This window comes from Sipha flava, unplaced genomic scaffold (assembly GCF_003268045.1).
Source record: "Sipha flava isolate LNK unplaced genomic scaffold, YSA_version1 130_pilon_pilon, whole genome shotgun sequence".
NCBI classification, from domain to species: domain Eukaryota; kingdom Metazoa; phylum Arthropoda; class Insecta; order Hemiptera; family Aphididae; genus Sipha; species Sipha flava.
The window spans coordinates 634,331-706,419 of record NW_020271756.1 but is presented as its reverse complement, the minus strand read 5'-3'; the positions used below and the strand labels follow the sequence as shown (position 1 = coordinate 706,419).

Below are 72,089 nucleotides of genomic sequence, written 5' to 3'. Positions count from 1 at the left end.
TGAAAATGCCAAACGCAAGTGCTCGTTTAATGATAAATTACAAACCAAGAATCCGTTTGTGAAAAAATAAGTGGTCCCTCCGACGTCACGTGTGAAAAATGTCGTACAGATTTTAGTGTTGCACATAGTGGTGGTGCTGGTGATATTGAGAAACATTTACGGTAAAAAAAACACAAACTATCCGATTATGCTTCCGCTTCAAGTTCATCAATGCTCAATTTTCTCAAGAAAACGGATTTACCTTCTAATGATTTTGAAGTTGCTGCTGCAGAAGCCACTTGGGCTTATCACACTGTTCAGGAAAATCATAGCTTTCGCTTGAATGATTGTGCGTCAAGTTTAATACAGACGTGTTTCGACCAAAAATTTAGATGTGCTCGCACAAAGTCCGAGGCTATTGTTGTAAATGTTTTGGCACCTATGGTAATAAACGAGTTAAATGACCACCTTCGTAAAGCGAATTGCATTACTTTACTAACGGACGCTTCAAACCATGGTTCTACAAAATTATTCCCTGTATTAGTATGCTACTCTTTACCGTATGAAGGAGTGTAAGTAAAGATTTTAAAATTTCAAGAGCAATCGGGTGAAACATCGAATATAATTGTGGATTATTTAAAATAAGTAGTATTGACTAAAAATGTACTGACGTCTAAAATTGTGGCGTTTTGTGGAGACAATACTAACTGTAATTTTGGAGGAAAAAATGAAAAGGAGTTAATAACGTTTATGCAAAATTAAACACGTCTCTTGGAAGGACTCTCATAGGAATTGGATGCGGAGCTCACATAATCCATAATGCGATCAAAAGTGCTGCAGATTGTTTACCTGTTGATTTTGAATGCATAATTGTAAAAATATACTCATTTTTTTACATTTATAGCGTTCGTGTTGAAGCTCTTAAAGAATTTTGTAATGCAGCTAACACAGAATATAAATAACTTCTGGGCTATAGTAAAACTAGATGGCTTGCGTTGATGCCTGAAAGAGTTTTGAAAATGTTTCTGCCGTTAAAAAAATATTTTCTGAGCATTGATAAATGCCCGAATATATTGAAAGAATTTTTTGAAAATCCCAGCTCTAAATTATGGTTGTATTTTATGCACGCACAATCAGCTACTTTTCGTCAAGCAGTGTTAAAGATCGAAGGCCAAAACGTGTCTGCAATAAATGCTGCAAATAAAATCAATCAACTCCTAAATAATTTAAATCTATAACAAAATGCATGCTATCTTCCCCACGCCACCCGTAATATAATGGTAAAATTACTAAAAACTGGTGCTATCAATGAAGAAAACGTAAAAGCTACAGCGGCTGTTTTTTACAAAACAAGCAAAGAATATTTGGAGCAGTGGTGTCAGTTCAACGAGGAAGTAAAAATATTTGAATGGGCAAATTTGAGGGAGGTTCCCTCGTGGGAGGAAGTGCAAAAAGTGATGGACTTACTTATTAAACAGAAATTTATTAGTAGCAGTCAAGACACAGGAGTTTTTGACGAGTTTTTACTAATTTCTAAGTATATAACAGCTCAAAAGTATGTGACTGAAACACCGGTAATATAGTTACTGAAAATCGTTAGGTGGAAGTATTTACGTACTTCAATGCAAATGATCTCGCACACGTGAATTTTTCTATAATTGTAGAATACATTTTGTGTCTGCCAGGCAGTAACGCTCCAGTTGAAAGAGTGTTTTCTCATATGAATAAAATATGGAGCAGTGAAAAAACTCAATTGGGAGTCTCTGTATTGAAAGCCATATTTATAACAAAGGGTAACATTATTAAAATTATGTCAAGAGTTCCATTCATACATAAAAACCAAACCGGCTACTTTAAAGAAGATATCTGGATCCGATAAATATAGAAAACCAGCCGAATAATGTACTCTATTATTATATTATTATTATTTATTATTTATTATTGTTATTATTAGGATTAATATTATATTAGCTGCGTTTTTCTGTTGGAATTTTTTTATAAATAATTAATGTTTTTTTTTTCCAATAAAAAAATTGTTATTTTACGCAAAATGTTATGGTTTTCTTATTAAAATGTACCGGTATCCCGCTTTGAAGAAAAAAAATATGGTCACGTTAAGTATAGGTACCAAAAAAGTTTATAAGGTTCGCGTAATAACAATTATTGTAAACTGGGGAGGAACCAGTTTCCCAACTTTTAATAAACCGTGAACGTGTATTTAAAAGAGAATATTATCTGATTTCTGAATACAAAATAGTAAATAAAAATTTACTATTTACCGATTTTAGCATTTGATCATCGAACAAAGAATTGCCGACATTTTAAAATTTCTTAGAGTGGGGCATTTGCCATAGTCTGCCTCCCCAAATAACGACCCTGCCTACATACCGGGTTCAACCCCCCCCCCAAGGGCCAAAAAAAAAAATTGTTTTATTATTGATGACGTGTAATATATTTGTAGTTTCATTATTACGCTTTGAACTTAAAATATACAACTATACAAATATTATGAAAATTAAATAATTGATAGGTTTTTGAAAAGTTTTGTTAACTATGCTGTTTTTACATTCCAATATATATTAATTTACTGTAATGTAAAAGAAAACTATAAATTGGTAAAAAAGTTGTATAAAATAACATCTATTTATAGCAGTTATTTATCATATTTATCTGTGCAACGAAAAAAAAAAAAGATAACGATTATTTTTGTTAACCCCTCCCCTCAGAAAAAGATTGAATGTACGCCACTGCATAACATCCACATTCTAAATTAATTATAGATTTAATTCATAAGGTAATTTTGTTCATTGATTTTAAAAGAAACAATTATTGAATATTAGAATATAAATAAAATCAAAGCATTCAATAATAAATATTATCATATTATTTGCATAGAAAATAAACTTATCATCTTAATCACTACCTATTATAAAATATCAAAATATAAATATTATTAATAATTACTTTTATTAATTAAATGTGTAATAACTAATAGGTAAGTAATAATTATCATTTATAAAGGAAGTTTATAAAAATTAATGTTCTGAACAATTTATAATATTTTACATACATAATACATTGTTAAAGTAAAATATTGTTAATTATAATTCTTTAATTTTTTTAGCTTTTTCGGATGCAAAATTATTTATTATGTCTTCATAATTTAATTGTTCTGAAAGTTATTTATCTATACAAATTGTAGCAAGTTCAGTAAGTCTTTGTTGTGACATGATACTTCGTAAATATGTTTTAATACATTTTCATTCTGAGAATGTTCTCTCTACTCTAGATGACGTTAGCAGAATTGTTAACATAATTCGTAAAGCATTAATCAAGTTGGGAAATTCGTTCGTTTTTTTGATTCAGATAGTACTTGAAGTATACTGATGAAGTAGTATTTTAATCAATTAAATGATGAAAAATTAATATTTCTTCATATAAATCATAACCATTTAAATCTTTTTTGTAATTTTCTGACAAACGTATTTCCAAATCTTGGCAGCAATTTAAAATTTCTAAATCAAGGACACAATAAAGTTTTCTAACATCATACAAAAATCCAAAAACTTCATTAAATGTATTTATTTGATTAAATCGCTTTTCTATTACACTTATTGCACCATCTAGGTACTATAACCAAAAATTAAATGCAATTTTCAAGAATATTCTTTACTCTATGAATTTTGAGTAATATGTTGTTAGTGTGCGTTATGTAATACTTATAAGTCTATAGACTCACGATAAATAATGAACTTTTTTTTTTTTATTATTATTATTGTAATTATTTTATATATATTATAATAATTATTATATTTTTTATTTTTATTTAGGTAGGACCAATGCTTGAATTGGGAAAAATTAAGTAGAGGAGCTCAGTTCAACGATTTGAAAACTGCGTTCCACGTGCGCAATTATTTAACACAGACCCGTGGGAGGCTTCGCCCCTTCCCCCCTCCACCAACCTTATATATATTTTAAATACCACTTTTTAGCTAAACAAATATTAAATTCCAAATATAATATATTTTGATAGCAATACCAACATCTTATATGTTACAATAGAAAATAATAATTAACATAGGTAATTGTAGGCGATCAGGTAGTCTCATGAATCGAATGAATCATTCGAAATGATATAATCATATATTTGGTTTTTATCTATTTTTCCTCTTTAGTGCGGGCCACGGCCATAGAAGATTAGTCTAAGGTCGTGGCGAAGGCATTTATTTTTTCCGAAATGATGATATCGTCGATCGCCAATATTAATAACAAACCGTACAATGTATAAAGTATAATACACCAAATTCACAGACATTACTATTTATATTTTTCCAGAAATGACGACGTTGTCCCTTATCATAACCACCATATAATCTTTAATAATAAAAATAGTTTTGATATTATAAATCGTAAAATTCATTTTCCAATTGGCGTAAATTAAAATTCACATAAAAATTATTTAGGACATCAATTAGAATGAACGAGGTGTCCCCCCGTTTCAGTTAAAAAATATAGTTGGGGTACGCAAAAAAAAAAAAAATAGTAGAGGAGCTCCGTCCCCCTGCGCATCCCCCCCCAATTCGAGCACTGGGTAGGACCACTATTAATAATGGGGCAATAGGCACATACCACGCTTACCCTGACACTTGTTACGGCACTGATTAATATGTTACATGTATCCGTACCTATAAAATAATATTATGTTTACCTATTTACATGGGTAAATACAAATTACAAATTACAAATTTTTTGTGTACCACCTTATGTGAACCTCACGACCCGCTACTGAATAGTACTATTTATGACTAACGAAACTGTAAAATAAATAGGTTATAGTGTATTTGATTCGTGTTTTCATCCATTTTTAGTGAAATTTTGATATTTTCCCTTTTAAATTAATTTTGTAGATATCATCGATTGTTGATTATGGTAATAATAAGAAAATTATAATACAACGTCTCGTTTATCATAAAATTATTATTATTAGTATTGTGTACAGATGAGTCACAGTGTATATTAATCGATTAAATGTGACTAACTCAATGTGTTAAAGTTTTTCTTTCATTTATGTATTATTTTATTTATTTGAAGAAGTTGATTAAAATAAGTGATGACAGAAAATGTTTAACATTTTCGCAATTACCTTTTAAGTAAACAACAACTTCCACGTACAGTATTCGAAATCAGTGTATTGTTAAAGGAAAAAAAAATATGATCTATTTTCTTTTATAGATATAATCTCAAAAATGTTTTTATGTCTTTCAGCTTCGAACTGTTCAGCTGAGAAGTAATTTTCAACATTAAAAAGGATTAAAAATTATTTGCGATTGCAGTTCACTAAAGATCACTTGAAGTTTGGCTATTCTCAACATTGAGAACGAAATTTGTAGAGATATTAATCGAGGATATTATTAATTCACTCATAAAAAATCCAGTTATAAATATTTTTAAGTTCTTGACTTTATTGTTCCATATCTATTTTTAAATTTTGTCATGAATATATTTATGTAAATGGTTATCTAAATTTATTTTAATTTTTCGAAAAAAATAGATTGGTTACTATTAATATTATTTACTTTACTAATTAACGTCGGTGAACCAAAAAAAAATCATAGTCAAATTATTTAGTTATCTAAGTCTAGAAAAATATTCATCAATCGGTAATAATTAGGAAATTTTTTTAAAAAAAGCCTGTACGAGTTGTAATAACCAATAGGGTCATACTACTATTTAAATTTATATTTTTATTTGCTTGTATTTTTCTTGAAGTTGAGATAAAATACACCTGCCATCTGAATTTCAGGTCATGATATCTATGAAATTTTATAGTATTATAATGGTCCATGATATACAACCTTTATTAGCAAAAATCTATTATTTCAAAAATATTGACTCTTAATATTGCCCATGAGTTTCTTACTAATTTTTCTCTTATTTCACACAAATAAAAGTCATTTTTATATGCCATAGTGAAATATTAAGACATTCATTTATTTAATCATTTTAATAATGAGATAATTATTATTAATATAAAAAAAATATTTATATATAAAAATAGTAAATAATTCATTTAAAGTAGAAACTAAAAATATTTAGAAATATAGATTCCACTGACAAGCCCCCATTAAATATCTTAAAAAATATTTTTCTCATATTGATTTCTATGCAATATTAATTGAAAGCAATTTGCATACATTGTTTTAGTTTCACTATAAAATTTAATTAATTTTATAATAATTAATATAAAATAAATTACTATAAATAAATCATCTATATGTAAATAATTTTAAGTTATCTACAACTTACATTTTTTCTTTGGCCATTGCAAATGAGATAGTAAGTGCAACATAAAATGATTGCTATAATTCAAATAGGAATCAGTAAATTTAATTTTTAAAACAGTCTTTGAAATATTAAGAGTGTGATGTTATGGCATCATGAGGTTTTCCCATTTGTGTTAATACTTTATCAAGCCATTGAAGAGGTCCATGTAAATGTATTTCAATCCAACATGGTGTACTTGTGACATCTTGTCGGTGATAATCAGCCCCCCAGCCTTTAACAAAAGACATTCGTATGGTACACATTTTAGTTAATTCAAAAACAGCCTCGAATCCATGATTGACAGATTGTGATAAGAGACCAGCAAATTCTTGATTGTTAAATATACGTAATGAACAACCAGGCGGTATTTTACATACTGTAGATGGATGAAAACCATGGTGTTGGTTACAGTTTCGTGATTGAACAAATATAGCAGAATCAGACAGACATTCTGCAAAAACTTCTCCGCCCACATAATATAGTTGAACCCCTAAAGAAAATATACTGAAATAAACTGTATTTTACTTAAATTTAATACATACCTTTGCCAATATGTCGTCGGGTATTTTCAATTGTTGAATTACGGTTAACATTAGATAATTGACCAAGACAAAATCTATTCAAATCATTTCTAGGATTTGTAAAACCATCAACAATCACATGAGGAGAATGGCACTGATAAACTTCACCTACTCTAGAATTGAGTTCATAATATGCTATACTAGCCCAACAAGGTTGCTCCTGGAAAAGAAAAAGTATTATTACAATCTATTAAATGGTTGTTCATAATATATTTAATGTGTTTTATGTTTAACATATATCATAAAACAAATTTTCTTATAGTTAAAAACATTAATTTTGAATCAATTTAAACATATGACTAACAAAATATAGTATAAGAAAACCATCGATGCTCACTAAAATATTAATTTTTAAAATATTTAAACTATACAACTATTATTTTATTAAAACCAGTATATTTTGAAAAAAAATTGGATTTTCACAAAAGTATTTTACATAATACAACAAAGAATATAATATTATAATGTTATAATGCCTAACATTCTTTCAACATTCTTCAAATAAAATAAAATCTATATTAACATACATATTAGGTAAATTCAGTGGCACAATTAGGGGAGGATGATCCTACCTTCCAATGGAATATGTAGTTAATGTTACCCCATTTTCCTCATCAAACACCTACTAAAATTCAATTTTTTTTTTCAAATGTCTTCTTTTTCTCCTTTGCCTTTCTCCCAATTATTTGGAGTCGGCCATCCTTATCCTAAACCTCCACTAGTCTCAATTTTCTACATTTCCTAAAATACATAAAATACACCGCCTTTAAAACTGCCTAAGTTTTGTTTCTGATTCCTAATACTCTTTGACAACATTTTAACACCAGCTGTCAATCTGATGTAAACTCATTTAGTCGCCTTATACGACCAACTAAGGAATCATTCAAGTATTCAATTTGAATCCTTTCTACAGGAGGAAATTTTTTTTAAATTTACTATAAAAATGTATATAATAAAACTAAATTCTTGTTACACAACTGTGTACCTTAATAGAGTTCTTAATAACATATAGTTAAGAGCATGAGAGTTGGTATGGCAAGAGGGTGACATGTCTCCCTCTAGCTTTGTGTCTATTATACATTTATACATACAATATTATAATAATTCATTTATATTAAATATATAATACATTTATCTTATTAGCTATTCTTTTCTTTCATGGACAACATTTTACTACAGGAGAACTGTAACTCTCGATAGCAATCATCAAGGAGCACTTTACATGTGTCTCCTCTCTGGATTTTTGATGATGGATGTCCTTGGTTAAGAATATTTTCATTTTGCTTTTGATTAAAAATTCAGAAGATATCTTTAAATATGTTAAAATTAAACTTCAATCATGAAACTAATATGTTTTAAGGAAATAAATTTATGTTTTATCGACAAATAATGAAATGTAGATGCATATAATTTAATAAAATCATTATTTAAATAAACTTAAAGGACCCACAAACTGCATACTTAATATCTCTAACATTAAAGTGATTTATCAGCCACAATGGGTATTTTCGATATTATGGTGAAGAAAGTAAAACATTTTTTTTTTTCTATAAATAGCTGTAGAGTATCAGTAATTTAAAAAATGTATTATAAAGCTAATTAGAAATATAATTAAAGGTATACTGTTAAAAAATGTAAATTTAAAAATACCATTCTACTTAAAAACATGAAGTATATAAATCATAATTGCTCAATATTAAATAGAAACATTTTAAATTACATAATATTATACACCAAATAATTTTTTTTTAAAATATTAATTATTTAAAAAGCTATTTTTGATCAAATTCATAATAGAATATTACTATATATTAAATATTATATTATGAGTAATTTAAAAGGTAATTATCAATATTTTAATATATATTACCTGATACACTATTGGGATACCATCAAGATCTTCCAGGTTGGTATTTTTTTCAATATTACTAAGTTTGTTGGGATCATCTGGTGATGAAAATGAAGTATTTTCTGTAATATATTTATAAAACTATATGATTATTTGTAGAATAATAAATAGCACCGTTTATATTTATTTAGATTTTAATTTCTAAATTATTGCTATAAGACAAATATTATATAAGAAAATGATATACCTATTAGAGATGTATCCGGAAAATCATTAATATTATTTGTTGATGGAATTTGATTAGGAACATTAGATGTAGTTTGATTTGTTGATAATACAGTTTCAGGAAACCCATCAGTATTCATTGATACATTTATTGGCATGCCAACATCCACTGGTGGCTGATATTGCTGCAATGTCTGCTGAGGTGCATATTCACTTTGACGAGGAACTAATACTGGTGGTAAAACTGTAGAACAAATATATATATATATGTATTCAATATTTTTATAAAATTAACTGATATTTTACCTGGACTTTCAACTCTTTGGTAGTGATATGGGTTTATACAAACATCTTTCTGTTTAGCAGAAAATGGAAACTGACAGTGGTCAACTGCTTTGAGTTCATGATGCGACTGTAAATCTGGCCATCGCCATACTCGACAGTATATTACATGGGGAAGACCTTTTCTGTGGGACACCTAAGTTCAGTATTCACTTTATATTTTTTTAAAATATATTGTAGGTATTTAAATAAGACAATATTACTTGTAATCGACCATCAAGACTTCTGGGAATAGTAACACATTTACTTGGTTGACCTGGTGAACTTAAAGCTTTTTGTAAATCTTCAGTTGCACCTTTGGTTTTCTTTAGTTTTTTCATTAAGGCATCAACTGCTTTTTCAGCCCACTTTTCTTCTTCATCACCTTGTTTCCATCCTAATAGCTTTTTTACTGATGGACTTGTAAATGAAAACAAACTATTTAATGCACTACCCGTTGAGTCCATTTCTTCAACCATTATTGTCACCTATACTTAAAATAAAATATACGACATGATATTATAACATAAAAAAAATGTATAAATAATATAACCCAATTTATAAAACTTACTATTAATAATAACTAATATATAATTTATATTTTTAATATTTAAAATAATAATAATGGTTAGTTTAAAATTTTATACAATGCGACAACATAGAGATTTTTGTATAAATATGGATGGATTTTAAAATGAAATAAAATTAATTGCTGGATAATTTCATAACAACACAATTTAAGATTGAAACATTAATAAATGCCATCATTTCTGAATTCAACATATATTGCGCGTGCGCATTTTTTAAATATTATAAAATCGATATTATATTATGGTATAAAATCGATAATGTATTGATTTTTATGACGCGCATGCGCTGTCAAAAAAAAAGATAAGAACCAAAAATGTATAATTTTAAACATTAATTGAAATATATTTAAAGTGTGTTGGTTCAAATATTGGTTTCTGTAATTAAATAACTCATTTTAAATTATTCTATGCGTAATTCAAAATAGTTATATATTAAATATTGTCAGCTTTTATCTAATTTATCATTTTTTTTATATAATAATGTATTAAATTTTCTAACATGGAAATAATATATTATGTAAGATATATAAGAATAAACAAAGTATCAAACGTTTTGAATTACCTATGATTATATTTATGGTTTTATTTATGCCAGAATTCATAAATATGGATATTCAGTCAGTTGATTCTAGTCGTAATCGATCAACTAATCTGTCCGAAATTACATATCAACATTTTCTTGATATGGAAACTTTAAATAATCGATTAATACTGTTGGATTATGAAACTTATGTAGTGAAAACATTAAAAATGAGACCAATTAATCGGTAACTGATTGCACAATTTTCAATAAATCAATCACTAATAAAAAAAAATTATGTTTTAGACATTATTTTGCTTTGCAAACTAGTTCCGGAGAACAATTTTTTATGTTTGTATCTCTAGCCATATGGCTACTAAGTAAACTCGGTAAAAATTTAAAGCAACCACAAGAATATGATGATCCAAATTTAACTGTAAATAGTATACTAGAATCGTCTGCTCAACTAGTATGTTTGTCATAAATATTTTAACTAAAAAAATTAATTATTATTTGTATATTTTTTTATTTATAGGATTTATTTGTTGATTATCCAATTAACCAGTTAAAACAAGGGTTTGGAAAACATGTGATTGATATTTTAAATGGTCTTGCTGAATTATCTTTGAAAAAAATTAATTTTCCTTACAAAAAGTAAAATACTTAAAATAAAGTTTAATTTAAAATACAAATTTTTTTCAATATTTAATCTTAAATTTTAAAGGCCTTTTTTTCCTGTCGAAAAGGAAGAAGTAGAAGAATTACCTGAAAATAATGCAGAACTTTTGTTGGAACATGTTGAAGAGGAAATGGTTTGGACAGATTCTGATTCTGATGAAGAAAATATGCTTAATATTAATGATTTATCTGTTTTGAATAAGGTATTTAAGTATAATAAATATTTTACCGTAATATAAAAAGTGAATAAAAATTGATTTTAGGTTAAGAGACAAACATCTCATAAGACAAACAAAAACTTAATCCCTTCTACCAATAAAGAAGAATGGAATTTAGAGTTAGAACAAGTATTACCTTTACTACGGGTAACAATTAAACTAGGTAAATTATTTTGGTGTTAATTAATAATTAAAACTAATATTTAATAGCTTGTAGTTAAACAATTTTAAATGTTAAACATTAAAGTAATGTTAATTTTATTAAACATTTTTTGGATAAAAAATTATAATAAATAATTGTTCTTTTTAAATATGTTTTATTTTCAAGTAAATATATTCTGATTATTAACTGTTTAATGTAAAATATTTTTTTACTTATAAAATTACCATTGAAAGTTATTTTCAGCAGATTGTTATTACTTATACTTATGAAAGAAAAAAAAATTAAAAATGTATAATAATTGTAGTACTAATGAATTTTTTATTTTTTATTCATAATTTTGTATTCAGAACAATATATTAAAACTAAAAAAAATGTTTTTAAACCTTAATAATTTAACATTTTAAAACCTAAGTGAATGGATGAATTTTTTGATTTATATTTTTATAATAGCAATTTTTATTATTTTTATTATTGGATTAATTGTAAATCTATTATAAAAAAAACTCGGCATCATAGAGCAACAATTGTAAATTGATTAATGTTAATTGTTTATATTTAAGAAGAAACCATTATTTCACTTCATTAAATATATTATATACTTTTAATGATACAAAGGTTTTTAGATTTTTGTTTTTAGTTTAGCAGCATTGATACATTTAATGACATTGTTGGTGACTTGGGTTAACTATTTAGTATTGTTGCTATCGATTTTGAAAATGTAGCTTTTTATGGTATTGAGATATATTTGGCAATCCATAAATGTATATTTAATGATGACTTGAAGTCTGAAGTCAGTACAAATAGGAGGTTTCTACTTTATAATTTAGCTATGGCCGAAATTTAATAATATGCTCAATTTTAAATATTGTTAGTATTAAAGTTAACTACTATTTTTTTGATATTTATTATGATACTTTAAATAAGAACATAATGGTTTATTTTTATAATTATTAAAAATTATTTTTAGATTGATAATTTTTTCTTTTTAATCTCGTTATTATAACCTGTATTAATAAAATAATTACACTAATTTGTACCTAATTTTTTATTTTAAAAATTTAAATTCTAATGAACTAAAATATTATTAAAAAAGGATTAATATTTTATTTTAAAGTTTTAAAATTATTTTACTTGTTATGGTATAAGTATGTTACACTAATTATATAATGAGTTTTGTTTTGTTCATTTTTCTAACTAAAATTTAACAATTTAAATATATGATTTTAGATTATAAAGATTGGCGAACAAGTCTGCAACAAATGAAAGAACATAAACTTATGATGAATTTATCAATAGAAAAAGTTAAACCACTTTTGATTAATCTTAACAGTATATTAAGAGAAACTATGGAAAAAGTATATAGTAGAGAACAATACTTAAATAGTTCCTTAGATAATCTTTTAGTGGAATATCGTACTTTTCAGGTACATAAATATAAAGGTTATAAAAATATAAAACTCAAATCACTAATAGAAATTGATGTATTTTCTATTTAGGATGAATTAGCTAGAATTAATGATCATTACAAATCTCTTAGTAATGGTATTGTAGAAAGACAGAATATATTATTAAAAATCACTGAACAATTAGATATTATTAAACTAGAAATGGATGAAAGAGGGTCAAGTATGACTGATGGAAGTAAGTAATAGTATTGATTAAATATACTATAATTTATCATTGGTAATAGTTTGATAATTATGTTTAATATTTATTAACCTTTTAAATATTTAATTATAGCACCATTAATCAATATAAAAAAAGCAATAGGAACTATAAAAAGAGATATTATGGAAATGGATGTTCGCATTGGTGTATTACAACATGGATATTTCATATCTAAAGTACATGAAAAATCTATAATTCAAGATACAATAATGAGACCCTTGTTTCCTAGAACTGTTTTGTAATAATTTTTACTTAATTCCCTTTTAACTTAATTAGTAAAAAATGTATTTTTCTTACGTCTTAATACTTTTTTTAGTAATTTTATTAATACCTACATTAATAGCAATTAATGTATTGCTACATTTCAGTAAATGTATATAGATATTTATTATTAGACCAAAAACTTTTGTTACATATGTCAAAATGTATTTGTATTAATTTGAACTCAATGATCATTAATCAATATTATTGCACTTGATAAACAATTTTGATTGAAGTTTGGTGTAATATAAATTGCAATTAGAAAATATTGAATTCAAAATCTTATTTAATTATAACTCAAATATGTCACAAATATTTTGCTTGTATTAAAATCAAAAGTCTTACAGTATAAAATGCATATGAAAATTAAATAAAAATGTTTCCTGGCCAGAAAATGATGTATTTTCTAAATTTTTTTTTTTAAGTATTTTTACTTATGATATGACATCTAAATGTTAAACATTTTATATTTTATAAAATATGTAAGCTTATTAATTTTGATATTTTTAAATATATTGCAACAATCAACTTAATGAAACTATGTATTGAATAACCATTTCTTCTTTCTTTCTTGGGTTTATCGGCTAATATTCCGTTGAATAAATTATCCAACGACTGTTTTCGTAATTTTTTGAAAAAATATACAAGCAAGAGTATTCTCGTCGATTAGACATTAAGAAAACCGTATGTTGCCCAATGTTCTGAAGAAATAATAAACAACATAAAAAAGTATTGTGAAAATCAAAAACTGTGGATTTCTATCGAAGTAACCACAGATTTGGAAGGCCGGTACATCGCGAATGTAATAATCAGTACCTACGTTAGAAATTGAATGCCCAGGAAAAATATTTTTACTTCACACAGAAGCACAGGAAAAAGCTAATCATACCAGCTTTGCTAAATTATTGATAAAGCACTTCATCTTTTGTGGCTTCGAGGGATTAAATACGACAATATTTTGCTGTTTTTGAGCGATGCGATGCCATATATGGTGAAGGCTAGCAAAAGCATAGAAATAATGTACTCAAAAATGGAACATGTCACCTTTTTAGCTCACGGACTACACAGGGTTGCAGAAGAGGTTCGTAAATATTTTCCAAAAGTTGATCTAATAATATTTAACGTAAAAGATTTTTTTTTTTAAGTGTCTCGTATTCAATTTTTTTGAGAAAAGGCACCAAATATCTGTTTACCGCCACAGCCTGTATTAACTAGATTGGGACGTGGCTAAGTGCCACAAATTATTATTGTGAACACTTCGAAACTTTAAAAGAAATAATATTTGGTTTAAATAGAGAAAGAAGACGCTACATCGATTGAGAAAGCTCAAAATCTCATGGACGATTGCTATTAGAAAAGTGACATGAAATACATTTACTCTAATTTTGGAACTTTGAGTGATTCTATTCCTCAATTGGAAACATTTGGGTTTAGTCTTTACCCTTCGATAAAAATTGTACAAGATGTAGAAAATAAAATTCAACAAGCAGAAAATAGAGAAGGACAAGATATATATAAAAAAAAAAAAATTAAAATCCATTATGAATAATAATACGGACTTTAAAACAGTGTCAACAATTTCAAAAATGTTGAATGGTGAAAAAGTGTCGAACCAAAACTTTCCAGACGACCTCCGATTTTGCTCATTTTCAATTTGCACTAATTACATCAGTAGATGTAGAAAGAAGTTTCTCGAAGTACAAGAATTTACTTTCAGATAACCGCAGGTCATTTACTTTAGAAAATATCAAACATGCACTTATTATTGTTCAATGTAATGAATTTGATTAGGTTTAATTTTTATAATTTGTTTTAAATATTTTTTTAGGATATTTACGGTTTATATTTAGATAAAAATTTTTAATGAGATGTATCGAAAATATCGAACGTAATCTGTGCTCGACTTGTGGGAGAATGCAGGGATCCAGGGGACGCAGGGGGACGGAGTACCCCAACTAATTTTCAAAGATTTTAGCGTCCCCCTACTATTATTACGCTATAATCACAACGCTCTGCCAGTTTTGGGGACGTTCTTTTTTTTTATAGTAAAAAGAATCCCCCTTCTTTAATTTTGCCAAGTCGAGCACCGAAAGTAATATATAAAGTATCGAAGATCGATACATTCGTGTCGTATCCGATAACGTATTCTCATGGTAAGTACGTGCATAGGCGTTCTCACGGGGGTGGCCGGGTGGGCCGCGGCCCCTCTGCGGACTCTGGATTTTTTTTAATAAATGTATATCTATACTATACAAGATAGCAAACATTTTTACATTTTACATGAATAAAGTAAAGCCAGTTTTAATCTTATAGTATAGAATTGATATCTGTGAATAAATGTAATAAAGTTATTAGTTATTAATCAGACTAATCAGAACTTGTATATAATATAATAATTGAAGAAGTAATTGACACATTCAAAAACTTTACTCCCGTGGACAGAAAGATTGAGTTGTAAATAGTATAATAATATGTAAATAAGGATTTCTTAGATATAAATTGTGTAAGTTTAAATAGTATTTATTTTTATATTTACATATTGAATTAAATAAATATTTTATAAAATTTAAAATATTTAATTATACTAGTAGTTTTTAGTACAAGAATCTTTGGTTTACTTTTTTAAGGGGCACTCCCTGCGGAAAAAGTCTGCGCACGCCTATAGGTACGTGAGCATTATAACAATTTTTTTTTTTATATAATAATAAATATCTTTGACCTCTAGAAAATAAGAAGAATGTTTTTGTTTAGTATTTTTACTTGTATGAAATTGAATAAAAAAATATAATATAAAGTAGGTATATATTATATTGTGCACTGATATACAATATTATAAGGAAAAATCTTATATTGTGTTTGATACTATTTTTGATGACTTAATTATAAAAATCCCATTTTTAATTTATTTATTAACGTTAGATCACTATAACCTATAATACGAAAGGTATATTTGTTTTAAACAATTTTATGCGATTCATAAATAAATTACTAAACGATGAATTATATATTATTGTACGGAATGATTTTTATAATTAAAAGGGTGTGTAATGTAAATAAGTACCATCACTTAGTTTTTTTTTAAATAAATACGTGCAATATACCATATTACTGGTTTGCACATGTTTGACACAACTTGTCCATGCACGATTATCATTTATTCACATAAGTGTTAAAATTCAGGTAGGCTTAGGTAAAAAAGACGCTTTGACGAAGACATGAAATGATGGCGTGCTTATAAAATATTGATTTTGTTTAGTAAGTTCGTTTTAACTTGGTCTATTATGATAGCGTGACCTTGGACGGACGACGATTTCGATGTACAATAAGCGTAAAGCGACAACCTTAGCAATGTCAACAGCTGATCGTACTGATGTATTGCGCGTTCGGCCCCTATGCTCATCCAATGTGGAACGAAAACGTCCGCCGTCGAACACACAACCAACCGCACTACAGGTATCTCGCTCTATCCCTCCTACCCGCGCACGCGCGTGACCGTTTTTGATCAAGCACATCACGTACATCTAAAACCGTCATACTCCTACAGTTCAGCCCTGGAGTAGGGTAAACGGTTCGGTGGACGTTCAAAACAAAATAACAAAGCCAGTGTCTTGGTGCTGTTTAGTGTGTAACTGGTGTCGGGCAAACCGTAATTATAAACAGCCGATCACTTATAGTTTACTATAACTGCTCTACACGTCCTCTACGTGCGACCCAGATAACCGACGGCTGTACTAATCTACAACCATGTCTACATACGCGTCCGGCAAACTCATCATAGTCTCGAACCGCCTCCCGTTCGTTCTTAAAAAAAACGAACATACTCAAAAATGGGAAAGAAAAGCCAGGTAAATGGATTTATAGATACTATATAGGAAAAAGATTTTAAATTATAACAAATATTATTTTATCTCTGTTGGATATGTAATGATAAGAACCTCGTGTGTGTGTGGGTGTGTGTGTATATGTGTATTATCAACAATTTGTTTACCACCAACTTCACTGTCTACGATGTTGTGTGGCAGTGTTGTGTTCGCTTGAGTCAGTCCGTTAGTATTCTTAAAAACGTATTGCTCTCCTTGTTGTGTATCACTATTCGTGAGTTATAAGAATACGTACATAAATCGATGATGATCAAGAGAATTGCAACTATTGCTCTGTTTGTGTTCCGACCCCAGATGATTTATCAATCCGCGGCCAATATTTGCTTCTGCCGAAGTTTGGCGTTTAAGAAAAATAAAATAGAAATCAGCCATGATGACAAACTAACTAAAAAGATTAGACCCAAAACCGTGCCTGTGCCTAAAATTACTCTTTTGGGTCCTGAGAAAGATATATCTGTTGTCACTATGGATGTTGCTACTAAGATGTGTGAAAGACGAGGCCTAAAATTAGTAAAAATTATCGATATTGATACTAAAACCCATCGCCCGGTGTACCAAATGATGACTGCTAATCAGTTTCTAAAAGAAGATAGTAAAAACCATCAAAATAAAGATGAAAAAATTCCTAAGAAATCGAAAAGTGTGAAAACTTCATTAATAAATTGTCGTATTGGTCAAGCCGATTTAGAATCAAAAGTTAATAACTTCTGTAAATGGTTAAACAAAATGCATGAAGTGAGAGTGACAATCACTGGTGATACAGCTAATGAGATAGCTGATGAAATTATTAAAAAAACTCAAGAGTGTTCAAGAGTTGTTCAGAGAAGAGAAAAAGGTGACTCGGTTAAATTTCAATTGTTACCATTGAAAGTTATCTAATTCTTATCTTATAGTTATTCCTATAAATAAATATTATCTTTTTATTTGAGATTAGTAATTACCTTGGATTTTAAATTTATGAAGTACTTGAAATTATTGTATGATGTTAATAAAACTGTTGTATTAAGTTTTAAAGATTTGATCAAATAAAAACTGTTTTACATAATTTTATTTTTGTATTCTTGTTCTTTAATTTTATTATATTTAAGGTGTATAACCTTAACAAAATTGAGTGTTTTTGGCTCTATGTATTGGATGGTTTTCAAATATGTAAAAAAAAAAAAACAAAGAGAAATGGCACTTGCCAAGTAAAGATAAACAAAATTATTTGGTACTATTGATATATATTTAATTATATTATAGAAATTATCACTAATTATGAGACTATTGTTAATCATATTTTATTATATAATAAATCAAATAATAATACATTTTTTTTTTTTATGTTAAATCTATAAAAAAAATAAAAATCCAAATAAGTATATATTATTATAATTATTTTTAAATACCTATTTGAACTTATTTATAGAATTATAGCCAAAATAATATTAAGGTGTTCATTATTTCTAAGTAAGTTTGTTGACAATTTAAAACTATTGTTTTTATCACTTAATTATTAATATTGTAAAGTATGTCCATGAAAATCTTAAAATCTGTTAAATAATTAATTTATTCCTTTCGTTATAAACCACTTATGTGGAAATTATTTTATTAATTTATTAATGTCAAAATATTTTTAAGTAAATAACACTTTTGTCATTTTAGTATAAATAATTACTTAATTGGGTAATTAACAATGAAATTAGTGTATTAAAAATTAAATATACATTTATATCATTGTTAATTAAACAACTCGATTATAAATTTATATTTTATATAATTTTATGCATTAGACTAGAATGGACATTGTTTTATGTTATTTCCACAAAACTTGTGAGGATAAATAAATAGATCTATTCAAATCTCATTTAATAGTGTTATTAATTTAATTGTATGTATCTTATGGACAAATTATGGCTTAAAAGATGGAAGATATGTTATCAGCAATTTTTAATATTTGAATATATCAAATTATAATGGTTAAGTCAATAATGATTTAATTTTTTTAAAACATTATAAAACAGTTTTAACCATGTATTATGTATTAGGTTGATACAAAGATTTTATGAGTTTGAGAATTCTTTTGAAGTAGAATTTGAACAATACAAAGCTTCGTGAGTTTTCATATAATCACCAAAAAATAATTGAATTTGCATTTTTGGCATTTCATGTTTCCTGAGATTTAACACATGGTGTTTTAATGTAAGTTATAAACAAATAATTTTTAAATTGAAATTGTTATTTTCGGCCTGTGGAACAATGACAACAGTTTATTTTCCATTTAAATGTCTCCATTTTATTATAAATATACCTTATCAATATTTATTTATACATAGCAAATTGCATGTTTATAACAAATGAAAAAAAGAATGTTTACCTTTTTTCTTAAAATATTTTGTTTATATTAATGTTTGTTATATTTCAATTTTTTATATTATAAATATTAATCACTTTATAATATTTTTATAATTTAATGATACAACAATATAGACCAGCGATTCTCAAACTTTTTTTTTCGCGTACCACTTGAATATATTATCAGTAATGTACCACTAATAATAGAACCATATAAACTTTACATAATAAAATACATTTATTTTAAACATAAAGGCATTAAAATACTACAATAAAATTACTATTTATTTATTAATAAAAATGTATTTGTGTTTTTAAATTAATATGAGAGTTAAATATCAAATTTTTAATTTCCGTTCTATCACGGCCTTTCGCGTACCACCTTATAGTCTTTCGCGTACCACAGTTTGAGAACCGTTGATATAGACCATTGAGAATTTAGTTTAATTTATAATTTGTTATTACTATATTGGTAATAATTATTAATAATAAAATAAATGATAAAAATGTAGGTATTCCCTCAACAAATTAAAGATATTTTCTTTATCCGACAAAAGTTTTTCAATGATGTTTTATGATTTAATCTTAAAACTATATATTATAGAAATTAGAAAGTAAATTAATGATTATTCTTAAAAATTATATATTCAACTATAAAACAATATAAATGGGCACTAGTTGCATATTATTTTAACTATAAATTATAACAGTTATAATAATTTTATCTATAAGAATACATTGTATTATAATAATAAAATACAATAATAATACAATTGTTTGATGGTATGTTGTGTATAACTATGACTTCTGAATGTAAATATAATTTCTAATCAATCATCCATTTTTATTCTTAGTTTCTTAGATAAACATACTAATTTTATGTTTAATTGATTAATAACAAACTAAATTATAAATAATTAATGTTTCTGCTACATTATTTTAACTGTGATAGTTAAACACAATTTTAATTTTATTCAGAATTGTAATGAATAATTCTATATTGCATTTGAAAAATGTTCATGTATTAAAAGTATAGCTAATGATTTTGTTTTCCAAAATAATTTGTTGAGGGTTGAAACTATTACAAATACATTACATTGTTTATTTTAAATGTTATTTTGTGGCAAATATTTTTTGAAGAAAGCTTAGTGTAAACATTATTAGTATTATATGTTCTGTAATAAACTTTTATTTTTTATATCGCATGATTGTTTTATAAATTGAATATTTAATCATTTATGATAAATTGGATTTGATAAGGTTGGTTTGAATTTTTAAGCTAAATAGTTTTTTTCTTATACCTTAACACGAGCATTACTGTAAGGTAGACCATTTTGGCATAGTTCATTTAACTTTTTTGGATAAACTTGATTTATGCCTTTATACTTTTGTTTAATTAGGTTAATGTATTGACTTGGTTGGAATTTTACTATAATATAAAAACAGGAATTATGTAGACAAATATAATCCGTCAATTCGCTAATCAACAAATCAAGCAATAAATAAATAACGTTGACGTCTAACAATAATTTAATGATTTACTGATCATTTTTAACCTTGGCGTATAATAAAGATCTATTCTAGGCTTGTAATAATTTAAAATTTCTAATTCTTAAAAATTTGAGTGAAAGAAATAGTATTGATAGCAAACAAATTGACATTAAGAAAATGTTTGGAAGAGTCTTTATTTGACAATAATATTATTATTAATTAATATGATTATCCATCAAATATTAATTTGACGAAAAAATAAAAGAAGTAAATCACAACATCATTATTATTTCAATATTGTGGGATGATTTTCAGCGATTGATATTGTAAGGATATTAAGGTGATTAACTAAAATATATTAATAAGCAAATATTTTTGCTTTTGAATAATATTTGAATTAATAAGAAGTATATTGTATTAATATATGAAAAACAAGAATTTTTCACGACCTTCATCAAGGCCGGATTAAGGGGGAGTCTAGACGGTGTGACAACCCCGGGGCCCTCTCGAGTTATTTAAATTACAATTATTAAGTGGCCGCCTCCATTTTGTATACAGTCGGCTATCCGTTTTTTCATAAATACATAACTCTTTGTAGAATATGTATATCGATAGCTGTAATTTTCGGCCTTGACTTTCATCCCCATTTTAATTGTTATTAAAAGTTGATTTATGTTGTTTGTTAAGGGTATTGGTACAATAAATAATTACAATTATTTATTTCTACATGCAATACACCGGTTGTGTGCGGTAATCACTATTTAATAAAGCACTATTTATATGAAAAAAAAAATGCTTTTACAGGAAAAACTCACATCCTGTAGAATAGTTAGATTACGTTAATATTATTTTTATTTTAAAAAAAAGGACATTTTGCAGGTTGGATCAAAGCCGAATTTTTATTTTACTATAAATAGCATTAGAAAAAGACGTTTTAAAATAAACAAATATTTGTTAATTTTCAAACGTATTTTCCTACCACTTTTTAAAGTAAAATAAAAGTTTGGGGGAAAAAAAAAATAATAACAGAATCCAACTATTCTACAGGGCATGAGAATTTTTCCTGTAAGACGTGTTTTTGTACTAAATAACACATAGGCCTTAACTGAAACCCCTAATCGTAATCAGTTGACATTAAATTAGATTCTTTAGCGTCTATGTGTAATACCACTTATACCTATTTATTCATTGAAGACAAGATTAGGATATAATATTGTTTTTCTTAAGATTTATTTAATATGTATTACTAAAAACCAAATACAAATACTTTATTTATTTTGAATTGTACTTTTTTTAATGTACTATCATCTTTTAAACTAATTAGGTACTCCAATAATAGTTGAAAGAGATAAATATAGTTGATACTATAATGTTAAATAAACATATCATATATATTTCTTATAGATTTAATAGGTTCATTTGGACTAGAAGGTTACAACTAATTAATTTTTTGTTAGTATTTTCTTTGTTCAGGTGTTAACCAATTCTAGCAACATATTTACATATTTTTTGACTAAGTTGTATGTCTAAATTTCAAAATTCTTTTAACATTAAAACAAAACAGTCAAGTTAAATTTAATTTTAAAAACAAATTCTTACAATTATTAGACAGTAACAAAATGTAACATTTATCAACAAAATGTAATTTTCTTTTCAATATTTCCATAATGTGTACACGTGAATAGATTAATCTACATTTCAATATTCACATGTAAACGTATTTCCACCTGACCTTATTAAATACTTATTTATGGTATTTTGCATGTTTTGGGTGAATGCAAGGCACTCGTTACTCGTTATTAACTATTGTTTAGATATTTTTTCATTTATTTTAAACGTTTATATTGTTCATAGTATAAATCATCCTTTAAAGTATAATATTTTTAGCTGAAAACAAAATTAAATTTGAGTGGTTATTTATTTACAGTGTTTTTTTTTCTTTATACAAGCAAAAATATATTTTCATTTAAAATTAAAATTATATTTTTTTCATTTAATATATTAATAAAATGAATTGAGTGGTTGTTAGTCACTTGTCCTGCTATAATAAATATGTGTTTTATCACTATAATCTTTGAAAATAATAAAAAGGATGATAAACAATAGTTTTTTTTTAATTTCTAATAGAACTATAAGATAATGTTTACAAATTTTATACGTTTAGTTGGCTCTCACACTCTAAAATGAATATAAAAAGCCTATAAAAAGCCCGAGCTTATTATTATAATTATAAAAATAAGGTTTAATAATAATGAAAGCTGTTAATTCGATGCACTTAAAAAGTGCTAAATAAGCATGAATTTATGTGTTAAAAACAGGAAAAATATGCACTGAAAATTCTAAAATATGGAAATATATGCTGTGAAAATTCCAAAAAAAAATTATCAATTATCATATTACAATTATCTTCATTAAAAAAGTGGGTATAGTAATTAATAATTATTTATAAAAAACAAATTTATATATGGTTATGAAAACGAACGCCAAAGGGAAAAGAGGAAGACCAAAAAAGACTTTTATTTTTTGAAAAGAGTCCTAATCGCGGCGTTCGAAACGCTCAGTGTGTTATCACCTATTAACTATCCTTTAGGCCAGCGTTTCCCGAACTCGGGGTCGCAATCCAAAACAGAGTCGCAGATGTTTTTACAGTGGTTCGTAGAAAAATAAAGGTAATGTAAATGTGTGCAAGAAATAAATTCTAATGTTATTATAATACATTGTTTTTTACACCAAGAAAATTTAGCGACGCAAACAAGCTATACAAAAAATAACTTATTTTGTTCTTAAAGATATAATTTCTATGGTAAATTTTATAAATTCAAGACATCTTGATTCCCGAATATTTAATGCAATGTGTGATAAAATGGGGTCACAACACACAAGTTTACTTTACAACTCAGATATGCGTTGGCTTTCTCGTAGAAAATTCTTAGTCAAGTTTTATCACTGCGTACAGAAATCCACATTTTTTTGACAGAAAAAAAACCACCCATTGGCCGAAAAATTATCCGACCATGCTTGGGTTAGCTAAGTTAACCTTTTTAAGTTACATTTTGAACATTTAAATCAGTTGGATACAGAAATACAAAGTAAAAATCGAACAATAATTGATATCGATGTGCAAATATAATTAAAAAAACTATTTTTTCAAATATTATTCAAACTTAAACAATTTGTATTACTTCTAGTAATAATTTTTTTTTTTTTGGCTTAGTACAGGCCATTTGCCGCAACTACCACCTCCTCCCATCGTTCTCTATCATTTGTCATCTCTTCCGGTTTCTCAACTCCTATTAGCATTAGATCTTGATGTACACGGTTACTCCATCGTTGTCTCGGTCCGCCGAGGGGTCTTTTTGTTTGGTTTCCATGTCGTTATTTTATTTAATATTTTTCCTTCAGCACGCCAGACATGTCCTGCCCATCCGACATAAGAATTACTATTCTTTTAGTAATTAAACTATGCTTCATTTTTAAGACGATTTATAATCACAGAAAGACATTCAAAGTTTGATTATAAATGTCAAATTACCTTTTAATCGGTTGGGCTTCAAAATGTTTTTGAATACTCCTGATTGAAAATGTTTCATCTTCATCAAAACTTTCAATGCATTTATATAGGTACAGATTACAAATTTTTAGATATCAGAACAATAATGATTATTAGATAATAATGTATAGGTACTCATTAATACTATTCTATCTATATACTATAGTATAGTCACAGTGCATACATAATTCTTCCCATGTGACTATGTAAGTATAAATTATCTACATTTTTATTAAAATCAAAAATCATTTCAACGAAAATATTTCTTAATTATATGTCAGCTTGGCCAATAAAATTATAAATCTTACTAAAATATGGGGAAAAAATCATTTATATGCCATACTTATCTTCTTATATATCTTATATAAGCTTATATATCTTATATATTATCTTATTATATTAAAAATGGTACTGCATGGGTAAGCTTTGAAAATACTCATTAAAATGCTCATGAGAACACACGTCCGCGGTTACGGTATTCAAACAAGGACTATTTTATAAAAACAAATACCAAAATCGAACTCACACTATCAACATTATAAGAAGAAAACTAAATTATTCTGGTTATTTGATTATTGATATAGGTTATTTAACCTACTAATCAAACTAAATTTATATTGTACAATAATTATTGATATCAATAAAAAAATTATTATTAAGAATCATAACATTATGTTCTACAGTATATTTATTTATTAGAATTTTTTCAAAAATTAACAAATAATTATAATTTACACGTATTTTTTTTTGTCAGTACGGGAGACAATAGAATTTTATATAAGCGCACGTCTAAAAAATACAAAATGGGTTTGGGGATTATTATCCCCCAAAATATTTAGTTAACATAACATTAACTCAATCTCTCCACCGAACACTCTCCGAAATTAAGTTTTTTCAAATATTTATTCCCCTCAGAAAACATTGTGCCACTATTTAAAAGTACCTACAATGAAAACTATTGTCTGTGCTTAATTTTTTGTTTTTCATTTTCTTCTATATATACTTTCCTTAATATATAAGTGAAAACCATTATATTTAATTAAATATCAGTATCATGTTAGTTCAGAATTGTTTTACCTTTAATTCACTATTTTTTTTTTTTTTTTTAATTAACATTGCGACTCTTGGTCGCACTCGAATGATCCACCACGGAATAGATTTACTAGCTTTACCTACTTGATAGCTGATTACATTTTATATGTTAAACTGTTATTTATTTTTATGCATTATACTTTATATTATACACTGGGCAGTATTAAAGAATAAAATCAGGGAGGCAATAGCCCCCTTGAAATATATAAGGGGATGGCAACATTTTTATGGTAATTCTAAATAAAAACAAATTCATTTTTACGGATTCTCGATGGAAAATTATTTAAGAACGATAAATAAATTAAATTATATGAAAAATAGATATAATATTGTAAAATATTATTTATATTATTTAGTAGTGTAAAAAGTGTGTATCTATCAGTATTTTATTTTACATGTTATTTCATTGAGGGATAGGTATTTGTTTAATCTTGATTTCTATGGGACGGGACATTCAAACTAAAAGGTACCACCAATTAGTCTTACAAAAGACTATGTTATATAAATAATAAAAAATAAAAATTAAACCAAAAATTATTAAATGGTTAATACTCCTAAATTAATATATAAATAAAAAATAATTCATGTATAGAAATAAATAAATAAAAGCTTAGCCGGGAGTATTAGAGTATTTGTAAAGCACAACAGTTTTAAATTAAAAATTCATCGTCAGGTTAATACAAAGTCAATACAATTTTGACTGAATATAAAATATATATATATATATATATATATATATATAAAAATATAAATTATAAAAAATAAATAAGTTTAGAGTTAAAATTTTATTGAGTTTGTATATAACTGACGATGAATTTTGAATACGAAACCAGTCGTATTTTAAAATTATTATAATACTCCAGACTTATCTTTTATTTCTGTATTAATTTATTTCTATAAACTATTTGTTTATTTATTTATATATTATTTTTCTATTACTTCAGATAATTAAAACTAATCGCTGACGTTCAGGACCGGGCTGAGAAATCAAAGGCCCCAAGGACAAATTAATTTAGGCCCTTCTCATACTAGATATAAGCTTGTTCCTGACTTCCAATGTTGTCTTTTAGAATTTATATAACAAAGAGATAATGCAAATGCAGTCACGGTTATTCCATAGACTAAATGAAAATAATTATTTATAAGGTATGGGTCTTTCTTGAAAATGTTATTATCTACTTTTTAGGTCAATATTGTAGTGTTCACTTTATTGTAGAATCGTTATGACTGTACAGCATACGCTATAATTATTTGTGTAGGTTATTAGCATGATTCATGTTGGTGATCCATAAATAGTTCGACACCATGACCGAGACGTAATAGATTTAGTCAGACCCCAGGCCTTTTTTGAAGCCTGGGCCCCTGGGCTAAAGCCCCGGTTGCCTCCCTTCTCGTCGGGCCTGCTGACGTTGAATTGAGTTGCTGGGTATCAGCGCCTAGTAGTGGTCGGTGTAGTTAGTTCTACATAAGTGGGGGTTCTAAGATAACTCAATATGTGGTTGCAGAAATGGGGAACTAAAAAAAATAATATACAGTGTGTAAATGCTAACTGAAAACACTCAACATCTTTGCATAGAGAATTGAAATTTGTATATTGCATGCATACTGTTTGTTAATTAATTAAATTAAAAGATGACTTATTTCTATTATAAAAATTATTCTTAGTATTACTACTAAACTAACTACTAAAAATATTTTGTACCTAATTATTATCATTAAAAAAAATTTTCAAAATATTTAATCAAAGAATTTAAGTAATATATTTTAAATAAATGTTTAAAATTTGCATTTTATTGTTTTAGTGCTGGTGGTTTAGTCACTGCTGTTGCACCCGTTGTAGTTCAAGGAAATGGATTATGGATTGGATGGGCAGGTGTTCATTTAGGGGAAGGTGAAAAAATACCAGAATCAGATCCTAATGATATTACACCTACCGCTGGATTACGTTCAGATAAAGTAAGATATTAATTTAAAAAAAAAAAAATACATATATAACATTTTTTTAAACTATTTTGATTTAACATTTAGGTTATACATGTTGATTTTGATCCTCAAACATTTGATAGTTATTATAATGGTTGTTGCAATGGTACATTTTGGCCATTATTTCATTCAATGCCTGATAGAGCACAATTTTCTGCTGACTCTTGGAAAGTAATGATAGTTGAAAATTATAACTAATACTTAAATGAAAAAAATTCACCTTTCATTTTTTTTTTTTTTTTTTTAGTCTTATTGTACAGTTAATAAAGAATTTGCATCGAAAACAGTTGGAGCCTTGGAAAGTTTGTCTATAGCAGATACAGATTCTGGAACTCCTCTTGTTTGGTTACATGATTACCATCTTATGTTAGCAGCCAATAGCATAAGAAATGTAAAATTGTATTTATTTTTTATAAATATAAATAATATATCACTTATGCAGTTTACTTTTTAAGTAATCTGTGTTAATAATGTATTGATGTTGATTAGTTAAAATGATATTTTTGACATGTGAAATTAATTAATTTAATTTTTCTTTAATTTAGTGTTGATTTCTATACTAAACTAACTTTTAATTGTAATTTTATTTAAGAATTTCATCAAAATCAAGGTGAGACAATTATTTTTAATTTATATTGTGTTTCAAACTTCATTAATTAATGATTATTATAATAGTTAAATAAATGTAATCAATTCAGAAAAACATTTTAATTAAAATACTATACAAATTTGACATAATATCATTTGATTTAATTAAATTTTTTTTGTCATAATGTAAAAAGAAAATTTAAACCTTCTTAGTATTTTTTGCAGTTACGTAACTATTATTTTATTGTTTTAGGCAGCTGATGAAAAAAATTTGAAATTCAAATTAGGATTTTTCCTTCATATACCATTTCCTTCATGGGATATTTTCAGACTATTTCCATGGGCTGATGAAGTTCTGCAAGGAATGTTAGGTAATAACATTTATTATAATAATAATTTTAAGAAAAGTTTAAATGGATTTTATATATTTTATTTTCAAGGTTGTGATATGGTTGGTTTTCATATAGAAGACTATTGTTTAAATTTTGTGGATTGCTGTCACCGAAGATTAGGTTGTCGTGTTGATAGAAAAAATTTACTTGTTGAACATGGTGGTCGTACAGTACGTATTCGTCCTTTACCTATTGGTATACCTTTTGATCGATTTGTAGAAATGGCTGAACAAGCGCCAACTGTTATAAGTACATCATTACAATTAGTACTTGGTGTAGATCGATTAGATTACACTAAAGGATTAGTACATAGACTAAAAGCTTTTGAGTTATTATTGGAGCGATATCCACAACACAAGGGCAAAGTAGCACTTATGCAAATTGCTGTTCCATCACGTACCGATGTTAAAGAATATCAAGACCTTAAAGAAGAGATGGATCAGCTTGTTGGACGTATAAATGGACGTTTTACAACACCTAATTGGTCGCCTATAAGATATATTTATGGCTGTGTCAGTCAAAATGACTTGGCAGCTTTTTATCGTGATTCAGCTGTTGCAATGGTTACTCCATTGAGAGATGGCATGAATTTAGTGGCCAAAGAATTTGTTGCTTGCCAAATAAAAGAGCCACCAGGTGTTCTTATTGTATCACCATTTGCTGGTGCTGGTGAAATGATGCACGAAGCATTAATTTGTAATCCATATGAATTAGTTGAAGCAGCTGATACTTTACATAGGGCTTTAACTATGCCTGAAGATGAAAGGATGCTAAGAATGAGATGTTTAAGGCGCAGAGAAAAAGTGCATAATGTTGATTATTGGATGCGATCTTTCTTGAAGGCCATGGGTACTCTGATATTTGAAGATGGAGATGATGTTTTACCAACTACTATGCAGCCAGTCACTTTACAAGATTTCGATGATTATTTATCCAAGTAATAAATATTTTTGAGTTAAATATCATTTGTATAACTAATATTGATTTCAATTGTAGATATATTGGTAATACAAACAAATTGGCATTACTATTAGATTATGATGGTACATTAGCTCCATTAGCTCCACATCCTGATCTTGCTATCTTACCTTTAGAAACTAAAAGTGTTTTAGAAAGATTAGCTAATATGTCTGATGTATACATTTCTATTATATCTGGAAGAAATGTTCACAATGTTAAAGATATGGTCAGTCATAAATTTTAAATTTTTAAATTAGTCAAATAACTATTAATTTATAGTAATAATTAAAACTATTTAATTAATATTAGGTCGGTATTGAGGGTTTGACCTATGCCGGTAATCATGGACTGGAAATTCTTCATCCAGATGGCAGTAGATTTGTACATCCAATGCCCAAAGAGTATGAAGATAAAGTTAGTGTGCTGTTAAAAACACTTCAAGACCAAGTAAATATTTACAGTTTTACCTTTGAATTAAACATAATGAATCTTAAATTAAATTTTTAGGTTTGTAAAGATGGTGCATGGGTTGAAAATAAAGGTACCTTATTAACATTCCATTATCGTGAAGTACCTGTTGATTCCCGACCAGAGCTAGCAGCTACAGCACAGCGATTAATAGAAGAAGCAGGATTTAAAGCAGGACAGGCTCATTGTGCCATTGAAGCTAAACCTCCAGTACAATGGAATAAGGGACGTGCATCTTTATATATTTTACGCACGGCTTTTGGCCTAGATTGGAGTGAACGCATACGTATTATTTATGCTGGAGATGATGTAACTGATGAAGATGCAATGCAGGTAATATTTTGATTAATTTTTAAAATAAAAATAAAAATTTAGTTAATAACATGTGTGTTACTTAAAAAAGGCGCTGAAAGGTATGGCAGCAACATTCAGAGTAGCTCAATCTCAAATCGTAAAAACATCTGCTGAACGTCGTTTGCCAAGCACTGACTCAGTGTTGACCATGTTAAAATGGGTTGAAAGACACTTTGGAAAACGGTTACCACGTGAAGATAGTGTTGGAAATTTAAGTAATTGTCTCCAAATGTCATTAGGAGAAATGCAAATGGAACTCAGCATGCCAGATGAAAAATCCACACATTAAAACTTTAAAATATTAGGTATTTGAAATCTAAAGGTAGTTCTAATTCACGGTGTATTAGTATAAAACAATGCGATCTTGAATCATAACAGATAATAATATTTAATTATATACTTAGAATTTAAATATTTTATTTTCATACACGTATAAATAATTTACATATGTGTATAAAAATCATAATACCTTGTTTTACAATCAACAAAGAACAATCTATTTTATACGTCAATTAGAAATTAATTAAAATTATAACATTGAATTTAAATTCATAAAATACAGGTATAAATATTTCTTTTACATTCCTTTAACATTTAAACTATCAGTTTCTTTATTTTATATTTAAACCATCAACAAATTATTAACATATTATTAGTTATGTATCTCTTAATCACATACCTATGTTTATATATTTATATATTCATGAATATCAAAACTGTACTTAAACTATATTAGTCATTTGTCATTACTAGTCAACTAGAAGATTGAAGAAATGGAACCATATTGTCATACTTAATGAAAAGCACAATACCAAATAATTATTAATTTCAGAGTAACTAATACTAAGTTAAGTTGAGTATTTGAATCTAACCTTTTATTGTATTTATCATTTTACCTATAAGTTACAATATACGTGTATGTAACAGTCTGTAATCTATATCATCAATATATTGTGCCATAATCTAAAATGATTCATGTAATTGGGTATTGTTACATGTAAAACATATTTTAGTTTTATTTTCATTATTGTTATTACATATTACATTGTATTACGTATTATAAACATTTTATTTTATTTATGATTGGACTATATTTTTGCCTTTATAAATGTTACATAAATGATTTTTATTTATCATATGTTTGTTCTAATCTATTATTTAGTGTAATAAAAATAACCAAATAACCCAATGCAATATTTTTAATGAAATAATATATATTATTTTTTATTTTTATGAGTATAGAAAATAATACAATCTGCATTATGCAAACTGCATGCTTGTGGTACAATAAGCATAAGTGAGTATGATAGATAAACGAATAATAGTATTAGTAATAAATTAAAAGTATTTACAAATAATTCCTACTTATATTGTAATACTAATATAATTTTGCATGAAAACTAAAAATACATAAATTAATAAGGCTATCCAGTGACAGAACTTAAGCTAAAATATTAGTATATATGTATAAACATAAAAATAAGATATATTATAAATATTGCGTTGAGTTATTTTTTATGTATTGTAAATGTATGTGAATGTATATTATATCGTTTGCGTGTACGCGCGTTCCACGCAGCAGCAATATTTCAGATTTTTCTAGAGTTGAGCATTCGGCATGCTCTTATTAAAATGCTAACTCGGTGGCTCATTTACCAAAGTGCGAATTAACGTGGATGTAGGGGAACGTCAAACCAGTACAAGAATATAATGTATTGTATTTTATAGTATATATAAGTATATAAGTACCCGTATAGAACACATAATTTTTTCAGATTTCGGCTGGGCGCACACCTATAGAGCAAAACTGCTCCGAACTGCGTGGAACATTTTGTTCCAAACAACTCGGAACAAATTCCATTCACACTGACAAAACAGAACAAGATACAATAATTCTGGATTACCAGTCGTCAAGATGAGTTTTGACAAAGACGACGTCGTTGTGCCGCTTATGTGGAAATTTTTATTAAATATTGAAAGTAGTAAAAAAAACGCAATAATTTTGACCCCCCCCCCCAAAATACGCCCCTGCACGTAGTATATACGGATAGATAGCATCTACGTATTTCAAAAAGTGTAATGGAAAAATTTCGATTTGATTGTAGGATAAAAATATGACTTTTGCACAATTTTGCGCCCCTTTGCAATTCGCAGCCCTGATGTAGGCACAGTTCGCCATATCCTTGCTACGCCACTGAATAATCGTAAAAAAACAAGTGACTTTGGATTTCGTATTTTGCTTTGAGCAAAAATAGAATAGGATGGATCAAGACCGAACATGTTTTGTTTTGTTGTGTGTTGATGTTGATTGATTAGTGTACGCGCGTTAATTACTTTACACGTGTTCTAATTGATGACCAAATAGCTCTGAATTGATCCGAGCTGCTCGGAGCAGTTTCGCTCTATTGGTGTGCGCCCAGCCTATTACAATACATCAATGGCTATATAAAATACTGTTTTATACTTTGATGATGTGCTAACTTTAGTTTAGAAACTAAACTTTAACATGAAGAGATTTTGTATTAGCCTCAAAGTTTCTTGATGAACCTTAAAGCAAAAAAAGAAGAATAATTGTATATAATATATTAATTTCCATGTTATATATTTTTGAATACGAATACATATAAGCAGTGGCGTACATTCAATCTTGCTCTGGGGGGGGGGGTTAACAAAAAAAATCGTTATCTTTTTTTTTCGTTGCACAGATAAATAAGATAAATAACTGCTATAAATAGATATTATTTTATATAATTTTTTTACCAATTTACAGTTTATTTTTACACTATATTAAATTAATAGCTATTGAAATATAAAAACAGTATAGTTAACAAAAATTTTCAAACACCTATCAATATAATTATTTAATTATCATAATATTTGTATAGTTGTATATTTTAAGTTTAAAGCGTATTAATGAAACTACGAATATATTACACGTCATCAATAATAAAACACTTTTTTTTTTGGCTTTGGGGGGGGTTTGAACCCGGAACCCGGAACAGTTTAAAATCGATGTTACAAAAATCATGTTAAAAAAACGTATTTAATTATATTTATTAAACATTAATAATAAAATAGGTACCTATCTTGATTGTAGCTTTAATTTAATTTTAATTTTTTCATTTAAAAATATACTAATAAGTTGTCAAGTGAAAGAGTAAGCAATGCTTACACTGCTTATATGTATGCCATGGGCTGCGACACGATTGAGCATAAAACACCTTTTTTGCGACACGATTGAGCATAAATTGTCGGCGTATCAAAGGAAATTGAAATACAAAAGAAAACCAACACGATTGAGCATAAAAAACTCTGCAACGTTGCCATTTTCAATTTTGAACTGTATCGTATAAAAACATTTATTTAAATAATTATAATAAATCAAAATATAACATGACAAAAAAATATCATGTTTTCATAGTCAATATTTAATATGCATGAAAATACTTATGATAGTAGTATAAATAATTAAATGTGCCATCGCCAAAATACTCAGTACAATTATTTGTCATAAATTGTAGATTTTGTTCTGTAGTTAAACATACAAAATTATCATCAGTCGGCATGTAAATGAATTGTTGACCCTTATATTTAAAACATTCTTCATTTTTTAAGTCACTTAATTGATGAATTGTTTCATCCAAAGAAGTTGGTAATTTAGGATAGGTCTGCTTCCGTTTATCATACATTGCTTTCCGTACATTTCTTACATTTTGATTGTTTAAATTTGATGTTGGAGAAGAATTTAAAAGTTCGGTGCGAATAATTTTAAGTGGCCGTGTGTAAATTGATTCTTCAGCTTTTCTTTTGCAATTTTCTCTTAAAACTTGCGTTTCTATTTTCTCAATAGAATTTTTATCGTGATTATGTTGTCCAGCAGTTTCAATCACTTTACGTTTATCGAAACCCGAGAACATTATTGCCGAACATTTATTATTAGTACACCTCCATCTCAAAAGATTGTCTTTTTTTCGCTCTCCAATTAATTTATACTTGTATAAATTAACTAGGGCCAATTCTTTGCCTCTTTCCGATAAAATAATTGTTATATCCATATTTTAAAAAAATAGAAAAACGCACTAAGTATACACGCACTATACACTACACAGGTGATCGAACACTGATATTATTTCTATAATAATTTTGGATTTGTATCTTAATTATCTTATATTTTCCCCCGATGCTAAATGTTTAAAACGTCGTTTTGCTCCGGAACTAATTTATTAATCGATAACATTGTCGATAAAATTTATAAAGCCGATAAAGCTCACGGCTCGCGTCAGATATCATAATAATTGGTGTAATAATACGAGAAAATAATAAATTACAAAATTTTGGCAACGTGAATGTGGCAACGTCGCATAAAATATTCTATGCTCAATCGTGTTGCTAAAAAGGTCTATGCTCAATCGTTTTATGCTCAATCGTGCTTTACCGATGCCATGCCACTGCGTTTACGTATATAACTGGTCATCAAAAAAATCTGATAGAAGCTGACACTTGACTGGATCTGCAAATCGAAAACTGGATCGTTTTAATAGAAAGTTAAGTAAATCATATTTTATTCCGTACGTTTGTTACGCTGATAAAATTAAATTATATTTATTAATCGTAAATAAGTCATTATCGGTGGTATAACTAATTCTAAAATGTAATATAAATATACTTATACACTTTTTTGGGCATATATTTTTTTTTTTTTTTTTACAAGGTATTCATTTATAATTTAGTTTCATCCCTAATAAATGGCCTCTTGAAATGGCTTGACCCACAGTTCCCCGACTATGGATCCGCCACTGTGTGTAACTCATTTTCTTAAATTCAAATTGTAATAGTGGTTAAAAATGAACAACGTTATTTCTTAGTCGAATTTTCATTTTCAATTTTCTCGGTGGGCCGCTGCTTATATTGACGAAAATGGGCTGATGAAAAATATTACTACTAATACTATTATACATGTACATATATAAAAATAAAAGTAAATAAATATAATACTGATAATATATATTTAAATTTAGCCTAAATCTATAAATTTCATAGAAAATCCCTTTAAAATGAAGAAGAAAAAAGAGTAATTACATTTAGGTTACATAATTTTAAATGTAATTTTTTTATGTATTATTTCAATTGAATGAACAAAAATTGAAAATTAAATTTTATTTAAAATTTGGAGTGCAAATTTTTTTATCTTTTTTTTAACATATTAGTGCATATACTTGTGCATGTTAAGGATCTTTTAGAGCATATTTGATTGGTTTTTAATGCATATAACTCCGTGCTATAATGATAACTGATTGTTCAGATTTAAATGATTATATATAGTCATTAATAATACCCCACGGCAAAGCTGATTACTGATATATCATGTTTTTCCACAATAATTATACGCGAACCATGTAAATAGAATAATATAGCTAAAATGTTGTATAACCAGGCAGTGGCATGTTGAACTAATTATCGGTGAAGAGCAAAAATGTATATACCATAAGGTATCCTTTATTCATCCTAACGGTATTTCCACCACATCAAAACATTTACAATTTAAAAAATATACGTATATTAGACTAATTTGTATAATCAGATTTACTTACTTAATTACCTAGTAAATTTATTACACCTCACTAATTATTTTTTATCTTGATCTATGCAGTGTGTATGAATTTTAAATAATGTTGTTAACATTAATATTGCAATTAGCACCAATTATTTCTAATGTAACGGATCATGTACAGTACATTTGTGCGCCAAATATTTACTATCACTTAAAACATTTAATATGATGTTATGATTTATCTATATTATTGTTAAGTATTTTTTGGCTGGGGGACCACCCACCTACCAAACATTTTGAAGAAGCAATTGCTCCAAAATAATATCATCACCACGCCACTGTAACCAGGTATGCTTCAAAACGAATTAAAAAGAAAAGGAGGTGCAGAAAATAAAAGAGATAAAAATCATAGAGTTGTTGAAGAGAGCAAAACATGTGTAAAATTGGATAGTATAATATATATTATAATTTTAAATATTATTTATGAACGTTGAAAATAAAGGTGGTGATTGCCGAGTTGGTTCTCTCAAAGTTTAAGTAATTGTTTAGTTGGAACTTGGATATAATCATGCGGGCCGCTGTATTCTATTTTTCTCGGGCCGGTCAGATTATACTTATCCGCCCCTGCAGACAACAACGGGCATTCAGCTAGTTTGCTTACAAATATTTAAATTATAATTATATACTTTTTTTGTTCCCATATAAAAGTTACATCAGAAAAAAAAAGGTCATTCAATAGGGCGAATGTATGTTCCCACACGAGATATGGCAGGTAAAAATTATCCCTGGGTATGCATACGTAAGTACCCACAAGAAATAAATTACACCCGTATGTAAGTTCCCACACGAAAAAAAATTATATCGAACACAAACTTCTGTGGCGACGTAAACAACGCACCGCGAGTCGTCCAAGTTGTTTACAATTTTGTCAGTGGATAAGGGGAAATCTCATGTTCTAGAATATTCGATGATTATATAGTTAGGGTAATTTCGAAAATGTTCTAGAACAATCGATGCTTATATATACTGGCTGGTCAGACGATCAATTAAGGTACGGTCTGCAAGGCGCGACATATCGTCAATATCTGTTTTTAAGGAAATCGTATTATCTGGTCAGCCAGACGCGACAGGTCGCGACGTGTCAACGTTTGGTCGCTGCGACCGACGACACAACACGGCGACACCATGTCTTAATTAGTTTTTTTGCCATCTGAAAATTTTAATTCAGGAAGTACAAAATAATCCTATATTATATAATATGGCAGCCGCAGATTATAAAAATTTTATCATAAAAGATAATATATGGAAATATATTGCCATAAAAATTGGAAAATCTGGTAAATAAAATAATTTAATACAATACTTCAGTATATTTAATTATTTTAATGACGATTTGGTGACGATTTTGATGAACTTGATTCATCTTTTAAAACTATGGCTATAACAGCTAAGAAATTACCACTGGAAAACTTGAAGCTAAAAAAAAGATATTTTCATTGATGACACAACTTGAAGAAAAGCATTTTTTAAAAGAAAAATTTGTAAATCCAAATGCTGTTTGTCAAATTTCAAATGTTCCTGCTCCACTTATCCCATTACAACAACATTTTCAAACATTAGATTCTATTCAATCTTCCCCATCAGCAGGGCCGGCTTTAGCTCTTTCAGCGTTCAGTGCAAGAATTATTTTGACAATCTTAAACGATTTAAACGCAGTGGCGCAGTTCTGAGGGGAGTAAGGGGTTTCCACCCCCAGATTTTTTTTTAAATTATATTTAATTATTATTTATTAATATTTACATATTATAGTAAAATTATATTTTCGTTTTACTAAGATTAGGTATATATTAAAAATTGAGTAATAAAATAATTTTCATTAAATACGGGACATAATAATAATAATAATGTAATATTATTATATAGGACCTCGTATTAAGATATGCAAAGATTATTATGAATTGAATCTTAAACACCCCCCTCCTCCAGAAAAAAATTGTATATACGCTACAGCTTAAACGTATAACCAAAACCGGCCGACTTTTGGTAACTGGAGGCATCTCATTATACATATTATGAGCATTACATTTGGTAATCGTAAACGCTCGAAATAATTGTTTCAAACGTGCATGTTTGCCACATAATTGTAAATCGTTCGGAGAACAATTATAATAATACTCAAAATAATATAACGATGGTTTATATAACTGTAATTGTATCCACAAGAGCGGCCCATCCTTGCATGTCGATAGAATAATAATAATGATAATCATAATAGTAATCAAATTCATATTGAATCATATCGTGACATTTTTTTTCTATCCGTAGTAGATTGGGCAGAGCATTTTAAGCTCTAAAAATTCACCAAATATGCAATTAAATATACAAAATATGCTTTTAAAATAAAATTTTTTGAATAAAAAATTAGAATTTTTCTGTAGGTAACTTATTATTATGAATACATTTTATTTACAACTTTATTTAACAACTTACAAGTTACAATTAACTAATTGGGTTTATTTTATAGGTTTTCTTATCAGGACACTTACTTTAGGCATTTTTTATAATAAATAGTAAATAGAACGTGTTTGGACTGTCGACCGTTGAGAAACACAGCGATTACTGAAATATGAATATGTTCGATGTCGGTTAAAGGCGTCCCCGTGGCCCGTATCAATATTTTGTGCTTTGAACAATATTATCTCATCTGTCCATAAATAAAATTAATAATCTGACAATAAGTCTAAACGACAACTCTCGAGACGTGTTTTTAGTAAAACCATGATGGATCTGGAAAAAGTTAAAAACCATATTAATATTATGATCATAATTTAAAATCATTTTAAATTCAACGTTATTTTGTTTGTATAGATAAATAAATAAAAACTTGGACGAAAAAATATTGATAAAATGATAAATTATTTAAAATATACATCTAAAAGTATAAAATGGAAGAAATATGTCCTAAAAACAAAAAACGCAAAAATATGCATTTATATGCACAATACAATTTCGAAACTAGTTTTGTGGAAGTATGAAACATATTTGTTTTGCATTCTGCTATTTTTGTGACTGTGCAAAAAAAATATGCTAATGCTAAAAGTTCTTTGCTATAATATTAAATGATTTGTGTCGCCAACGGTTAATCAAATTGGGTTATAATTTCGACGCCTCTTATGCGCCCTTCTGATTTTAGCGACCAGTGCCGTCGCATATTTCGATTGTATCTAAAGCCGGCCTTGCCCATCAGGTAGTATTTACTCTAGATTTTCAGACTCAGAATTTTCTATGTATAATAATTATGATGACCCTATTGCATAACAATAGTCTATACTCTATAGTAATATATTTGATTTTGTTTCTTTCAACTATTCATTTAATTTCTGAGTATTTTATTAATTTTATTAAAATGTTGATTTTTTTTGTGTTATGTTACCTAAATGTTACAACTACATTTATTTTTTCTGAGTATATATTCTAAACTGAACTGACATAATGATGGTATTATTGCGACATGTCGCGGTCGCAGACATTTCAAATAAATGGTCGCGGCGACCGATCTTAGTCGTCGGTCGCCGCGACATGTCGTGCCTTGCAGACCCTACCTTTAGTCAGTCAGTCCATTGCTAATTGTAGGTAAGTAATTTTTTTTTTTTTTTTTTTTTGGATCGAGGCCCGAACAGTTACAACATCCCCGAATATCACAGATACCTACTACATTGATTAAACATACATGTATGTTACTCAATGTCTACTACTCACTTTGCCTCATAAGTAAGTATACCTATCACAGATTGCATTAATTTAATCTGTGCCTATATCAAAGTGCTGAACAAAATAATCTATTTCATATTTTCTAATCAGTGGAGGGGATGGAATGATTCTTATTATGAAGGCATATTGAACAGTATACAATTTAGAGGTCATTCAAAAAATAAAACACAAATAACTAAAATGTCATAGATAGTCTAGCGCTCGTTTAAAAATAAATTGCTTAGACTCATGAATAACATTTTATATTAGACTGATTTTACCGTATAACTGGCAACTGGCATAATTTTTATTATTATTAATAATAACAAACCTGAGCACCAACATCGACAACAGTTGATAAGATTAATTCCATAAAACATTCTTCCATCATTATATATTCATGTAAGCTGATAATAATGATTTATCAGTGATCATTATTTTATTTTAATTTTGTTTTATAAATGAAATAATAACTATATCCGATAAAGTAATGCTCAATTAGGTATATCGTTATAATATACCAGTATACCATCATAACCTACATTTTACATCTTTGGTACAATTATATCTAATTATAAGGATTCTAAAATGACTTCCAAAGTGATTTCAGTTTACGAAAATACTCAAAAATTAGGTGCTGAACTAGCTAAAAATCTCTCAGAACTTGCCAATGACGTATTAGCCGAAGGAGGAAATGCAGTTTTTAAGATTGGACTTTCTGGTATAATGATGCTATAATTATTACGCTTTTGTAGAATTATGTATTATTACACCAAATTTTTTAGGTGGATCAGTTGTATCGCTGTTATCCGAATACTTAGCCAAAGTTGAAACAGATTGGCCAAAATGGAGATTTTTCTTTTGCGATGAAAGATTAGTTGAATTCAGTGATCCAGAGTCTACATATGCTCAATACAGAGACAAGTTTATCAATAATCTTCCCATTAGTGAAGATCAATTCATTAAAATTAACCCTCAACTTTCAGGTAACTATGTACATAATTCATTTTTATTGATTATTAACAATCATTTTTTTAATAGTTGACGAAGCAGCCAGAGATTACATTCAGAAGATGTCTGTTTATTTTGCACCATATGATTTGCCTCGTTTTGATGCACTGATATTGGGTGTTGGTCCTGACGGACATACCTGTTCTTTGTTTCCCGGTCACAAATTATGTGAGGAAACATCAGTATGGGTTGCACCTATTTCTGACTCACCAAAACCTCCCCCAAGCAGAATCACTTTCACATTCCCAATCTTAAACAATGCTAGATATATTGCATTTATAGCTACCGGTAGCTCAAAAGCCGATATCTTGAAGGTATAATTTATACCTAAATCTTATTTAGGTTATACAATTTTAATTTATTATTTTTATTTGAATTATAGCGTATTCTTAAAGATGGTGAACCATTACCAGCTAATTGTGTACAACCAGTTAATGGAAGTGTGCAATGGTTACTAGATGAAACTGCAGCCAAGTTATTACAAGAAGAAACATCTTTATAACTTTTTTTACATAATTTTTATACAAGGTATTTGTTAGAGATGAAGATCATAATAAAATTATTAATTTTTGGTGTTAGACAAATTTTATACTAATATAATTTATATACCATTTGTATTAATTGTTTGTGTATCATGTATGAAAGAAAAGTTATGTAAATGATTTAAAATTATCAAATATTTTATACCTGAAGAAAATATTCTCTTTCCTTATGACTTATTATAAAATTGCTATATTCGTAAAAAATTTGAAAATTATTTACTTTCCATTTTAAGTCAATTATTTATTCCATTGATATTTTGACTTGAACAAAAAAAAAAAAAAAGGTATTTGGTAAAAATTGAAATATTTATAAATGACAACCTTATGGAAGTATTTAGTTAAAAATTTTACATAAAATATAATTAATATGAATTGTTTATTTGTTTTTATAATCTTTGAAATAATAGTGAGATTTTTATGTGATTCATGTTTTTTAAATAAATATTCAACTAATATTTTATGTATGTATAAAAATATTCTTATTTAATTTTGTAGTATGATAAGCCAAGGGGAGAATAATGAATTGCATAATTGTTCAACATCTAATGTTATTAGTTATTGTTATTTATATAATTATTATTATAATACCTTCAGTCTTCTCTTGATAAATTTTAACTTTACAGGAGTAGATTTCAGTTTTAAAATAATGTAGGTAGTAATAATTAAAATCGAGGAAAAATACTTTTATTTAAATTAAGATAGTTTTTGTGTTATAAAAAAAAACTAAAAATATAGCACCAAAGATCAAGAAAACATTACTATTAACTTAAAATAGATAAACTCTATTCAACAAACTCAAAAATATTGTTTTAAGCAAATTATGGTATATCATTTTATTATTAAATAGTATAATTGTAATCAATAAATAAAACTATAAAATATACAAGCATAACTAAGCTCATGTATTATTTTGCCTTCTAAAGAAAAAAGAAAATATCTGCAATTTCAAAATAATTACTCATAAATCATTAATTTAATCTAATATTAATGTAAACTTAATTCAGTCTTATCTATTCATTAATTTAAAAAGTATTAAATGTATAGTATTAAGCTATATTTTTATCAACTAAAAATTTAAAGAAAATTTAATTTTAAATAATTATATAAATACAGCTTAAGCTTACACACCTAATAAATGATAGCTTAAATTTTATATGAATATAAGTATTAAAAATAATGATCTCCTAAGTATTGGAGAAATAATTAAATATAATTTAATTTGTATAACACTTAAAAAATAATTCTTCATAATTATTATTAATTATAATGGAATAATTTGTTTAACTTCTATTCATATGTTATAATTATTATGATAAGATATTTTACACATTTATTAAAAGTATGATGTTTCAAATAATATTTTAATTTCAAAAATTGATTGAAATAAAATGGTAGGATGAGTATTTAAAATTAGAACCAAGTAATCAGTAGGTAAGTACTCTAGCATGAACATATCTTACAAATATTATTACTTTTGACACTTAGTTTCTCAATAATTAATTGATAAATTAATTTAAATTGAGCAACATATATATTGTAATTATAATTAAATAATATACATCATTTAAATAACATAATCAAGAACAATAAAAATATTTCATAAATAAAAAGATAAGATTAATCTTGTTTAAAAAATTGAAAAATATTTATTTTTGAACAAAAACAAAAAAAGTTATACAAACAACAATATTTTACAAAACATAATTGTCACGCGTGACTAGGAACAAACTTAAACAATTCTTTATAAAAAAAAAAAAAAATTTCAGTTTTTAAAGAGTTGATTAGTCATAATTAGTATAATCATTAATAATGATAAGGTTAAAAATTACATTATATTTTGAATTTTCATTACCTTGAGAATCTTTAAAGAAAATTATCACCAATTCTAATTTAATATCTGACAGTCTAAAAATGTAAAAACAATACAAATAAATATTTTAATAATTTTCGATCTAAACCCTATATAATTTATGAAATATGTATAAGTTGGTAAAAATATATTGTAGTTGGAATGTTGATAGAAAAAGCATTGGTGCAAGGGACACAATATTAAAGAAAAATCTTTTGAAATTCATCGAGCCTAAATTTGATTGGTAACAAGATAAAGTTGTATTTTAAGAATAAGCTTTATGATAATTAGCTTGTAATATATAATATATACGTAAGCATTTAAAATTTACGTATTATGATTTTATAATCAAACATAATATTTTTCTATCCTTATGGCTATGGTAACCAAGACTTCTGCAAAATGTCTACCCTTTCAGATCACCTTTCTTCAAGACATATAGCCCAAGATTTCACCAACAATAAATGTATATAATATTGAAAATTAATTTTTGAAAAATTGAAGGAGAAATATTGAACGTCAAAAGAGAAATAAATATGAAGAAGTTCAAACAACTGATGTTATGACATAGTAACTCCAAGTGCTTCACGACATCGTTCATAAACGACGTAACTTATACTAACAGCAGGTGCTACTTTCATGAAATTTGGTGTGATGCCTCGGTATAGTCCAGCAACACCTTCTTTCAACCAAATCTCTCTAAATACAGACATCATTGTCCTGGTATCAGGGCCTTCTAGACCTGAAGAAAAAAAAAATAAGAATTATTAAAATAAAAAATAGTAAGTTTAAACTTACAAGGTGCTTGAAGACGTGTACGAACAAGAGCTAAAGGATATGAACACACCTGGCCACAAGTACTAGAAACAGTACCACAAGCTAATAGTAATGGCATTCCAGGTTTTTCACCATTGTTGTGTGAAGCAATGTAATTATTTTTTAAAGTCTAAGAATTAAAAGAATTGATTATTAAATATTAATAATACTTAATCTTAAAAATGATTGTACATATGAAAATAGTAATAATCATTCGATTATTGATTTAGGCCATTCCAAGATTGCTTAGATTAGTTAGTATATACTATAAAAAGGGAATTAACTAATCACAATTGATAATTTTTATGAATTAATTATTATTATTTATTTTTAATTCATAAGTTATACACATAAATTTGTTTAAACAATAATTTAATATTTTAATATATATTAATAATATGAATTATTGTATTGTTAATTTATTTATTATGTTTATAATTATTTTTAGACTTAAATATGTTTTAAATAAAAATGTATAACACGCTATTTTTTTTTTTTTTACTCTATAATTTAAAGGGCCTCGACACTAGCATTTATTAAGGAACTTTAAATAGACCATTTTTAAAAATCTGTTGTGGTTGTGTTAGTAATTGTATACTCGTAAATGAACAACAGTGTTAGTAAATTTATATGGTCCTCGTACGACACACGGCGTCACGACCACGAAAACAAGATAAGATATATACTTATGCTTGCACCTCAGCAATGTGTACACGCCACCAAGAGGGCGTGCCCCCCAGTTTGGAAATCAGTGGATTAGAACATAATCAAAATCGTCAAACATTATTATACATTGCCTACTGTATAGTATAATAGCTTGTAATTTTGGTGATCTGATAATTATATTACTTGACGCTAAAAAACGACGCGTATTTAATTATATTTATTTTTGACAAATATAACAGTATAAATTTAATTAATTTACAATAGCAACTAGATAGCAATTTATTTCACATTAGTTAACTTATTCAATTATAATTTTAATATTCCTACAGAATTTATAGTGTATGTCGGCAATCCTTGTCCTAAACCTCAACTTGTCTGGGTTTTTTACTTCTCCACGCACACACCAACAGCCTTTATATCATTCTCAATCGTAATAAACCATCTCTTTTTTGGTCCTCCAATTTTTTTTTACTCTTCAACGTCTATTTAACTATTCTTACTGCTTTTGTTTTCTCTGGCCTCATAAAATCAGTTTCCTTATTCGAAACAAAAAAAGTGAAATTTTCACCCTCAAGAAACAATTCTTCTTTTAACAGTATGTTCCTAATATTAATCCGATTTTCGTTTTAAAAAAAAGGTATACATTTTTGATAAAATTTCCAAGTCATCGAACGTAATACAATTTAAAAAATATTTTTGATTATTTAATTTTCTATTTGAAAAACTACAATTTTTCAAATTTGGTAATCATTTTTAAAATAATATCGACAATGATAGTTAAAAATGTATTCCAACCAATGTATCAACCAAGTATTGAAAAATCTAAATTCGTTTTCAAAACTAATGTCGTGTTACTCATTTCGGAGTAGGATTAAAATTAAATGTGTTGTTTTCAATCAAAAATTAACTCATGCAGAGGCCCCTCAATATAGTTGCCTATTAGGTAGATATAAGACCACATAATAAGTAATTGTTAATTGATATAGGTATGAGTATATGAATTTATGGATTGTTCTATGGATAAAATTGAAAATCTCTCAATGAGGTTACTTTGGCGCGATTAAATTTGTATACACAAATTAATATGATCGTCTTATATTTTATTGATGATTCAAAACTATTGTCAATATATTTCATACATAACATGGAGAAAAAACATTTTTTTCGTAATATTTTTTTCTATTATTTTATAAATATTATATAATACTGCAATGAGTATATAACACTAAAATGATCTACCTCCGGACAGGGGCGTATTTAGACTTACTTTTAGGGGGAGGCGACTTAAATTTTTTCTTTAATTCAGGCTCAACATTTACAAGTAAAATTGTTGGTAGTATCAGGTGAATCCTTAATATTTGTAGTTTTTTTTTTTTTTTTTAATCTAATGCCGGATCCACTTAAAATGGTCTTTTGTATAGTTCTTTTTTAACACCTATCTTTGTTTTGAAAGTTTCGCTTATGTTTTATCTAATTATTCACTAAGTATGATCAATCAAAATAATATATATTATTTATCGTTATGGGACATATAAACATTATAAGCAATTGATCGTTTAACACTATAAATAATTCAAACGTTATTCAATTTAAGCGTTTAAACGTTATACAAATTTAAACCTTTAAAAAAATTTTCGTTTACCATTATTGACAGTTAAAACGTTATGAAAAATTTAGCGTTTTGCGTTATTTAAATTAGTGTAAAATTTGAAACGTTTTCAAATGTAGTAATACTATAAAATAAATCATAATTTTTGTTTCTTAATAAAATACCCATTACTTACATAAAAATTGTCTTGGTCTAAAAATTCTTGGGGGGGGGGCGATTGCCCTCATCCCCCCCCCCTCAAATACGCCACTGCATCCGGAACTATTTAAGCAAAGATTACTCTTTAAAGATAAGAAAAATTTGAAACTCTCACTATATTAAATAAGTCTTAATTTAATAATTATGGTAGACTAAGGAGAAAATATAGAAGAACATGTAGTTAATTATTTAAATTAGCTATATTAATGTATAAATGCCTAATGCAAGCAAGAGGTAGATTTAAATTATGTAATGCATTAGAAATTAACTAATATTTGTACAGAAGAGGAAGCAAGATACTCTGAAGAAAATTAGGATTTTATGATATATAGTTTTCATCACGTCATTCCCCCTCCCTCTGGATACCCATAGCTATACACAAGAAACAGTAGTATAACATTATGAAAAAAAAAATTAGGAAAGATCTCATATTGTGTTAATATAATTTATTATTATTGTATATTTATTTCTGAACTTGTAAAATTTAAAATAATAGTAATAAAATAATAATAATAATTCTATTTTATGTTAAATTTCTAAAAACTTAGTACAGTCAATTGAAGGTCCATTTTGATAGTTAAAATTATTAATTGTTAATTTATCATTTATTTATAATTATTTAAAAATATTAAACTATTTTAAATGATTGCAATTAGTATAATTTGTATTTTTTAATGTACTTAATTATTTCAAATTATTGATTTATAATTAACACTATTAATTTGAATTAAATAATAGTTTAACAATTAACTTGCATTTAATTTAAATAAAATTATTTTTCAAGAAAAAAATTACCTCATATACTGCAAGATCAATACCAGCATATGGGAGTATACCCAAAAGGTTAGGTACATAACCCCTATAAAAACTACGCATACCTTCTCGGTAATACATAATTTGAATACAATCAAATATACCTTTGTATTGATTACTTTTTCTTATGGCTAATCTTGTTTTTAACACCTATAAAAAAAAGTTATTAATATAAAGGTGATAATAAAATTCAAGTAGAACATACTTCTAAAGGATAAATTAATGACTGACTAAAACCACCAGCAAGTGATCCTGCCATAAATCTTTCAAATATTGTTAAGTCTTTAGTTCTCGAACCTCGAATTAAGCGTTTCGCTTGTTCATAAGCCATAAATTTAAACGCAGATTCTGGGGCTATTTTGAGTACATTAATTCCATTTCCACGCCACATACCTCGTTTGCCACCTTCTTTTAACATATTTTTGAAACATGTAGTTATATTGCTATGCTGATTTCCGTATACCTATAATACATTATCTATAATGTGTTATCTTTAAAAATTGGTAATAATCAGAGCTCAGATTTTCCAAACTTTTTTTAAATAAATTAAAATATAATATTGTAGATTAAAAACATAACAGTGTAAAAAACATATGAAAATATATTTTACACTGTTACAATAAAATATCTTAAAACATTATCTTAAATTATCTTAAAACAATGTAAGTATAAAATTATAAATTGAATAAATTGGAGATTGTTTATTAAGTAAAATTTATTTTTATATTATTTCAGATTTGTTACATAAAATGTATATATTTTTTTTAAATTTTTTGCAGTTATACTTTTTATCCATAAATAGGGTTTAAAAAATAATTCAGAAAATGTATTATAGTATCTCAAAGGTTGACAATGTAGTTTTAATAAAAAATTCAATAACAGACTAAGCCAGGTATTGAGTGTGAAGCAGTATGGCCGAAGTTTAATTCACTATGAAATTATCACTATTAAATTCACTATAAAGTAAGATTTGAGTTGTTTATTGCATTTTTATATTTATAAATTATTTTCTGTTTTCGTAGTAAAACTGTTATAATTAACACATGGAAAGGTTTTATAGAAAAAAAAAAATTAAAATTAAAATTTGAGATAATACTTAAATAGTGAGGTATTTTTATTATTTATGTCTCTGACACCTACAGTTGAGAATTAAATACTTTTATTACAAATTTAAACTAATACTAACCTTGTTTTATTTTGTTATGTTAATAATTTATTTATGGTTATTTTTTATATTAAAATATAAATTTAATAAATTGTTTTAAATATAATCTATTGTTAAATTGATATATACATATATAAGTAAATATGTTGATTGAATGAATAGTATTAATAAATATTGATATTAAAAAATATATATAATGGATATGCATTTGGTTTATTTCTATATTTAAAATAATGATCTAATCTAAGAAAGTAAACATTTTTGTTATCTTATTTTTTTTTTTACAAATCAATTAAACATTCATATTTTTATTTTAGATGATTTGTATATTTCAATATAGCTTATTAAAATTAAAATTTCAAGTTAACTTTTTAAAGTAGGAATATACTACATAACAATTTGGATTAAATCATATACTCTTTTAAATAATTTATGTAATTTAACAATAACTAACTTGTAAAAATACTTTAAGTCTATCTAAAGGCGCTGTAAAAGTTCTTGAAACTGCGCCAGCTACACCGCCAGATACAAGATGCCGCCACCACATACCTGTTATCATCTCAGCTTGAGTGAAGTCATCGGGTACATTCATATCTTCTCCGATGTCTAAATACTAAAAATGTATTTTTACTATTAATACACAATTTGACTTAAAATAAATTGTAATTTTAATAATAAATTAAAAGAGTAGATTATTTTTCCAAAATAAATAATAATTAAAGAAATACTACTGTTCTTTCCTAATTTCATTTTCTAAAATGTATTATAATAAAATGTTTTAATTTTTCACATGTCGGTTACATCTCTTCCTCATTATTAAAATATTTAAAAAACTACTCAATTATAAATTTATTTTTCTTTGTTACATTAAGATTTATTTAACGCACGCATTTATTAAACTACAATAAATGATTATTTTGATAAAGATGTCATATGAAAAACAGTTTTTAAATTCAATGAAAATTTAAGTAATTAGAAATTATTAATTTTATGAATATTAAAGTACCTATAATTAATCATGGTTATTCATTCTCAAAAAAATTACAAACATTATATACATAAAAATATATTGAAATTTAGTTTTACAGTATTCAATATTTCATCATAAAGTGTAAAAATTTAAATTTAATTAGAATAGCTTTAAGACATTGTAAATATACTTTAAATTCACAAAAATATAGATTAAAACAAACAAGAAATTATTATTATTTTAATAATAAGTACTCATTCAAAATATAAATATATAATTTGCATTACATTTTTCTATAAATATTTGAAAAAATATCCAGCAATTAATATTGAATTGGAATTTTCCCAAATTACTTAGCAAGTAATATTTATTTGTTAATTGTATTTTATTAATAGTGTCAAACATGAACAATTTTAACCTTGAATAATGCGAGCTCAACCTACAGATACCTGCCAAGTGCATATTACACTATTAACAATATATTAATTTTTTGTTTACATTTTCAATTAATTTGTTTTTAAAAATTAATATAATTTTGTAAATTATATTATGGCAATATAATTTAAAAAAGCAACCTGAAAATAATATTTTTAAAAAAAAATAAATTAATAAAAGTATAGATAAAAATGTATAGTATAGATAAGGCAGTTGGACCAATAATAATTTTTTCCTAAAACAATAATAAAATAATAATTTATTTCATAGAATAAAGACTATGCTTAACAAGTAGGTATATGATTAACAAGACGTATATGTTTATCTATAACTGCTGATAAGATTAAAAACAATTAAATAAACAAGGAAGAGTTTTTGATAAAATTGCATATTTAAATAATAGACCAAAGTCTCAGGAAATTATTTAGCTATTACACTATGAAATATGCATTACAATATATAAAATAATATTTATAATTTAAATTAATAAAAAAATGTTCATAGTATCTTTTTATTTAGTACTTGTAAAATTATTATATTTATATTATTAAAAAAATAAAATATGTACATAATAATTATTTATAATTATAAAATTAAAAAAAAAATTAATCTAATTTAAAAATATAAATCAATTTCGTATTAGGTAAGTTAATACTTAGTGCATTAAATATGTTTAAAAAAAGAAACAGTTTCATTTTAAATACTTACGTTTTTCGAAATCATTTGTTTATAAAGTTCTAAGTACGATTTATAAATATCACAACATGAAAGACAATTCTCTTCATAGTCAAAATTACATAAACATTTAATTTCGTCATTATCAAATGAGTAAATTAATATTTTATAATTCGTATTCATAATAGCTTTCATGTATTAAAAAAAAGGCAAATAGTAATTGAAATAACGCGAATAAAATCACTACATCACATAGTCGGGTCTACTAAAATAATTCTTTGCACAGGTCTAAAACAGAGCGTTGCTGAATGTCAATTGGCGGGGGTATTCACACACGTGATACTAGCATATAATTATCTACATTCTCGACGTTATAACTATTTTTTATTTTTGATACTTTTAATATCTTCGTTACGCATTAATCGATCAATCTACGGTTTTTCTTAATAATAAATTATAATCGCTTGAACAAATATATCAAGATTTTTTACTCACAGTTGAATGCCTCCAATATTTAATTAATTCATGTAAGTCTGTAAATGGACAGTACAATAAAAAATCTCTCCATTCTTCAAAGCTTATCTCCAAACTACCATCTTTATCCATCCTAAATTGAAAATACAATAATAAATTAATTTCGTTTTATTTAGAATCAATATTTTAAAATGTTAACTTTTTAATTAACTGACCTCTTAAGAAGTTTTATGGCTTCAGCATCGTCAACTTCAATTCCTAATTCTTGAAAAGCTCTGATAAGCTCATATCGATCAATTTTTCCTTAAAATAAAAATAGAAAAAACTTTTTTGAATTCTAATAAAAAAACATATTTTAACACATACATAAAACTACATTATGTTAAAGCAGTATTTTTTTTTAACTGCGATACATTAATACCGTGTGTTCACCAATTTAGGGAACACTGAATTTCTCGGTCGAATTATGTTGGAATAAATCAAATTTTTTTTTTTACAAGGTAGTAGTATATAAATACACATTTTCAGATAAATTTCAAATTTTTTAACCCTCTTGGTACGCGCATGCGCAATGCAACTTATTATTTTTTTTTTTTTTTAATAGCAACCGGTATTTTTGACACCAAATTCGGATAGACTGAATTTTTTTAAGTAATTTAGACCAGTTAACCATGGCTCTAAAATCAAAATTGACTGAATGAGAGTCGTTTAAATTTTAATAAATAATACATTTTTACAATTCATTATAAAATGCATAAAACCATGTAGGTAATCAATTTTAATTAAATAATTGTACATCCATATTATGTTAATCTTGTTTATAAAACGTATAAAAAAAAAAAAAATACGTAAAAATATTCAAAAAGTAACCAATAATAAATAATTATAAATGGTTTTATGCATTTTATAATGAATTGTGTTATTTATTAAAATTGAAATGGCTCTCATTCAGTCAATTTTGGTTTCAGAGTCATGGTTAATTAGTCAAAATTACTTATAAAAATTCAGTCTATCCGAATTTGGTATCAAAAATACCGGTTGCTATAAGAAAAATTAGTTACATTGCGAATGCGCGTACCGAGAGGGTTAAAAATTTTAAATGTATCTGAAAATGTGTATTTATATACCACTAACCTATAAAAAAAATTTGATTTATTCTAACATAATTCGGCCCAGAAATTCAGTGTTCCCTAAATTGGTGAACACACGGTATATCTACAATGCGCAATACATAAGTTTATTTCAGGAAGTCAAACAAAACAATATTCTATATAGCGTACATCAAATTAGGTTCAATAATAAAGTATTTATCAGTATTTTATGTTATAAGTAGAGATCGGATTTATACTCTCATAAAATCTTTAAAATATGATGTATTTATGTCGTTTAAAAAAGGCAATATATTTCTTAAATATTCTTTAAAAACACCAAATTTATAATGTTTTATGTTCTTAAAAATACAAATAATCTTTCAATATTCAGTAAAAAAATTATTTTTTTAATGACTTGTTTTAAATTTATCATTTAATAAATGTTATAACTAATTAATTTGAATTAAAATAACATTTTTGAAAAAAAATTAATTTTTGGGTCAATTTTAACGGTATGTGAATTACCCCTAATAAATAGTGATTCATTTTTATAACAACCTAGAATGGTATAAAAATAACTTATATTGTGAACATTGTAGTTGTTGATCAATATTATCAAAATGTCGTTGTACACATAATACATGGATGGATGTACAAATATTAGGTAATATAATGATAAATTATTTTGTTCGAAAAAAATATTTACAAAAATAAATGTTTATAAAATATTCTCAAACGTATTGAATATTCCTTAACTCCTAAAATATGCTTTTTTTATGCAAAATCATTTTAATTCTGTGTTTCATGTCTTACTCCCATTTAACTGCAAAGACTAGAAACAATATGGAAAATCATAAAAATCCGACTTGTAGTTAAAAATATTTAAAATAGTAAAACATAAAATTTCTTATAAAAGTAAAATTAATTTTGTATGATTGGCAACTATAACTATGTGTTAAAATAAATGACACATAATATATGTTTATTCATAAAGTAGCTAAAGTTTTTTAAGTTAAAAAATGAAATGGTTCCGACTTATGATTGAATTTTATTCAAAAATACTAAAATGTATTATAAAAACTATTTCAATGTTATTCAATCATTCTGTCGAATTTATCTTAAAATGTCTATTTTAAGTACTAGAGAAAAAAAATATACACATAATAAGTATAATGTAAAATATATACATGAGAAAAAAAATATAATTTTTTGTAAGAACACCATTGTGTATCGTTTTAAATTAATTAAATTATTATATAAATATTATTGTATATCTATTATCGCGGTATAGCCCTTCTGAGTGTTGTGTATAAAGTTTTCGCGAACTGTATCTTGTCAAGGATAAAAACAAAATCAGAGCAAATCATTGCAGATTATCAAGGAGGCTTTAAGCCAGAAAAATCTACAACAGACCAAATATTTATTCTCCGACAATTATTCCAAAAGACTTGGGAATTCGACAAGGAAACGTACTCTTTATCGACTTTAAGAAGGCATACGATAGTATACATCGCAAAAGCTTGATAAATATACTTAGAGAATATGACTTCCCACAAAAATTAGTAAAGTTAATCGAAACATGTATTATTTTTAACGTTAATTAAAATAAGAGTAAGAAAAGCGGAATCCGACCTAGTAATTGTAAATTCAGGCCTTAGACAGGAGGACTCTATGTCACCTGTTCTCTTTAATTTGGTATTAGAAAAGGTTATTAGATAAACTAATATCAGACCCCAGGAGGGGATGCCACTACAAGGGTCCTCCATAGTTGTATTGGCTTATGCAGACGATTTGGTCCACATGGATAAATCACACGATGGACTAAAAATACTATGAGGCCGTTTGGAGGAGGCATCGAAGAAGGTTGGTTTACAAATAAACGAAGGAAAAACTGAATATATGGTGGAGGGAAGAAGAGATAGTACGAGAATATATCTTTCCTTAAGAGTGGGCAAACATGAGTTTGACTGATCGAGTAATCGAGTTAAATAATTTAAATATTTGGGTTCGATACTAACCGAAAAAAATGAAACTGAAAAGGAAGTAGCAGCAAGAATCCTGTCGGGGAACAAAAGTCTTTACGGGCTCACAAAAATACTTGGATCACGTTCCCTGTCGAAAGATATAAAGGTACAGTTATATGTTACACTATTACGCCCTACAATTACATATGGAGCAGAAACATGGACCTTAAGAAAATCAGAGGAAAACAAACTGATTATTCTAGAGAGGAAAATCTTAAGAAAGATTTTTGGCCCAGTACAAGATGAGAGACTTGAGGGATGGAGAATAAGAAAAAACTAAGAACTAGAGGAACTCTTTCGGAAGCCAAATATATTAAATATAATCCAGAGTAGGAGGCTACAGTGGGCGGGTCACGCATGGCGTAGTCAGAACCTACTAGGTACTACAAATAGTTTTGACAGAGAACCCTGAAGGGAAAAGGCCTCTAAGACGTCCCCGTTTAAGATGGGAAGATGTAGTAAAGTGAGATGTAGAATCGTTGAACAGTGGTCCAGATTAGAAAACAAAAGCAGCTGACAGTCCTGGAGGATTGGTTGTTTGACGGGATGGTCCTAGTGGCCGGTAGTACCCAAGAAGAAGAAGAAATTATTATAACTTTTACAATATTTGTTATTTTAATTTGAAAATATTTGAACCCTAATTCAATACCAACAATAATATAAGCTATTTATTAATATAGGATCCAAATGGTTGCAAGGAACCTGTTCGTTTTTTATACATAGAATATATTCCATAAATTGGAAATAGAAAGTTAGTCTGAGGTATAATAAAATTAATAGATTTTAACTCAAATTAAATAGAACTATCCTTCCTTTATTCAATAAATAATAATAATAATAATAAATAAAAATATTAAAATTCAACACAAACAAGTAAACATTTTGACGCTCCACTAAAATATTGGTGTTTGTGGAATTAGACACATTTTTTTTTAACTGGCAATATTTCGTCACCTGAAGTACAGGGGTATTACAAGTACAAGGGTATTAGTGGTTGATGAAAACTGGAGGGTAGTTCATAGACCCTTATATATTTTCTGGCAGGGTTACTACAATATCGTCTTTGGGGAGGAGGGGGTAGTTCCTAAAGCTCCCTAAATTACGTGCCTGATAATTTCCTCAGGTTATGATAGAAATCAGTAATCTTTTCGATGACAGACAGCAGTGTTTATTATTAGGCTTACGAGTTCTATAGATTAGTGTTGCGTGCCGGTTTGTATGTACTAGTACTCTGCACGGTCCGTTATTTTAAGGACCAGACCGAACCACACTTAAACAGTAGCCGTCGCAAGGGGAAATTTTGGGGTTCAATCCCCCCCCCCCAGAAATGAATGAATGATTAATTTCAAACATAGTTATCCTACCTTATGTACCTTAAAAAAAATGAATTGTTCAAAATAAGATTAAAGCATGCTAGAAAAAAAATGTTTTGTTAAGAAAAGTGAATTTGTAATAACTTGTAATTTTCCAAACATTCTAAAAGGTATTGCTACTTAAAACTCAAATTTTTGAAATTTTCTGATGGCAATACTTCGTAAAAATAATGCGTGTTAGTAAGTCGCATATTATCAGTAAGTAAAAATAAGTAAATATATGTAATCGATATAATATTATTTACAATGGTACATTATGATTGATGGTTTCCCTAAATATAATGTTGTATGGTCATGTGATAATGATGGACAATAGTCAATAGTCAATTATTTCAAAATAACGGTAATCAGTCCCGTATTTAGAGGGGACACAGGTAGGCACATGTGCGGGGCGTCAAATCTCAGGGGCGGCAAATATTTTAGCAAAATTAATTTTAAAAATGATGTACCTAATGAAAAAAAAATACAACAATGAAAAAAAGAAAATGGTATGTTTTATTATGTTATAATTTGTTTAATTTGTTAGTTAAAAAAAAGTATAAACGATTTTAATTTATAAGTTATATATTTTAATATTAAAGAAATAATATGTGTTATATTATTATTATTTATTTATTTTTTTTTTTTTTTTTGGGGGGCCTAATAAAATAATATGCCCGGGGCGCCAAATTTTTAAATACAGGCCTGACTGTAATTATTCTTATTATTTCAAAACCCTCCCCGAAATTTTTTTTCTGCGTACACCCCTGCATTTAAACGTTAATCAAAGACCAAAATTGAACCGAACTGACGGCTTCATATTAATTTTAGACCGGACCGAACCGGACCAATAATTAAATAACATTTAATACAGTAGACCGTAGCCCGGACTGTCGGTCCGAATTTAAAGCATTTTGGACTGCCTATGGACCTTTCCGTAAGGTTCAGTCTGTAAAAAACCACACCGTACCATATGATGCATTTAGTATTACACTGGACCGGATTACCCGACTTGATAAATAAATATATACCTAAAGTTGTAAATTTTTTTTCGTTTTATTTGTTTACATAACAAAATCTGTATTTAGATTTTAAGTACCATGTTGGGACCGGCTGCACTGATTTTCATTTATTTTTTTTGAAACCGGACCGGACTGAAAATAATGCATTTGATCTGAGGACTGGACCGAACTACTCATAAAAATTATTGAACCGGACCAAACCGATGATTCAATAATTTTTGTACGTTAGGACCGTACTAGACCGAACCATGCATAGAACTAATATGTACCGACAGTGCATCGAGAATAGACTTCAATCAATGTTAACAGCCTCCAATCAATGTAATATTGTGATTATTAAACTGGCGTGAAGGTGCACTTTATATCAGGACTAAAACACATCTGAAAATGAGTACGCTCGGGATCCCATTTCATACCTTGATCTCGTGTGAACTCATTATCATTCTCTGTTTCGTAATTTATTCAATACAGGATGTGATCAGTGACATATGGACTTTTAATTATGACGTTTCCTTGTTAATACGGAATGTGATTTTTATCTAATAACCGCTATATGTCTATCCTCGTGTCGTTTGTTAATTATGAATATATGCCACATACTTACTGCATATTATTTAATACGTATTTCTTATTTCAACTATACTCGCCCACATCTATTATATTTATTGATACTTTCCTGTTTCGATCATTAACATATCCTAATTTAGTTATATCATTCCCCCATGCACGGGCGGGTTTAAGGGGGTGGCTAAGGGGGCATTAACCCCCCCTGGGACTAAGCTATCTATTTTACAAAGCAAAATATTATTATATATTAATAATTATAATAAAATATCGTTAATGGTCATTCATAAATATGATACCTATTTTATATATTTTTTTTATAAATAAATTGCTCACTTTTGTCGTTAATTATAAGTATTTACCTATATTTTAAAATGGTTTCAGATTAAAATTGATACTAATAATGTAACTATTTAAACTTTGTCATTATTGTGAAAAAAATGACTTTCTTATGAGGCACTCAAAAACATATTCTGTAATTTAAAATTTTATATAGATTTAAAAAAACCAACTAACTAAATTCTTAAACCTCCATTAGCCGCTCACTTGGTTAGCAATAAAACCCTCCCCTGCCCCCATGTATCTATTATGTTTAAGTAATTATTAGTTATACTTATGTGTATCCGTAACATTAGTACCAATTTATAATTGTATGACCAAATAAGAGATACTTACTTATCAATAGTAAAATAGGAAGTAAATATGATTTTATGCTGACGTAGGTATTATTAAAACTGCACACCATATTTTAATACATTTCTTATTGAACTGAGAAAAATTAACTTTTTTTTTTTTAATTTTATATTATTTCAGTGTGTTTTCTATGGTGTGGCAATAGGGTTAAAATTAGAATTTAAAATCCAGGATTGTTGCCCGTATGATAAATTAACATAGTATCTCCCGGCTCGCGTAGAATTTATGATTATGTTAATAATCATACATTTATAATAAAAGTTAGAAACTTTTTTATAATAAAAGAATTAAAATTATTTATTTATTTTTAATTAACATTTTTATTATTACAATCTGTTATAAAAATATATAGATGGTCAATAAATGAATATGTTAAAAGAGAAAAAAATTTAAATAGAAAAATAAAAATATAACATGATTGACCAAATGAAGAAACCACAAGTTCAAATAATTTTTAAAAATAATTTACTAACACCAATATTCGTTATGTTATTCTTATATAATTTAGTTTTCCGAAAATTTTAAATTTCGAAAAAAATTTTGAATTTAAGTGAAAATCCTAGTTTTGAAAATGGATATTGTAATAATGAATAAGATAATTATCAAACACTTAAATATTTTTAAGAACCCAAACTTATAATTCTTACTAATAATATATATACTTATAATCTTATAATTATCAGTTCTTGAGAGGAACTCGTTCAAAGGAACTAGTTCCATTGGTTTTATTTCATTTTTAGGAACATATTGGAGTTTTGTTTACTTTTTAAAGGAACAAGAAGGATTTTTTTCATTCCTTTCTTCATTAGTTTATTTTTGTGAAAGCAATTAAAACATTTTTAGAATAAAAGAAAAACAATGACTCCATAGCTTATGAACTAGAATTTTTACAAAATTAATCTGGGATGTATATGGGATATTTATTGCCTACATTATATTCATTTAAGAAGAAGTAAAATGCGCTGGAACATAATTTTTTACAATATTGTTTAGCAATTGTAAATTGCACTATACTTCTATTACTAAAAGGTAAATTTCCTTATTTAGGTACTTATTTAATAATTTAAGTAAATTATTTTTAGTTTTAGTAAACATTGATTAAATTATAACTTTTAATGTTCAGGTTCAATAATCTTTGGTTTAATAAATCCCTCGTGATTGCATCTGCATTAATTCCAAAATGTATACTTCAGTGACTTACAAAACAATTTTTTGTTGAAGCATTGTTTAAAGCTTTGAAAATGAAAACAATGAAAATTCAGATTTACAAAATGAAAATGAAGAGGAAAATAAAAACAAGGATAATAACTTTTTTGGAGATATTTTGAGTAATTCTAATAGTGTTATGTCTGACAGTTGAATGGTCATCTATATTCTAATAAAAACAGTGTTGTAACTACCCTCGTGGTGCCCTTGACGCTTATTTTATATAAATAAACCAATTTTAATTTAAATTAAATGCATCCTTTATTTTACTGCATCCTTGGCAACTGCCCATTTCATCAACCTCTAGTTATAGCACTGATAATAAAGACAAATTGATTTTAAATTTTCTAAAAGTTTTTAAGAAGTTTTTATATTATAATATGGGATTACCATTAAGTTGAACATTTTCATAAATTGATGACATGTTTGAAACTTGTTAATTATATTAAAGCAAAATAAAACCTGTACTTAAATATACTGTATATTATAGTAATAGTAATTTATACAGTATATATAAGTTATAACTATTACTATAGGTATAAAATTACCTTGTAAGAAATAAATAAATTTAAAAAATAATAACAAAAGAACAATACCTAATTAAATTTATTATTATTATAAATTACATAGATTACATTTTAAAATTATTGATGAATGAAAAATGTTCCTTAATTAGGAACGAGAAAAGGAACTTGTTCCTTTCTTCAAGACCGATATGGAAAAGGATTAAATTATTTTTAACAAGATGAACGTGAATATGAACTAGTTCCTTTTTTAAATGAACTAACCAAGCACTGATAATTATACACTCAAATAAAGGAACTTTAATAAAAATAAATTGCATAGACAATCATGATACACCAATACATTTTCAAAATATAGTTCAAATAATTATAAGTACGAAAAATTATTCAATCATTATTAAAGTATGATTAAGTAATGATATGGAACTCAATAAAAACGAAATCTAGGGTGAAAAACTAAAGAGTTTGAATGAAGAAACCATTTCAGAAATACAAAACTTAATAGAAATAGTCTGGAAAGAAAAAAATATTCTTAAGTCAATAAAATCATGGCTCACTATTGATTTCTATTAACTTTGTGTATAGCTAACGATGACATTTTAATTAAAAACAGTCATATTTTACAAATAAAGTAATAATACAGGTTAAACATTTACTAATTTTTTATTATTTTATTGTCTATAAAATATGCATAATATATTGAAAGATTTTAATTTCCCAAAAAACCTAATCAATCTTGTTAAAATCCAGTATAAAATATTCAGAGATAAAAATAAAAATAGCAAACTTCAAATTTTAATTGTTTAAAATAACCACTAGACTGAAACAAAATGGCAGACTCTTTCCGATTCTTTTCAATTTAGCACTGAAAAAAGTAGCAAGACAAATGAATAGGTATATCAGAAGGCCTGAGTTAAGACAATCAAAGATAGTATTGTTGGCATACGTAAACAATATCATAAAAAACAATATGGAGAATGAGTAAACATTGTAAAAAATTAATGGAAGCTGCAAGTAAATAAATAAATAAAGTATAATAATAAATGAGAAAAAACAGAATATATGATGCTTAGCAGAAAAAATAGGATGTATCAACATAGAGCGTATAGAAGTAGAAGGATATATCTTCTATATGGTACCACAATTTAAATACTTGGGAGTTATTTTAACTCAAGACAATGAGTTAAAAGTAGAGATAGCAAGAATACAACTGGCAAACAAATGTTATTTAAGAGTTGGTACCCTTCTAAAATCCAAATTGATCTCTATAACCCTGAAAGTTAAAATGTATATAACATTAATAAGTTCTATCATCTATATGGTTTAGAAACATGGACACTAAGAAAGCTTAAATAAATTATACGTAAGTATAATACATTCTAAATAAGACGATGTCTTTGAAAGAAAAGTACTAAGATAAATCTATTGACCTACGAATCAGAGAATGGAGATTACAAAATAATAAAGAGATCCAAAACATATTGGACATTAAAATATTTAAAATTAAAACAAATTTAAACATTTTAAAGAAATAAAAACAATTGATTTAAAATAAAATATAATATATTACACATCACATATAAAAACCATATATATCAAAACAATTTCCTTTATACTGAAATACTAAAAGTAATTCCTCACATGGATAATTTGTTTTAGAAATATTTTATTTATTATCTTTAATATATTCCTACAGAATAAGGTTTTCATGACAAATTGATTTAAATTAAAAATCTTTAGAACTTTCAAATTATCAGTTAATGGATATTGTGAATTATAAGCATTAAAAATGTAAAATAACCACTTTTTTTTTTTTAAAAAAATAGAGTTTTGTTACATGATAACATATTAGATGTACATCATCTACAACAGCGGTTCCCAACCTGAGTCACACAAAGAAATTGGGTAATGGCGGAAGAATTTTAAATTTGCTTAATTTATCATTCATTTCAGAAATATAAAATATATGTTATTAAAAATGAAAACTTAACCATCAATTTATCTAACAGCAATAAATTGAACACAGCTCCAAATTTAAGATTATATCTTGCATAATTTAAATCTGATTTTTAAAAACTATATAATTTGAAATAAGGTAAAAGATTTTACTACACTTTTAAATTTAATTTTTTTATTAATTAAATAAGTAAAATAGTTAATTTTTTTTGTTTATCATTTTATAAAATATAAATATATATAAATTATTATATTATAGTTATTTTAAGAGTAGTTATGTGAAAAAAGTTAAAAAGTTATAATGTAAGGTACAATTTGGTAAAATATTTATCTGAGGGCTATGGAAGAGAAAAATGGTTGGGGACTGCTACACAGTACTCAGTTATATAACAATTTAATTTAGTATAGCCACGCGTAAAAAAATAAAAAATAAAAAACCATTGCAATTATTATACAACAATAATTTTAGATATTACAATTAATGAAATAAAATAAGAACTTCTAACGGCCTCTAATTTATACAAGGCAGTCTTCTACTTTTTTTCTTCTATGGACAGTTACATAAAAATATGATTTATAAAAATAATATAGATTAATAAGATTTAAAACAAGAAATATTTTTCATCAAAACATTGAAAAATAAATAAATCTGAGTATACCAACGTAATATATGATACTCTGATACTAAATGCAATATTTATAAATATGTATTCGCAGGAAACCATTTAATGACATTACTAATAATCATAACATAAAAATGTCAAAATCTAGGTAATAGCTAATTTATTCTAAGGGTTTAAAATGATGTAAATCAAATATTATATTATTGATGTATAAAATAATAAATAAATTATAAAATATAAAGTATATAAAATAACTTCTTACCATCTTTGTTTTTGTCTATGTTTGAAAAACTGAGTCTGAGTGATTTTTCATGTTCTTTAACATAATGTATAAATTCAGCTAATGTAATCGAACCACTTTTAGTAGCGTCGGACAGTTCTAAAAATTTCTATAAAACCAAGACAAGTATAAATATTATAAAACATCAATTTCCAAATAAATTAATAACTTACTTGTGCATACTCCTTATCATTCAATGCAATTGATAAATCATGTATGTCAATTTTCCCATTTTTATCAAAGTCTAGTGAATCAAACAGTTTAGCTAATCGAATTTCATCTTCATTAGGAAGTTCGTGTAGATAATGAGGAGGCAATACACTTTCTGTACTACCAGGTCCAACAGGCACATGATGATTAACAGCGTTCACCATGTTGACATCAAGTACAATGTACAATGTATCTTAAATATAACTTCTATATATATAAAATTATGTATAAAAAATGTCAAAAACACATAGTGTTAAGTAACTCAAGCTATTAAAACTAATACATTTTGAAATGTCTAAATAATTATGAATAATTATGAATAATAAAAGATAATTTGACTAGGTTCAATTTTTAATATTAAAATACAAAACTTAGGGAAAATAACTCAAAGCCTCTATCAAGCATCAACTTTTTATTGTTATCATATTATATTATGTTACCATATTATACCCCATGTACCGTTAAATGAACCAACGTCAAACCATACCAAAGCACAGAACAATATAATACTGGAGTACCTACTTAGTATACATACATTAATCGAAATCCAAAAAATCACCATTTCATTTAAGACAATTTATTAATTTTAAAATATTTAATGATATTCTCATATTAATATCAATTTTAAGTTTTTAGTTTTGATTAACATCAAGGGCAGGGCCGTATTTAGAAATTTGACACGGGGGAGCAACAATAAAAAATGTTTCTTTATACCAAATACAAATTTCTGCGAGTTGAAAACGATCTTTCTGAAGAACAATTCGTTGCTGGAGTACACAAAAACATTCTAAGTGCAATGTCAACATAAAGAACTAAAAATAGAATAATCTTAAAAGTGTGAATATTATCGATACGTATAGGTAATGAGTAGTTACCATTAACGGATTGGCAATTAAGAGATCACAAATTCTGCATGCGTTATCTCCGTCTTACAAACATACAACATGGCAAATCTGTATTCAGCAGACCTAATTTTGTGTTATTACATATTAGCTTTAATATCAGATTAATCTGACCTATTATCGATTTCAACGTGAATTATCTCTATCTTCTCATAAGTTATTTACAAAATCTTAATTTTTAAGCGAGTTTATGAATTTATGACTAGGTATGTAAAATATTACAATTCAAAAAAGCTCAAAAATAACTGTCGTTTTAAAAATTAAAATATTAAAGGTAAAAGAACCTAAGAGAAAACACAGATAATGTATTTTCCCGGATGTGGCATCATTTTAATTAGAATTAATTTATCCAACTACACAATGATGAAGACATGAAGTAGATATAAAATCTACTATACAGCAGAGTAAATTCCCTGATTTTTTAAATATCTATAATTTTTAAAACTAATTTGATAATTAATTTTATCGTTCTGAAACACGATAAAAATCGTGCATGCAACGTTCTAAAAATACCGGAGCAGAAACCGTCCTCCGATACGATATTTGAGACTGTGCATTATATCGGCATAATATCGCATTAGTGTGCAAGCCCCATTTAGATCTTTGGGCATGGTTATTAATTGTACCGCACAAATAATAACGAAGGCGCGCACCGGACCGGTCTAGTTCGATGTGTGCGATGCCTATGAAAACCATTTGAACGATTTTACCGGCAACTTTACTGTACCGATACCGTATCGCGTACCGCAGCAGTGTGTGGGCACCTTTAATCACAGTGTTAAATAGTGTTTAAATAGTGTTTTCACAGTTGGACAACATAATAGATTTGTGATATCATCACAGTGTGATAAAATCACTGTAATATTATGTTTGAGTAGCAGTCACTGCTACTGCTACTCATTGGATCACTGTGAAAAGTAGCGATGACTGCTAATTTTTAACATCACTAGTAGTGTGAACTACCTACCACTGAACTGTGTACTGCTGTACTAATAGTGATAAAACGAATAGTTCATTGTCAAGCATTATTAGTATGATCAATAAAATTAGTGAAATACGTGAACTTAAAAATAGTTTATTTGAACTATTCACTTGAATGAACTGTGAACTAATGAACTAAACTTTCCATCTCTAGTACCTAAATACTAAATATTAATCTTGAAAACTTAATTTAGGTATGATTACTAATAAAGTGATAACTGTGAAAATTGATGAGTGACAGAGTTGGGCGTTATTCGAATAAAATTTTATTTAGATGATTATTTAGATAACATTTTATTCGAATGATTTTTTCACAATTATTCGAATAAATTATTATTCAACTAATTTTTGGAAAAATTTAAAAATATTGTATAATAAAAAACAAATATTGATTTATATAAGAAAGTAAAGAAATATATATATATATATAATAATAATTGAATATGAATAATATTTTATAATCATATTTTGTAAAAATATTACATCAATCATAAATAGTAGTAAATAATAATAACAAAAATGTCAATAAATTATTTTAGCAAAAATGAAAATAAATAAATATAAAAAATGACCTTTTTATTTCAACATAGTGTGGCTCACATGTTACGCAAGTAGCAATTACTTTATTTTTGTCCATTTAGGATTTTATTTTAAAAAACTTACCATCTAAAATAGACATACAGTTTAAGTCCGTCATTTCAGAAACTTCAATATTATCCTCGGTTAATTGTTGTGTTGAAATTTTTGAATCTTCGCTACGTACATTAACAGAATTCATATTGAAATAAATTGATATTTTAAATTAAATTAAACACCCTGTCACGCATTCATACACTCGCGGACTCGCGCACAGAAGAACTAACGTGACAAATACGACACAAGTAATCATAAGACAATCTACATTTGATGTACATTTGATAAAACCACGTCTTCGATATTTAGATATCATAAATTCAAACAGATAATTTTTATAGCTACATGCCCATATTTATCTAGTATCTTTATATTTTTGTGTAGAGCTCTATATTTTTGAACTTATAAATATGAAATACAACATTGAACATACGTAGTTAGTACATAGTACCAAAATATCTGAGACTATATAATATAGTACAGAAACTGGACTAAACTAGATATAATAATAACATCTTCAATATTGATAATTAATTACTATAAAGGTACATACTAAATACATGTACAAATTAGAAGAATTATAATCATTATTTCATAATACATATTTAGTAATTAGTACTAACTACTACTATAAATACTAAAATAGGATAACTATGTTTAAAAATTATTCAAATAATATTATGATCACAAATTATTCCAATAATATTGTTTCCAAATTATTCGAATACATTTTTATTCGAATAATATTGTTTCTAAATTAGTCGAATACATTTTTATTCGAAAAATTGTAAAAAAAATCAATCGAATAATTTTTTATTCGAATACATATTTATTCGAATAATTATCTAGATAAAATTTTGCCCAACTCTAATGAGTGATTACAAATCAGCTGAAAAATATGTTATTTTAAAATTTAATAGATTTGATTCGATTCGTTAAGATTTAAGATTCAAATCGTGACTTGGTTAAGATATGATTTGACTTATCAATTGTGAGTTGATGAATTGATTTGATGAATTGACTTATTTAAGCATAGGCGTGCGCAGGGGGTATGCAGGATATGCAACTGCATACCCTTAACATAGAGCCTTCTTTCTAAAATTACAAAAAATAAATAAAAATTATGATATATTTGGTCTTATGTATATTATGTGAATTTGTATTACATTTTGATTTTTATAATATTTTTATATTCAGTCCCAGACAGTTTAATTTATTTTTGAAACACAAATCATATGTTCTAATAACGATTTAATGTGTTAATGAAATTAAGAAGTACAATAATTCAAGCGAGATTAAATAGGTATGAACTATAGGTATAAATCCCGAAAATATTATTGGTGATTTAATCTCAACTGTACGCAGAATCGTTTTATGATTAATTTTGATTATTTATCAAATTTATTTTGTTTTTCATTTAAGTATATAATTACGTTTTTATTAACTACCCTATTTAAACGTATTACTCAAACCATTTCAAGTGTTTTGTATTTAATTATTTTTTTTTTGTAATTTATTTTAAATTTTAATTATGATGACAGTTATAACAATCAAGAAATGGCTATTCAGTCACTTTTTTCGGGAAAAAAAAATCAAAATCTTAAATTAAATAGTTATTAAGACCAGAATTTCGAACGCTTAAAATAACTTGTAGTTTTAGGGAGGGGTAGGCAGTGGCAGCCTGAAAAAGAGGTCTGCGCACGCCTATGCATTTAAGTGAATTGAAATGAGTGAATCAATTCACTAAAGTGAATCATAATTCCCATCTCTACTGAAATATGAATATGTCCGAAGTTGGAGACAAGCGTCTCATGGCATGTATCAATAATTTGTGAGTTGAACAACAAATAATATTAATAACCCGGCAATCCATTCGCGATAAGTCAACTATCGAAGTAAATCGTTTGTTAATTTGTCGCTCCGTTATCTACATTCTGATATCGCCTTTTGTATAATGTCGGCATCGTCTTCGGGCGGCGGTAACAATCGTCCGCATGATCTCCCTGTGAGTGCCCTCAATTAATTATGAACAACGCCCTCATCCCTGTCCAAACCAAAATCAAATACTTAGGCATAACGCTTGATAAAAGACTAACTTGGGGCCCCCACCAAAAAGTAAAAAGAAAATCATTGAACAACAGACTTCACCTCCTCCGACCACTACTAAACTCCAAAACAAATTTATTATATATAAGTCAATCATAAGACCAGTCTGGTCTTATGGAATAGCAATCTGGGGTCCAGCAAATCCCTGGAACATCAGGCCAATTCAGGCTTTTTAATCAATTATACTAAGGTTAGTAACCAAACTTGGAAAACAAACCCTACTACAGTATATCAGTACATAAACATTTATTTTATATATTTTAATTAATATATATATATATATATATATAATAGTTAAAATTAAATGTAGTAAGTATAGTCATTTGGTTTTGTGTATTTAAATAAATCATTTTATTTATTGTATACTCATTGATTACGAGTATAATATAATCAATATATATTATATACATTATATAAATAATCAATAGTGCAATTTTAAATTAATATTTTCAATTCTGTAATGAAATTTAATTTTTATTAAACGTAATGAAAAATGTTTAATTTAATAATTTAGTGTGTTCAACTATTTTATATAGTGTAAAGTAATATTGTTTTGCCAACCAAAAACATGGCGGATATATGATAATCTTGTGTCCCCGGGCTTCACTTCTCTCAATGGAAAACATCAGTAGTTCGTTATCTAGTATAATATAGATATCTGTGGCTTGTGGCTTGTGGCTTTAGCTTCTGATAAGACGAGCAAATGATAGCCGGAATGTGATTAATACCACAGATTACTCACAAATTTTTAAAATGAGTTAATTAGTTGTATTTACATTTAATTTATAAATATTAAATATTATAAATTTACAGTTCCGAATTGTAATTTAAAGTAAGTTGTCTAAAACAATTGTATCATATAATAATAATATAGCAATATTAATCTTTATTATTTCATTGTATACATTCTAATGTGTTGGTATTTTCAGATGATTATATTTAATCGTTTTATACGACAATTTATTACTATAAATTCTGTAAGGTTAAGTTTTAACCAGCAATGTTGTAAACATTTTCGTTGTATGTCTACAAATCATGATTTTCAATCTAAAGAATTTCGAAAAAAAACAGAGAATTTTACATTTAATACTGAACCAAATGCTGATGCTGATTCTGATGTTTTTGGAACATTAATTGATAATGTCGAAACTAATGATAAATTAGATATTTTACCCCTAGAAGCAGATGATAAAATACAATATGACAAAGATGAACAGCATAAAAGATTATATATTACTGAGTACCATAAAATAATTCAAGAACTTATTAAACAACATAAAGTAGGTATAGAATATTAAGGTTTACTTACATATTGGTTTGGGTATAAAATTAACCTTATTTTTAGATTGCAGAAGCAATAGATGTACTTGAAACAAGAATGTTAAAAGATGATAAAGCCAAACCAGATTATTATGTATATAATCTATTAATCGGTACTTGTGGTAAAGTTGGATATGTTCAAAAAGCTTTTAAATTATTTAACCAGGTTTGATTTATTTATAAACTATAATAATATTCAATTATGATCATTTAATACTTAGTTATATTTTTTATCTTAAACTAGATGAAAAAAAGTGGTATAAAAACTACACCAGCTACATATACATGTTTATTTAATGCATGTGCCAATTCTCCATATAAGGATGATGCATTAAAAAGAGCGAAACAATTATACAATCTAATGAGCTTGAAATCAATTGAACCTAACCTTTTTAATTACCATTCAATGATTAAAGGTAAAATAATCAGAAAATAAAAATAAAAATTAATTTTAAATTTTCAGTGTGTCATATTCAACATATAATTTATTAAGTTCCTTATAACTTTTTTTTTTTTATTACTTATTTATGTTTATTGATGTATAAACAATATAGGTAATTTTGGGTTATTAATACTACTCACCACCAGATAACCATATATCTAACTATAAATTTATTGATAATAATTAATAAAAATATATTAATTCATTAAATAATAATAAAAAAAATTACTTACTATTACTAAAGTCCTTGTAAAAAAATGTACTGTTGTTGACTAGATATTGTGAGGCAATATCATGTAAAAAAACAACAATTATTGATAAGACATTTGTATCTCTTTAATATGGAAGGATTAAGGATACTATGAAGAATACGAAGACATAGTTTAACAGAACTATATGAAAGTGTAAATTGTTATGAATTTTTGTCCTATAATATGTGTATGTATGTGTATGCATGTGACCAACAAAATTTAATCTCAATTAGCTTAAATCAACTACATATTGGTGTTTAGTTTCAACTCTGATCATATAACTTTTATTATTTTATAAGAAAAATCTTTCAATAGATTATGATAAAACACAAATTAATGATGTAAACAATATTGATAAAGTTTAAAAAATTAATTTATTTTCCATTTTCTTATATATATCTTTTACATTCATTCATGTTCTGCATATTAATTAATTATGTTCATAAATCTTATAATTTTTTAGTATATTTGCTTGTATCCTGAACAAAATTAGAACTATAATTTTCTACACTATGCTGGAATTATTATTTTTGTAAATTTTTGTATGCTCATCAACAGGAAGGAAAAAAAAACTTAGAGGTCTTTTTATTATCCACATAACTTAGTTTAAAACATTTTTTAGTTTCTTAACCTATTCTCTGCTGAATACTCATTATTGTTTTAATACATAAATTTATTATTACCAGAGTTATTTTTTTAACATATCATTTTTGATACATTTTATTATATATATATATATATATATATATATATACTATATAGTGATAAGCAATGATAAAAAAATATTTTTTTGTATTCTCTAACTATGATTTTGTTTTGAAAAGCTTTTGGGAGAACTGGAGATTTATTGACAGCATTTTCTTTGGTTGATGAAATGTTGAAAAAAAAATTCAAACTAAAAGATGAAACTTTCAATTTCCTCTTACAAGCTTGCATATCAGATAAAGAAGCTGGTTTTCGACATGCTCTACTTGTAAGTTTAAATAAAGTGTAAACTACTGTTTTTTTTTTCTTGTTAATTAAATCCTAAATAAGTTTAACTGTAAATAATAATTTCATTAAATTTATGCTTATGAATAATAATATTTTATTTGTTATACCTAATGGTTTTTTATAAATAAAATAAACTTATATTTTATAAAAATTAAAATAATGTAAACAGTGATAACAACTACAATTTCTTGTTGTTTAATTTTTTATTTTTTTAGTATATTTTTCTCATTATTATAAATGATTTGATTTATTGTGTAATTAAATTTAAAAACAATGTATTATTTATGAAATCCATTTGATTTAAATTTTTTTTTTTGAAATGTTAAGAACAACTTTAAGCAAGACTTAAAGAAACGTAAACAACTTTAAGCAAGACTTAAAGAAACGTAAACAACTTTAAGAAGAACTTTAAGCAACTTAAAATTAAACCAACTATTACTGTATACAATTTGCTATTATTTTTTGTTTTATTTAGAATACAATTTCTCTTCATTTTTTTCTATCACATTTATTATAAATATAGGTAATTAATATATTAAATTTTTATAGTAAACATTTAAGAAAATGCAAATTCTATGATTAGTAAATTAAGATAATTAGTAAATTATTGTTTTTGAGGTTAAGGCAAACAGGAGTGAAGTTTTTTGTACTAAAATGAGTAATTTATTTAGCCACAGTAATATATATAATATATGTGTATCTTTAAATTTAATTAAATACATTATTTTATTGTTTGATTTATATGTACATTTTAAAACTTTTTATAAGGTTTGGAGAAAAATGATTTCCAAGCATGTACGACCATCACTTTATACTTACAATCTTCTATTAAAATGCACTCGAGAATGTGGTCTTGGGGATGAATTTGAGACACGTAAAATTATTGGCCAAATCATTGATAATCCTAATTTATTAAAAATTGAATCTAAGTTCGAAGAATCTAATTCAAATACTTCAGAAAATAATAAATTCAATACATCATTTATATTAAATGGTAATAAAAATAATTTGTCTATTATTGAAAACAGACCTAATCTTTTAGATGTCAAACCATACTTTGGTGATATTATTGGTGTATCTGAAATACAAACTCCTGAAGAAAGGTAAAAAAAATATTTTATTTTCAACTCTTAAATTGTACTTACATAAAAAGAGTAAAAAAATTAATAAAATGTTTTGTAGATAATTTTCTTACATTAATTACTAATTATTATTGAATTTCTAAAAAATAAAAGTTCTTTTCTGGAATATTTTGTAAGTACAAATATAAATGATAAATATTTTCACCTACAGTAATACTTTAGACAAGAACTTTTAATTTTTCTATTATTTATTTTTCTTGATATTTGGAATATTTAATAATACTTTGTTATTATTGTTAATTTTTTTGTTTTTAGATTGTTGTTATTAGGTGGTTGTTCAGGATTCTTAAAAAACATGAAGATTAATAAGATAAAGCCAGATATTAAAGTATTTACTCAACTTTTAGAATCTATACCATCAACTTTAGTAGCTGAAAAAGTAAGTAACTTAATTTCATTAATAATTCTATAAATTATAGCAAATAAAAAAATGTAATGGAAAAAATATCATTAAAATAGTTGATTATATCATAAGCTGAACAAAATTAGTTTTAATACAAACATTTCTTATGAATAACTGGAAAAATATTTTTTAAATTATAATAACATGTACTGTATGTTTATGTATGAATCGATTATCTTGATATTTCTTAGAACATTTAAAATCAAATGTTATACTTATATTTAAAGAAAGAGGTACATTCAAATTGAGATATTAGCTCCCAATTGCATTATAATTTAAAATGTTGTAAAATTTATCATTGCTTCAATTCATTAAGATATTAATAAATCAAAAAATATTTTACAAATTATATAATATATAATATACATATTATGTAT

At 26.4% G+C, this 72,089-nt stretch overlaps 7 protein-coding genes across 10 annotated transcripts in view; 5 read left to right on the top strand and 2 right to left on the bottom strand.

Annotated features, from left to right (window-relative positions):
- Positions 1 to 6,243: 6,243 nt before the first annotated feature.
- LOC112694574 (protein mothers against dpp-like) lies at positions 6,244 to 9,867 on the bottom strand. Of its 2 annotated transcripts, none has more exons than XM_025570089.1 (7): positions 9,851 to 9,867; positions 9,504 to 9,772; positions 9,265 to 9,436; positions 8,981 to 9,202; positions 8,755 to 8,855; positions 6,846 to 7,044; positions 6,244 to 6,793 (listed from the first exon to the last, which is right to left on the bottom strand). In XM_025570089.1, exons 2-7 carry the CDS (start codon positions 9,756 to 9,758, stop codon positions 6,393 to 6,395), a joined length of 1,350 nt encoding a protein of 449 aa, XP_025425874.1. In that variant the 5' UTR covers positions 9,759 to 9,772; positions 9,851 to 9,867; the 3' UTR covers positions 6,244 to 6,392. The 2 variants fall into 2 exon arrangements, with proteins under 2 accessions (XP_025425874.1, XP_025425875.1); XM_025570090.1 differs by having other exon boundaries at positions 9,504 to 9,767; positions 9,851 to 9,861.
- Positions 9,868 to 10,347: 480 nt separating this feature from the next.
- Positions 10,348 to 13,545, top strand: LOC112694575 (intraflagellar transport protein 57 homolog). 2 transcript variants are annotated; one of them, XM_025570092.1, is made up of 9 exons: positions 10,348 to 10,386; positions 10,465 to 10,636; positions 10,696 to 10,858; positions 10,925 to 11,043; positions 11,114 to 11,270; positions 11,331 to 11,448; positions 12,676 to 12,872; positions 12,945 to 13,089; positions 13,189 to 13,544. In XM_025570092.1, the coding sequence occupies exons 2-9, from the start codon at positions 10,476 to 10,478 to the stop codon at positions 13,356 to 13,358; spliced, it is 1,230 nt and encodes a 409-aa protein (XP_025425877.1). In that variant the 5' UTR covers positions 10,348 to 10,386; positions 10,465 to 10,475; the 3' UTR covers positions 13,359 to 13,544. The 2 variants fall into 2 exon arrangements, with proteins under 2 accessions (XP_025425877.1, XP_025425876.1); XM_025570091.1 differs by lacking the exon at positions 10,348 to 10,386 and having other exon boundaries at positions 10,393 to 10,636; positions 13,189 to 13,545.
- Positions 13,546 to 16,819: 3,274 nt separating this feature from the next.
- LOC112694573 (alpha,alpha-trehalose-phosphate synthase [UDP-forming]) lies at positions 16,820 to 31,039 on the top strand. Its single transcript, XM_025570088.1, has 10 exons — positions 16,820 to 17,222; positions 27,528 to 27,681; positions 27,754 to 27,879; positions 27,956 to 28,099; positions 28,550 to 28,667; positions 28,737 to 29,625; positions 29,685 to 29,874; positions 29,958 to 30,095; positions 30,156 to 30,449; positions 30,520 to 31,039. Exons 1-10 carry the CDS (start codon positions 17,122 to 17,124, stop codon positions 30,757 to 30,759), a joined length of 2,394 nt encoding a protein of 797 aa, XP_025425873.1. The 5' UTR covers positions 16,820 to 17,121; the 3' UTR covers positions 30,760 to 31,039.
- LOC112694577 lies at positions 17,229 to 18,230 on the top strand. Its single transcript, XM_025570093.1, has one exon. The coding sequence runs from the start codon at positions 17,502 to 17,504 to the stop codon at positions 18,135 to 18,137; it is 636 nt and encodes a 211-aa protein (XP_025425878.1). The 5' UTR covers positions 17,229 to 17,501; the 3' UTR covers positions 18,138 to 18,230.
- Positions 31,040 to 40,186: 9,147 nt separating the features above from the next.
- Positions 40,187 to 41,459, top strand: LOC112694509 (6-phosphogluconolactonase). The gene is made up of 4 exons (XM_025569998.1): positions 40,187 to 40,492; positions 40,557 to 40,757; positions 40,813 to 41,096; positions 41,165 to 41,459. Exons 1-4 carry the CDS (start codon positions 40,360 to 40,362, stop codon positions 41,282 to 41,284), a joined length of 738 nt encoding a protein of 245 aa, XP_025425783.1. The 5' UTR covers positions 40,187 to 40,359; the 3' UTR covers positions 41,285 to 41,459.
- A 1,804-nt stretch (positions 41,460 to 43,263) lies between these two features.
- LOC112694530 (calcium-binding mitochondrial carrier protein SCaMC-2-like) lies at positions 43,264 to 62,911 on the bottom strand. Of its 2 annotated transcripts, XM_025570027.1 has the most exons (9): positions 62,503 to 62,911; positions 62,312 to 62,438; positions 51,210 to 51,297; positions 51,016 to 51,127; positions 48,895 to 49,053; positions 47,481 to 47,738; positions 47,258 to 47,425; positions 43,972 to 44,119; positions 43,266 to 43,915 (listed from the first exon to the last, which is right to left on the bottom strand). In XM_025570027.1, exons 1-9 carry the CDS (start codon positions 62,701 to 62,703, stop codon positions 43,734 to 43,736), a joined length of 1,443 nt encoding a protein of 480 aa, XP_025425812.1. In that variant the 5' UTR covers positions 62,704 to 62,911; the 3' UTR covers positions 43,266 to 43,733. The 2 variants fall into 2 exon arrangements, with proteins under 2 accessions (XP_025425813.1, XP_025425812.1); XM_025570028.1 differs by lacking the exons at positions 51,016 to 51,127; positions 51,210 to 51,297; positions 62,312 to 62,438; positions 62,503 to 62,911 and adding an exon at positions 50,554 to 50,819 and having other exon boundaries at positions 43,264 to 43,915.
- Positions 62,912 to 67,949: 5,038 nt separating this feature from the next.
- Positions 67,950 to 72,089, top strand: part of LOC112694519 (pentatricopeptide repeat-containing protein 1, mitochondrial) — a 6,542-nt gene continuing 2,402 nt past the window's right edge. The window contains exons 1-7 of the mRNA XM_025570012.1: positions 67,950 to 67,993; positions 68,091 to 68,441; positions 68,507 to 68,647; positions 68,726 to 68,897; positions 69,999 to 70,147; positions 70,936 to 71,270; positions 71,565 to 71,688. Coding sequence (XP_025425797.1) covers positions 68,091 to 68,441; positions 68,507 to 68,647; positions 68,726 to 68,897; positions 69,999 to 70,147; positions 70,936 to 71,270; positions 71,565 to 71,688 — 1,272 coding nt within the window. The 5' untranslated portion in view covers positions 67,950 to 67,993. The remainder of the gene's footprint in view (positions 67,994 to 68,090; positions 68,442 to 68,506; positions 68,648 to 68,725; positions 68,898 to 69,998; positions 70,148 to 70,935; positions 71,271 to 71,564; positions 71,689 to 72,089) is intronic.

Excerpts from the sequence above, each read along its gene's own strand:
- LOC112694573 (XM_025570088.1), top strand. The coding sequence starts at position 17,122 with ATGTCTACATACGCGTCCGGCAAACTCATCATAGTCTCGAACCGCCTC. Across the intron at positions 17,223-27,527 it reads AAATGGGAAAGAAAAGCCAG|TGCTGGTGGTTTAGTCACTG; the intron begins GTAAATGGATTT and ends TTATTGTTTTAG. Across the intron at positions 30,450-30,519 it reads CTGATGAAGATGCAATGCAG|GCGCTGAAAGGTATGGCAGC; the intron begins GTAATATTTTGA and ends TACTTAAAAAAG.
- LOC112694574 (XM_025570089.1), bottom strand. The coding sequence starts at position 9,758 with ATGGTTGAAGAAATGGACTCAACGGGTAGTGCATTAAATAGTTTGTTT. Across the intron at positions 9,437-9,503 it reads GTCTTGATGGTCGATTACAA|GTGTCCCACAGAAAAGGTCT; the intron begins GTAATATTGTCT and ends TACTGAACTTAG. Across the intron at positions 8,856-8,980 it reads TCCGGATACATCTCTAATAG|AAAATACTTCATTTTCATCA; the intron begins GTATATCATTTT and ends AATATATTACAG.
- LOC112694530 (XM_025570027.1), bottom strand. The coding sequence starts at position 62,703 with ATGGTGAACGCTGTTAATCATCATGTGCCTGTTGGACCTGGTAGTACA. Across the intron at positions 47,739-48,894 it reads GACTTAAAGTATTTTTACAA|GTATACGGAAATCAGCATAG; the intron begins GTTAGTTATTGT and ends AATGTATTATAG. Across the intron at positions 44,120-47,257 it reads TTGATCTTGCAGTATATGAG|ACTTTAAAAAATAATTACAT; the intron begins GTAATTTTTTTC and ends TTTAATTCTTAG.
- LOC112694509 (XM_025569998.1), top strand. The coding sequence starts at position 40,360 with ATGACTTCCAAAGTGATTTCAGTTTACGAAAATACTCAAAAATTAGGT. Across the intron at positions 40,493-40,556 it reads TTTTAAGATTGGACTTTCTG|GTGGATCAGTTGTATCGCTG; the intron begins GTATAATGATGC and ends CAAATTTTTTAG. Across the intron at positions 40,758-40,812 it reads AATTAACCCTCAACTTTCAG|TTGACGAAGCAGCCAGAGAT; the intron begins GTAACTATGTAC and ends TTTTTTTAATAG.
- LOC112694575 (XM_025570091.1), top strand. The coding sequence starts at position 10,434 with ATGATTATATTTATGGTTTTATTTATGCCAGAATTCATAAATATGGAT. Across the intron at positions 12,873-12,944 it reads TGGAATATCGTACTTTTCAG|GATGAATTAGCTAGAATTAA; the intron begins GTACATAAATAT and ends TTTTCTATTTAG. Across the intron at positions 13,090-13,188 it reads GTCAAGTATGACTGATGGAA|CACCATTAATCAATATAAAA; the intron begins GTAAGTAATAGT and ends ATTTAATTATAG.
- LOC112694577 (XM_025570093.1), top strand. The coding sequence starts at position 17,502 with ATGATGATCAAGAGAATTGCAACTATTGCTCTGTTTGTGTTCCGACCC.